The 72,089-nt window shown below is 41.5% G+C and overlaps 1 protein-coding gene across 1 annotated transcript; it reads right to left on the bottom strand.

The window, feature by feature from the left end:
* Nucleotides 1–6,661: 6,661 nt before the first annotated feature.
* On the bottom strand, nt 6,662–56,961 carry Rsh (Rap GTPase activating protein radish). The gene is made up of 22 exons (XM_078182759.1): nt 56,927–56,961; nt 53,121–53,257; nt 52,006–52,434; nt 51,010–51,250; nt 50,058–50,496; nt 49,501–49,639; nt 49,136–49,283; nt 48,258–48,278; nt 47,030–47,231; nt 46,078–46,189; nt 27,291–27,393; nt 23,809–23,981; nt 18,148–18,625; nt 17,387–17,783; nt 16,561–16,795; nt 15,778–15,949; nt 14,919–15,158; nt 14,267–14,422; nt 9,480–9,637; nt 8,255–8,364; nt 7,572–8,093; nt 6,662–7,061 (listed from the first exon to the last, which is right to left on the bottom strand). The coding sequence occupies exons 1-22, from the start codon at nt 56,959–56,961 to the stop codon at nt 6,909–6,911; spliced, it is 4,800 nt and encodes a 1,599-aa protein (XP_078038885.1). The 3' UTR covers nt 6,662–6,908.
* Nucleotides 56,962–72,089: the final 15,128 nt, after the last annotated feature.

Here is a 72,089-nt window from a genome sequence, read left to right on the forward strand (position 1 = left end):
ACTATGAAAAATGGCTGGATATACTCATGTAACGAAAGCAAGTATTCGAATAAAGAATGAAACCCGAAACGAGCGTTGCTTTTGTCATTTGTCTGTTTGTTTCTGGTTTTCTCCGTGATTGCGGTAGAACCTCCATTACGCAAATGGCGACCGAAACACGGTCCCCGATGTATGATGGCTTCACGGGTCTCGGAGAACTCGTGTTTTTTTTTTTTTTAATTCCCGACGAACCGGAACGGCGTATTCGTACTAGGCTGATGAGAGGCGTTTAATTAATTAGAGCGTCAGCGTCGTTCGAAGTCGTACACACTTGTGTTCTTTATCTGCGAGATAAATGTTTGATCAATCAGGTTGTTATTGGCTCGCGTCGATCTAATACCTATTCGAAGAAATTTAAATCAGTTTTGCTTAAGACCGTTCTCAAGAATCGATGAAAGTTGAATATCGAATCGACAAGCATTGCTTCGAAAATTATTATTGAATAAAATTCTGTGAAATTTTGGCGATCTATTCCACATTATCAAGATCCTAAGTAACCCTTTAATCTGTTTCATAGACACGAATTTCTTTCGTTCATTTTGTTGATTTAGTGTCAATACAGAAAGGGTTACTTCGGAGAAGGAAGTTCTACCACAATTGATTATATTAAACACTTAAGTATAGTTGTCCTTAATTTCCGTACAAAATATACAGTAGAATATTCCACAACGTATGGTCAACATACCTCGAAGTAACGCGATAGAAAACATCAATTTCGTAACTAACATTAACCTAAGATTACCATCTATTCAAGAAAGAAAATCGTTCCTCTCTGGGATTATATCTATATTCTTAGTCGCGCATTATCAATATAGGATATATCCAGAAATCGATTTTCCGAACATATTTCGTAAACATTTGAGCATTCGATCGATGCGGCACGAACAAAGAAAAGTATCCCGCTCGACATTCGTCAAATAAAAATAAATCTCTTATCATAAAGCAACAAACATTTTTTTCGATGAAACAAGCAATACGAATGATTTCATCCATTTGGTTATTCTCACTCGTCGTTTATTAACCGAATAGTATACTCTTCGTGTCTTTAATATTTAAAAAAAAAAAACTCGCTTTCTTAAAGATACAATTCGAGATCCAAAATGGAGGATGACGGGTCCGCGATGTGAGACCGAATGTATCGCGAAAATGGCGGTCGACGAAAGGAAAGCTTAAGGGCAAAGAACACTTCGCGAGGTCCTTCGTAAACATTCGATCTCACATTGTTACTAAACAGCGAGTTTAAATGCAAATTTACGAACAATATAAATACAATTTCGACAACAAAAATTTCGCAGAAGATACTATTCTTCAACAAATATTCTCCACATGTAAAATAAAATAAAACCGTTCAACTTCTTCGATTTGTTAACGTTTAGTTATCAACAGTGACTAATCAATTATTATAACATAATTATAGAATTAGCGGGTAAGTAAGGGAACAACCAATCGTCCCGAAAAGTCCACGAACGCATAAACGTCCGCAGCATGATCATTAAAAACGCAGAACATCGTCGACGCGCGCCCAAGAACGAATTCCATCGATCGATCGATCGCGATCCAGGCTCGCCGTAGTCCGCCCACGTGGTCACATAGGTATCCGTTATAATAATCGTCTTCTTGTGTATCGTTTCTCTTGCATTAATTGTGCATGTATTCACTTCTCTCTCGCTTCTTTTAGTTCTCTATCGCACTCTTTTTTTTCTTTCTCTCTCGCTCTTTTTCTTCACGTCTATGTGTTACGTGTGCGCGCGTGTGTACAACATACACATACGTACATGTATAATATGTTCATTCTCGCATCCGTTTGTCTATAATCTAGCTCTCTGTTTATATCTCTGTACGAGTACATCTACACTTGAACAGTAGTCGGCAATGGCTGGACAGAATCGCGTTCGATGAAAATTCTCTTCACGTACCCTCTTCCCCTCCGCCGTCGATTCAAGGTACTGCGAGGTATGGCTGTGACTTCATTGTCTTTTCATCGACCTTCCCATAGGAATTTTTTCCGAACCTCTGTTCCCTCTGTATTCCAAGATTTTCGCGTTTCGTGGCTCCAGCTACTCGTTGCCCCAAAAAAAAACTGATCTCCGCATTTTATCGACGACTTCGCACTTTACGGGGCCATCCTCGAAAACGCGAAAACCGTATAAAGATTTTACGGTCTCGAGTATGGGGCTGTCTTTTATCTCTAAATTATGTCTCTGTTGGAAACGTCGCGATACGCTAGACCTTATGATTTTCTGTATCCAGACTGTAAATTAACTGTCAGTTGTCTAAAAAAGGATATATCTATATTTTCCATTTTATATTGAAAGAAAATTCACAGGAAATAGCCAAGGACCAGGGAGAGTATCGATGGCATAAGAGGTATAAATTAAACATTATTGTAACTAGCACACTGTTAATTTTAATCTGGTCAGACTGCGGATTTTACGCATTTACGGTAAAAATGAGTAGTTGAAATATCAAATTCTAAAAACATACGATAAAGTTAATAATACTGTTACATTATCTTTCATTTATTAAAATTAATTCAGAAATAACTTAGTTTTATTTCATTTCTGTTTCTTACGATCGTCTTGCAAAATTTTTACTTTGCGTAATGGTCTACAGTCCAGTTATAAAAATTGTGAAATTTAACACAAAACTTGACGAACAAATTTTAAGAATACGAATTAATTTCTCAATGAAAACTTCTCGTTGAGGTCGCGTGATTTACAAACGATCCCATACTCGATTAGTCAGCGACCGGCCCCCGGCTATATCTCCATGACCCCGCTCCCTCCTAAATCGATACAGTGATCCATCGTGTACACTTCGATCACGCACTAAAACATCTACGCTTACACACCGAGCTAGTAGAGTTTCAAGCAACACGCAGTCCGCCTTGACTAAATATTTTTCTGCCCTCGACGCTATTTTTGATTCGATCCACCACGACGAGGACCGCTAAAGTACTTTCGAGTTCTCCGCCAACGTGGACGATGCGTGTCGCGGAAAATCTACCGTTTGTTCGCGCTTACGAAGATGAACGACAACGCGAGAGCATAGCGAGGGGAAGTTCGGTTGTTGAACGCTTCACTTACGATCGCCGAGCTGCCGATCGTTGACGCGCTATCCGCAAGATCGAACGATCTCACGCGATCACGTAGCACTGCGGTATCGTAAAAATAGAAACATCGTGTGAATCATTGGGCAACGTTACATCTTTTACGAAATTAGTTTTCGCAACTAAGAGAATTCAATATTTCAACCTACGCTCCAACGAAACTGCATATCGTTGTTCGACGATGAAAATATTTGACAACGAAATTATTATTCTGGATGAAATGTTACGCTAAATTCGACGTGCATGTTATTTTCGCAAACTTCAAGAACCTCTGTTATCATTAACATTGAACTTGCGAATCACGCAACAGTTCCTTTTTCATCGACCAGCGATTATAAATTGCTAGTAACTAGTATAATTTTTATCGTCCAGCGATGAGAATGCTACGTTTTTGTCGATAATCGTTCGCGATGCAGCGATTTCCCCGTGGATTACAGTTATATTACAAATTTATCCACTTAACAACAGCATGTGTTCGTCGCACGAGTAATCAAGCAGCGCTACGTTATCGCAGATCGACGCTAACTCACGTGTCGACAAACACAGTTGACCGATAATAACGATTTCTATAATCGGACTACTCTCGTATCCAATTCATCGATAATGCTGTTCTCGAATTCGAAATCTATTCCACGATTACTTCGTAAAACGATTCCCTGTTAGAACGATAATAACCAGGCAGCTAAAATTTCAAATACAGTAGCTACGTAGTCATCTATTTCTTTCGCGCATAATCACAGAGAACAGAAAATATTGCGACAGCATTGTCGATATCCTTGAACATTTTTACCGGTTTTGTGTTTAAAGTTCGCGGTCCAATTACCGACGTTGCCGACAGAGGTCTACATTTCGCGGGAGAGCGCGCGAACCGTAGATCCGTGGTCCAGAAATTCACTGGCAGGATCGAGATCGACGAGCAGCTCGCGATCGTTCGCGGCCCGGCGGAAAAAGGATCGAACGCGCCGCGGCCGATCATCGCACATCGAATTCGACACTTCGTTTTTACAAACGTTCACGTTTACAACGACACGTTTTATTTATTTACTTTTTTGGTTGGTTTTTACAGCTACACATGCGGTTTGCATATTAATTTACCTATTTAGTTCGGTAGCGCCGCCGGCGACCTTGCGAACCGCGCGCGAGCACGCGGCGTCGCGTTCGATCCGATCGCGACCGCGATCACGGATTTCGATTTGAACGCGACGCGCGCACCCGCGCGGGGATGAAAGGATCGCGCCGAGGCATCGATTACAAGCGATAGTTTCTCTCCCGTTATCTCAGTACTTTCTCCGCGAGGAAAAAGGAAACAAAGATCTACTTTCGTCCAGCCGCTTGCCTGAACAATAAGACACTTAACAGTTGGACGATCCCCCGGCACGGGGAATCGATGAATGATTATTTTTTTTCCTCTCTTTTCTCCGTTACCATCCCTCCGTTCTACCAACAATGTTCTCTTCCACGGACTGACCGCGTTCGCTTCCGCTTCGTTGGACGCGTGCACGCGCGGGCAAACGCAATGTACGACTTATCACGGGGACCAGAAAACGCATCGTGCTCGGATGATCGTGTAAAAAATATCTCTCTGTGTGTGTGTGTGTGTGTGTGTGTTTGTCCGTCTCCGTTCCTGTCGCGGAGGAATTCTCGTCGGCGAGGGGAGCGTGTAAATAGCGGAATAGCGGAGAGACGAATGCCAGACTCTTCGGTGTGCACCGAGTGTCGAGAGTAAACGTAGTCATGTCAATGAGAAGTTCGTAAGAATCGGCCGCAATATTTTTAACACTTTACCGATCGATAGCCTATAAATCGTCTTTTTTCTGGTTATCTGTGAATCGGTTGTCATGGCAACCAATAATTTGTTATCTATATTGAGGTAAAACTGTTAGATTGTACTACTGTAAGTTTTAATATTATTCCATATTTTTATTAAAATAAGTAAAATGTAATAAATAAAGTAGATGAACTATACATTGTCTAATGCTGATGTTATGAAAATAGAATCATTTTAATAGATTTAATGACCGATCGGTAAAGCATTAACGAGTTAAATCAGGACTTTGATAGATTCTATGTATTATTGTTTTTCCCGGGTCACTGATCTCAGTGATCCTATAGTAAACAAGGTCAATGACCTAGCAAGTCAATTCATAACGCAGGTACTGCATTATTTTTTAACATAACTCAATAACGACCGCTACATTCTCGACACTTTGTGACACAGAACGTCTCTCCTGTCTTTTTGGTTTCTGATGCGGTGAAGGTAGCCAGATCAGTCTGACATTGAATTATCTATCGGACACGATCGTCCGGAATGACGCTGATCCCGCGGATCCTTCAGAAGCAGGCTATCCTCTAAACGAACGACGTCCTCGTGCCGCGTCTGCCGAATAGAAAAGCCGTCTCGAGCAGAATCATTGCGAACGAAAACACTGTTGTTACTCTTCCCGTCGATCCCGGGTGATCGTTAAAAGGGAGCCCTCTTCCTCGTCCCTTTGCTCCTCCCTTTTCTTTGATACATACATATATATTTATATATATATTTCTTTCCATCCTGTTCACGTGAATTTTAGAATTTCTGCCTTAGAGTATTGAAGATACAAAAACTACGATAGAAAACAGAACAGACTTCGAATACTTATTTCTTCTTCTTCTTCATCATCATCATCGTGCATCGTCACCTCACGCATTTTGCTTGATCGCGTTCCATTTTTTTTTTGTTCTTAAAATTCCACATTCAACATCAACGTCGTTTATTACTATATCATTTAACCTTATCGCTTATCGTTTGTTAGTTTTTATTGTTATTATTATTAGCGTCGCTCTTACACGTGTATATGTATGTATATATGTATATGCGTGTACGATAAATTCATTCAAGCTTACCAGGTGGTCACCGCTTACGCGCGTACCGTCGTTAACAGTAGCGTCCTCCGGTGCACACGTGTTTTCTCTTATCTTTTTCCCTCCGGCTTTTGTCCTTAAATCTCTTGTTGTTTATGATACAGATTGTCATGTTCGGCGCCTCGTCGCCGGTGAAACTGCTAACGTCTCCGTCTCGACGTGTCGTCGCACTCCGGACGAAGGACGTTCGTCCTTATTCGCTGGCGTTCCACGGCTTGGCACGACCGCGGCCGCGTGGCCATGAACGACTAGACTACTTTCAGCGATTCGAACGACCGCTCAGCCATTCGCTAATTATCCGCTTCGTCTAATCGATACTAATGCCCAAAGCCTCGCTCTTCGCTCGATTAGTTCACCGTTATTCTCTAGAACGATATGAAATTTGTGCATCTCCTTCTCCCGAGCGTCGGAGATCGACGGAACTTCCGGAACGATCGAAGCTCGCCGATCTCCGCCGTTATTACTCCGCGAGGAAAGACCACTTCTCGAGCGTTCCCGCGGCAGGTCAGTTCGAGGGAGACCGGGAACGATTTCTATTACGAGCTAGACATTTTCTACGCCGCACGGTAGACGTGAAAGCTGATCACAATAATGCTCGAGAAGCTTTTTGTCAGGCATCGTTGACTCTGTCCTCCGATGAACAGCCGCCGAGGACTACGTTCGCTTCGAACACGGGACTGCCGATCGGCGTAATCGCTCGCTCCACGGTGTCCTACGTTGATCGAAGAGCTGGGACCGATGGGCGATCGACAAAATATCCTCTAACTCCTTTTGGAACACGAGTTGTCCTCTTCTAGGCGAACTTTCGGCTAGAATCTACTTCTCAGGTACTTATTGGTTCATCTCCCATACGCCAAGTCGTTTAGATCCCGCAGTCGAAGCTCTCCTGATTCTGCACGTTCTTCTCGTACGTTTTTAAATAGGTGTCCACGTTCTTGTATATACCGGTGTTCGCCTGGTACATCAGCGTCTCCAGGATTCTCTCGTTCTTGATCGCGTGCGACGGCAGGACGATCTGGAAAGTATTTCAAATGTCAGTACTGTTTCTAGAAATAAAAGTGTTAATTCGCAATTACAAATTCCGAGCAAAACTTGTAAATGGAAACAGTTCGTGGGAATGTCTTAAATAATTATAACAAGAATGTCGATAGGAGTATGATAGTACAGCAAGTAGTGCGAGATCTTTTTATATATAGTTAGAAATAATGCTAATCGTCGAAGCTTTCTTAATTTCTTAAATTTCGTTAATATTTTGAAGACTTCTCTTTCTTTTAGAAAGTTACATTTATTATTTTCTAACATGTCTTTTCATATTCGACAGAGTAATAATATTCAAAGAATTTGGTAAAATAGTTATTTAATCGAATAATTAAAGAAGGAAAAAAATGCGTATACAAAAATCTAAAGTTTAATAACGAATAATAATCGATGGTCTACCGTACTCTTCACCCTTCTAATAATCGCGTTACCGGATTCGGTTTCCTGCAACGTACGAACTGTTTCGCCAAGATTCGCGAATCCTCACCCTAATCAGCTCCTGCGGCGATATCCTGTAGAGCTTGAGATCCTTGCTGAGCCTCTCCATAATGCACTTGAACTCCATCTTCTCGTCGACGATCTTCGTCTTGGTTTTGATCCTGTTGTTCGCCCAGTTGAGCATTGCCTCGAACTTGACGATCTCTTCGACGTCGAGGTCCCTGCTCATGATCATCTGCACCATCGCCTCGCTCAGCGTGAGGAACCCGTCGTTCTTGAACAGCTGTGAGGATCTGGTCTCGATGAACGTCAGGATCATGTTGACCAGGTTCATGGCGGACGAGTACCGCCAGCAGTACTTCTCCAGGGTGCAGAGCATCACGCAGACAACGTCGATGCGCAGGAACTGTTTCGCGTGATGGAAACAAGCGTCCTGGAGCTCCGACAGTTCATAGTGCTCCGCGGCGCAGGCCAGGCCGCAGATGTTGCTGCAGGTGAGCGAGCAGGAGCCTGTGTGCAGGTAATCCAGCAGGATCCTGAAAGTTTCTGGATCGAAGTCGTGGATGTCGAACTGAAATGCAAACGCAGCATTTTTTATGTTTTTGACGGTGCAAGGTATTTAGTAATTTGAATCATTCGATTTTCGTTAAAATATTTTATAATATCGATTAACGAGGCTAATTAGGTCGAAGCAAAAATCATTCCAATAAATCTAATTCGTTTAGTTGTTACCTCTGTCTGTGCTAGTTTCGCTCTGTCCACCTTCTCGGCGTCCGCGAACACGCTGAGTCTTGGCACCGCTAGCTGCTGAGCATGTTTCTCCTTTTCTTTCGCTTCCTTGTCTGCATTGAAAGAAGAAAACGATGAAATTGTGCAAACTGTACTGTCGTAGATCAATTACATATTAATTCTGCAGGGTTTACTAGTCATTATTAACACATTCGCTCGAATGAAACTCTGTCACACCTTGTTACAACTTATCATTTTTGGTACCTTTAATGCTAACTAATAACACACAAAATGCACACGCTTCAACATTCTGTATATGTTTTATCGAGCACTTTAGTTTACGAACAGTAACTCTTTAGCGTAGTCGGAATAGTAATGGATGATCGTTGTATTACTTTACATCTTCGTTTACTCACTCGCAACAGTATTAACGCTAATCATACCAGTGCCAATCTTCTTGATTGCTTTCGCAGTTTTCGTTTAAAAATTCTTGGATTTATAATAGCTCTTTCATGGCAGATGATAGTGAATACATTTTCTACTATATATTATAATAAAAATGATAAAAAGTATAAATTAAGTCTCGTGATTTTGTAGTCGATAGGTTCAATCTTAACACATTCAGCGCCGACAATCAACCACTATAATCGCCACATAGTTCATGCAATTTAAATGATTAAAACGGAACTAGGAAGTTAATATTTATCATAGGGGATGGCATTAGAACTCTTTCGCATCCGAAACATTTTAGTCAAATTCAATTTTATTACAATAAAAATGAATTTTCAAGATCGGACAGAAATTAGTGTTACCCATATTTGGGTGACGCGGCGCTCAACATGTTACTATAGTAAATGATTGTTCCAAAAAAAGAAACTATTAACAAAAATAAAATTGTGGATTTGATGCATTTATGGCAAAATGGAGTGATTAAAATAGAATAATTAAATAGTATAGAAATAGGATAATTGAAACAATTACAGAGGAAAATTATTACCGGAGGAAACAGCTTGCTAAAACATGTTATGAAATAAATAAAGACCGCGATCGAAATAATATTAATAAAAGCGCACTCGTGCCACCCTGATAAAGAGCCAGTGACTATTAAGTGGACCCGTAGAGTCGGCAGGGTTGACACTTAATTCTAGCGGGAACGACGACTTCGTTATTATGTGCGGGTGTCGAACGTCGAGTGTGAAATATCGAACTAATTAGCTGGCGAACGTACTGCTGCAATCCTGGGAGCTGGCCCAGCGTTTCCGATCCTCGCTTTGCAGAGTGTTGCCGCTTCTATGCTTCCGGATGCTTCTTCCCCAGCCGGCGGTGAGCGTTTCCAGCCTCGAGAAATAGCGCTTCACAATCGGCGAGGACGGCACACTTTTAGGTCTAAACAGGTCAGAGCCAGTATCTCACAGAAACCGCAGAGCGGCACCTCAAGGTACGGAGAGGGAGACTTTCAGGAGGTTCTTCGGCCGATTGAGAGGACCATCGAGGGGTAGGTAGTTAACGGAGTGGGTAGTTAATTTCGGAGCGTATCGATCTAGATACGAGAAAATTACGAGACAACGACGAAAGCTCGTTTCCCGCGGAAATATAGATACGTGCTGTAAAAACACGGCGGCTTCGAAATATCCGCGTGCACCGATTTTCCGATTTTCTGCGAGCTGATGTTTGAACCGATATAACTTCGCCGAATCGTACAATGAAACACCCACGCTCATTTTAATGTTCCGAGGCTTTACCTTCATGAATCGTCGATCAGTTTTTCCAATATACAGTGATGGATGTAATTGTAAATTTGAAGTAAGTTTTACATTTTTACCGACATTTTACTGATATTTAAATAGAAACCAAAAAAGAAACTATGTACAAAACTCTATGTACAAAACTCTATTTCTATATAAATGTTTTATTTCATTTAATTTTTATTTAGATATTACTAAAAATGTAAAAGTTGCTTTGAGTCTATAATTATTCGTACCATTATACTTTTACACGATATAGCGAAATTGATCAGAGATGATCAAACTTGAAACGTTTGTAAAACCATTAGAAATTTTTTCTCACAAACGAAACTACAACAGATTTAAAGATTAATGTTTCGTCTTTACAACGATTATTCAAAACTTGGTGTACGATTTTTTTTAGTCGTTTCATGGAAGAGAAACGAGGTACAAATTCTATCGTACGAAGCTCGAGAAAGGTAAATAGTGCATCTCCCATTCAAAGGTCAGTAAAATAAATGAAAAAAATCGTACACTGTACTTTGAGAGATCGTTGCAAAGTGAAAGCTCCAATCTTCAAATCTATTACAGATTCATGCATGAAACAAATTTTCCAGTGCATTTACAGACGTTTCAATCCGTAAGATGTTCAACGGAGAACATTTCCTCAGTTTCCTTGTTACTATACTCTGTAAGAACGTGTCACAAGGAAATGAACGACGTACAAAGAAAGTAGAAACTTCGAGCTTTAAAAGGGAGTCCAGGTTTATCAGTATACGACTCTTTTCTTCGAAGTTATAATAGGTTGAATATCAACAATTTGTCGACAATGGAAAAGTACACGAAGATTTCCTGGAGCCACTGCATATGTACTGGTTCTTTCACCTAAAATCACCAGTCTGATTTTTGTCATTATAATAAGTATTAATTAGTCGTAACGGGGAATATAATAATTTTCGTATGTGCATATCCTGACATTATCAATTTTTGTACGGATATATCAAATATTTATGAAATACAATTTTGATCTTTAAGATGAAATCATATATTTTATAAAATCATACTAAAGTTGTTTAAGAGTAATAGTGATTTCTTAGCAACTAATGACTTTAAACAAATTTATGTTATTGGGAAGATCAAGGTTGATCTTCGCAAACCTTTTACACAATTGAGAAACTAATAACACGATAACTTGTTCTTTCAGAGAACACGTAAATTGCTTTCGAACATTTCTCGTTACGACTAATAATGACGACGATGACAGTCATGGTGGTGATTTTAGGGGAGGCAACCTGTAATATCGAACCGAACCGGAGCCGATGATCGCCGACGGCTCAATTTTCAATGAAATTTTGCGTCGTGTTAGCTGCGCAAGTCGTTGCATGCCGGTTGCTCGGTTTGAGAAGGTAATTCGATGCAACTACAGTACCCTGCCACTTCAGGGACCTTTCCGAGAGAGATAATGCACCATGCGACACCACTCGATCCGTCTCCGTGTACATACGCTCGCGTGCGAAATTAAAGGAGCACTAAACTTCGATCGAAACGTCGTCGATCTTTGAACCACCGCAGCTTCGTTAAAAATAATTCTACGTAAATCTATCTTAGGTCATTTTGATACGCGGAACCTCTACTTTTATACGTTAAAAGTTTGTTTCTTTCGAAGGTCGCGATTTCTTGCGGAACAGTCAACCCTTTATTTTGACAAAACTGACTGGTGATGAAAATTTCGCTATTTTAAATTGTTATAAATTCTTCTGTTCTCTCGTCATCAATATTCAAGCTTCCAAGTAAATAATAAATATAAATCAATAATGTAAATAAATATAAATAACTATAAATAAATCTGAATAAATCTAAATAAATCTGAATAATTGTAAATAAATCTAATAATTCTAAGTAAATCTGAATAAATCAAATTAAACCAAAAATATAAATCTTCTTTTCCTCCGTCGAAATTATTAAGATCGTAAAAGCTCAAGCCATTGTAACTGCAAAGAAAATGCTCTGCTTTGTTTGAGAAAAATTGGTCAAAGATATTTTTTATCCGAAATATTCGAAGAATGCAGGACAGTGCATCCGAGTTAAAGGAATCTCAAATATTACAATAAGAACAGGTCGCTTAAGATATACAAAATTGTGTATCCCGAAGAAAAGAATATTTTACATTATAATATTTTGTAAAGCACAAGAATTATATACGATTCCTAAAAGAAGAAATATAAATATATTGAAATGGAATGACAGCGTACTGTACTCGTGTAACGAGAGAAGCCGTGAAATTTCTGCAATCGATGTGGGAAAAGTGTGCAACGGTTAGTTGTCCCGGTAAAGAATAAATTAATTGTATAAAAGTAACAAGAATATATCTATTTTGTCTACAGTTCCGTATCAAACTGTAGAAGTGAATCAAGCTCTCTCTTATTTATAAATCTCACGGTTAACAATGAGTATAGCAGCAATTTTCCAGTTCTTTTCGCTAGATATATCAATGAAACCGGGCAAAATATTTGCCGAGGACTCGTAACTCGATGTCGACAGTTTTCCCTCAAGCGATCCGGAAACTTCATACTTCTCTTTCCCGTCTGCATTACCTTCTCAAGTTACAGCGACAAGAATAGAGAAGATCCGTGTGATAGAGGCCGTTCGATAGAGCAGTAAGGCACGCGTGAGAGAATAACGACGCCAGCCGCGCGAAAACGAGCCCGTACGGTTTAATTGTAATCCGAAATCGACGTCTCGATCTTGTTCGATGCCTCGTAGTTGATCGTCAACGGCTGGCGGTAATTCTCGGTCTTCGAACGGTGCCCTATGGTTCTCTTTTCGATATCATATTTTACGGTTCGTATAATCGACAAAGAGAGAAATATAAACATGCCACATGACAGTCACAATAACGAATTATAGATATGCCGAATTGCAGACCTCGATCCCATATTGTTGCATCGCATATTGTTGCATCGCGTTGTTGCATCGCATTATTGCATCGCACAGACAAAATTACGATTGGCAGCCGATAGAATTTAGAAGATTTCTCTGATTAGTGTGAAAATAGTTGTCATGCGGTGCTGTGAGGATAGGAGACATGGAAGTGCCGTGAAAAAAAATACACACAATTGCAATTAGATAAATATTCAAATATATATATAATATGTATATATACAATATATATAATAATATGTATATGTAATACAACACGAAAGTACATTCGATTACGACACCGCAGGCATCAAATCCCTCACCGTTCGAGCAAGTTCCAACACTCTTATTTGCTGTTATTCCTGGTTTGAATCCCTTTAACCCATTTTTCGCTCAGCCGAGTAAAGAGACACGGAAACTATATACTCTGTACAGGGTGTCCGATTTTACTCTCCCAAGGCAAAATGTCTCGAACAATACGAACGATGCGAAGAGATCGCGTTTCAAACAGAAATTATATGATGCAGAGGGAGACTGATTGTGCTGTCATTTATTTATGGTAACATCAACTTCGAATCTTTAACTTCAAATTATAATTTTTTGTTACATATCATTGTAGCTGGCATAAACGAACCAGTGAACTAGGAGAATCATAGGATAAAGAAACAGTATAATTGTAATTTTTTGATAAAATCAAGAAAATAACTTTTAGTCCCATAAGAGGAATTTCTGCTCGCATAAGTTCGGACAAATGATACAAATCTGATCTCTGATTGATCGAATAAAAACAGTCAATTTCTAGCCACATTGAATGAAGAAATCTTGATTGAACCAGTAGTCCGAGTTTGCCAATGGGTGGGCAATAGAATAAGTGATCAATCGGTCGGGCAAGTTGCAAGGGACAGCCATTAATCAGGCAAGTGGTACATGTCAGTGTATAATACATGTCCCTGTCTACTTGGACAAGTAGAATAGGACTTCCTCTATCCAGACACATTTAACGGAGGAAACTTTCAAATTTCTTAACCAAGACCAAACTTTCGTTTAACAGTGGTCAGGTTCGTTAATTTAATAATGACACAAGGTTACACAGAAAACTGTTATTAACTAGAATATCAAAGGGATTGTAATTTCTAACTACATCCGATATTAAAATACGTGAAGGATGAAATATAAGTGTGATCCAATAAGGGTTCCGAACATCAAAGTTCGTGGCCAAAAATGGGTTAACTTGTCGTTGCATTTCACGAAACAAATTATCCGTCAAGGATTTCGCTTCGCGCTGAGTTTCCCACGTGACTCGAATCAGAAAAGTTTTCGAATAATAAAACTATTCAATTATTGATATAAAAATAATTGTAGAGACACGTACCTTGGCGTTTCCATGTCGGGAACTTGAAGGAAGTTCGAACTACGCGGTTTCTGCGGGCTGAGCAAGGTGGGCGCTGGTCTGGCCAGCAGTTCAGCGATTGGGACTTGGGGACTGCCGAAACGGGCCCGAGTTCCATACAGCATTTGTTGGAACACTCTGAAAATATCAAAATCCGTCACATCTGCTTGCCCAGTATTACCAAAGTGAGTAAATTTATTTAACAGTGATAATTGGCAGACAGTCTCCGAAATAGAGTAGAATAAGTCGGACAATATAGATAAGAAAGAGTAAAACAATTCGTTTCGTAGCGATAACAAAGTATTTAATGCTAGAATAATATTTTTAAAATTTACTCTGAAAATTAGAAAATCATTCTTTGTTATCTCACGACAAAAAATGACTTTCCAAGCGAACTAACATATAAAGTATCATGCGCTGTTGTCGAAAGGTATTTCTTAACGCGCGAGGGTTATGTGAGATTATTAATTATATTATTAATCCACGGATTAATAATAGTTCCAAGCATTGTTTCGACATTAATGCAAATTGGATATACGTGAATTTTTTCTGTAATAGAATTTTATCGACTAATTAATCACACAGTGTTTAGAGTGTTGAATATTTAATAAGCCATATGAATAGTCTGAATTACCTGCTTCTCACCGCCAAGATGGCTCTGACACCTATGAATCTGACTTTCTGATTCTTCTGAGTAGGCACCAGGAAAGACACATCGAACAGGTTCGCGTTCAACGACACGTTCTCTTGATTGTTTAAGAACACTCGCGTGAAGTCCTTAGCGAGCTGGTCGTAATCCGCGAATTGGTCTCTGACCGAGTCTAAAAGCGGCGAGGACGGTCTCATGTGGCCGATTGGTCTCCACGAACCACGCCTAGGGAAATTTCAAATTAATTTATATTACACAGTGACTCACCCGTTTCTTGACACACTTTCAACCCAACAATTTAACGTAGAAATCGATCATTAGCTTCTCTATATTTTCAAACTATTTTATCCTCTACATCGTAAAATATTTTCGTTCTGTTTTCTATATGCAATTATCGTACTTCTAATTTTCTCCATCATGAAAATTTGCTATATTTACGACTGCGAATCTTTATGCAAAATATAATCACTTTAACTTGATTGCAACGAACAGGAATTAAATAACGATTCGGCTTTATTCTTAATAATTTTAATAAGCTTTGTTCAATTTATCATTTGCATTCAGTGTCTGTATTCCACTTACGTACTTTTGTCATATATTATACTATTTATTTTAAACATAATTCTCCGCGCCTAACTTTTTCGCGCGAAGCTTGGAATTCTGTATGAACAACGACGCGCATAGAAATAATGGCTAGCATTCCGAGGACAAATTTTGCCCGCTGTACGTTCCGGACAAGGTAATTTATTTTCATTTAAAATTGTTGGCAAGTACTGAAAGTCTAATTTAATGATAATGGGTTTCGCGAGTGACTCTTCTCGTTTCTCGTTTCTCGCGTTCTCACCTATACGGCCTCGGAATTTGTCCCGTCTCCACATGGTTAGCCAAATTGGCCACGATGTCCTCCAACATCTGACCTCTCGTCCTTTCCTGCATTCTCGCGAATTTCGGCGCCGAGTAGCTCGCCCTCTCACCGTTCACGATCTTCGTTAGAATCCACTCGCGGAACATTGGTCCTGCGAACCGAGGAATTTCGAGTGAATCTCTGCCCGGGACGTTTGCCAGGACATTAGCTTCGAACTGCATCCCTAATACTATCGACAGAAGCGATTAAGCTGCTCGCGAATACAATTCCTGATCGCATTTATATTTAAGCATTTTCCTGAACCATGAATTACATTTATTAACTCATTTCTTGGTCATGCTCTCGATTAATTCTGCTGACAGAAATATATAGGGTGTGCTAAATGTCTGCTAGACTTTCAGGTAAAAAAATTGAACAATATAATTATTTATAAATAATTTCACTGATATTACTTTTGAAGAGTAACACGACTCTAAAGTATCAAACTCTCGGTAATAAAATCGAGAAATTGTATAAGAAAATTTTCATGTAAAGATTATAACAAAGTTACGCGAAGGGCGTGCGCAATTTTTGCTAGACTTTCAACGACAAATAACGAAGCGTAAAAAATTGCCGAGACTAACAAGTAATAAAAGTTCATTTTGTGGAGAGACGGCCGATTTTAAGAGTGGCATTTAATGCGACCGCGTGAAATAAAAGTGAAGTTGAGAAAACGTAAAAGATAATGGGTCGAGGAATCATCGTAAAAGCTTCGCTTATTACCTTTCTCGAAGACATTCTGTATCCAGAGGTAGGGCTTATAGGCTCCGACCTCGTCCCTCGTCACAACAGACACTTCGTATCTAGTGATTTTCCTTTTTATGCTCGGACTGACTCGCACGAGGATGAACGTGTGCAGGAAATGCGATTTTATGCACGCCGGGCTGAACGCGGTATTGTCAGCCTCTAGGAACACGACGCACACTATGTCGTTGCCAATGTGTCGTTTTCTTTGCAGCTGGCAAACACAAATCATCCAGAGTTAATTAATCTCAATCATTTGAATAACGAAATTATTTCTTAAAGAAGTGTTACAATCAATTGTTTTATGCTTCTTTATTGAAATAACAATAGTGTATTTAATTCCAAGTGAAAAATTTGTTGAATAAATAACTCATGAATATATCTTTACTATCTCAATAATCGTAAATTAAATAATTTATCCTGTAATTAATCTTTCATTTTGTAAATGATGTAAAAAATGACGTCACGATTTTTTTAATTATTTACTCAAGAAAACATTTCAATAATGACTGCGGCTTTGATAATATCGCCAAGAACACGTTTCTGAGCTTTTCTTACAACTGTCTATCTTCATTGTCTATTAAAAAATAATTCAAACCTAATTATAGAGGTTTCAAAATAATTGAAGATGATGATCTTAACAAATCTTTGTTAAATAGAAACCAAAAAGATCAGCAAAAATCGCAAGAAAAATTTGAAAAATATATATATGATCGTCCTCAAACAATCAATTTCTCTTTGGTGTTAGAAATGTTTCTTGAAGCAGGTTCTCCCCGACTTCAAGTTAAAACATCGAAGATTCTACCTTCTGGGCGTCGTTCTTCTCATAAGGCAACAGGGTGGAAACGTGGAACATGATTTCGATGTTCCTCCAATTGGTGTAAACCGAGTACAAGCCGGTCAGGTCGTGTATGGTGTCCAGACCGCCCTTGTACTTGTCGAAGCCCTTCAGACGAACTTTGTCGCCGAGGATTTGCAGGAACTCCTCGAACATCGGCGAGTTCTCGTTGTTGTCGAGGATCTGCTCTTCGGTGTACTGACCCTCCTGGACGTAAATCACGCCGACCTTCAGCTCGGACTTGATGAACACTTGGTCAAGCTTGAGCAGCTCCTCCTGGGTATCCGGCAGCTGGCCCAGAGTCAGAGCTGGCTTCAGGTTCACCTCTTTGCCCAGGCTGCGAACCACCTCCTCTCGATTGTACCTGCAACGGAGACGATCGATTATTCCTCTTATCTCGTCTGTTTATCTACCTTTGCAGCCCCAGTCTTTGATCTTTGGTAGACTGGATCTCTGTGCATTTGTAACTCGTGGAAGAAGCTTTGCATTAGTCAAATAGAAGATGCAATGACACTTCTTTCAATGTAACGATTTGCACAGATTCTTTAGAGAATTATTTAATCATTTGACGTCGTAGCGACTGTAGTCAATTTTTAACTGCAAAAAATTCGAGTCATATTATATCCTTTTATTATCGATAAAAGCCGTGACGTCGTTCTAAGTATTCTAAGTATATTTCACGGTTTGTATCAAGACCCATCTACAAATTAAGGATAAACTGTAAGTACCGATCGGCGAAGACGCTGCTGGCGGGGATCAGGCCGTGAACAGTGTAGCTGATGGCTCTGACGAGGATCCTGAACTGATCCCGGTTGTTCAGCGTCTCCTGTTTAATGCTAAGTATCACCGGGCCCAGGTCTTCGTCGTCGGTGAAGTAATTCCAGTGCTGTTTGTTGTAGAAGTATTTCTCGTAGCTTTCCTGCTCGACCGAGGTTAGCTCGAAGCCCTGGTTCTTCTCCCATTCCTCCTCGATGGCGGTCTTCTTCCGCGGTATGTCGTCCGTCTCTGTCACCTCGGTCTCCGCCACTTCCGGCTCCTCGTAGAAACAATAGCTGTTGTCCTGCCGTCGTAGGTCCTCGTCCGGGTCCAGCTCCCCGCTCTCGCTCCTATCCAGCATCGCATCGGACAGGATCTGTTGCTTCGAGCACTCGATCCAGTAGCCAGGCGTCGGCACCAGGTTGTGAGGGAACTCTTTGCAATTCCCCTCTGCAACGAGAATTAGCCGGAATTAGTCCGCGACACTTCCCGCGGGAACAATCGGAATTTAAGAGGCCGGTGTAACAAGCCGAAGACCAGGCTTTCGGAAGTTTTTCTACGAAATTGTAAGATCTAGTCTTTGGAAACGTTTTTGTTGGATGACCTGTCCGATGAATAAGCACCGGTATCTCTCCATCTTTAAATAACTTTTTTCATTAACCCTTTCCGCGTTAGAATTTATACGGAACACTCGTTCTTAAGCATGCTCCATAATGTCCAAGATAAGTATTGCTACTTGAGATCTATAATTTGTAGGACGCTGTGATCAATTTATTTTATAGGATACTATCTGCTGTTCATTCATGAACAATTTTTCTGCATTCACTGATCGTTTAATACATATTTCTTGAAATCCGATATTACATTGTTCTATTAAGAAATGCTTTGTTGCTTTAAGGAACATTTGCTCAGGGATGTATGAACTAGTAAATTAGTCGAACTAGCTCGACTGCGAGAAGTTTCTCTTAACAAACAATTTAACAGAGAAGTGTTCGTTCACTGAACAGGTCACCCAACTGAAAAGGTTACTAAGAAGAGATTTCCTTCGACAGAGGAATGTATTGCTTAGGGGACAAACGACAATCGTTCGCCACGTTGGTTTGATAGTTTGTTGCATCTGAAACTGAAAATTTAAAATAATTTTTTTCCTAGACAGATTTTGATGAAAACAATGAGAACTAGGTGCGTATTGCAAATCTGGTTGCCAGGTTGGGTTCAAGATTTCAGATTGCTGTAGTCGAAGTCGGAGACACTCGGAGCGTTAACGGGTGTCCCTATTGTGATGAACGTTTTAGCTAAGGACGCCATGCAACGTGATACAAACACGGTAGATATTTAATAGGGACACCCTTTAGCTGGCCGAGTGACTCCGAGCGCCTCCGAGTCTGCCGCACGATTCGAGGCAATGAGGGAGGGGCGCCATTCTACCTCCCTCATTCTACCAATCTGGAATCTCGGATCCAAATCTGGCAACCTAGATTACAAATCATAATTTCGATGGCTCTACGGATTTCCGAAGGAAACTTTTAGCGAATCTAACTGCACGGTAACACGCTATCGAGTAAAAATATTTTTAAGAATGTGTTAAAAAATCTACTAGTAGCTCTAATTTTTTTATCGCATAACTGTAACAGCTTTACGAATTTGCAAAGAAAAATGTTCAGCGAATGTATAGATCAACAGTGGCACTATCAAAATATAGAAATATTCTTTACTCGCTACACGAAGCCTCTTCTTAAAGCTACCCAACAATTTGATAAAGTTACCTGGGAGATGAGACACTGCTTCTTCCAATTAGATTGCGGATTCTTACCTTGTACTCTGAGCTATCTTATACACCTAATCTTACAACTCATATATCATGGAATCCCATAAGCTAAAAGTACCTATTATGAACCGCTTCTCGAGGGGTATAAGATTATCGTGTTATTACTGAAGATTTATACTACTGTTCAATAAATTGACGTTTCTAGACAATGTAATAAACTTTGAAATATTTGTTTAAAATGAATAAAAAATAATAAATATCATTACCGAATATAAATATAAATAATACAACATTTTTGTTAGATTATGTTTCATATTACGTTATTTTCCCATAATATGGAACCATCCGTATTCGTATAAATATCTTTTACAACTAATTGTTACATAATAATATCTGGCGAGCGAATTTATGAACAACAATGTTCGGAAATCTGTGTAGAAGGTTTTACGATCCAGTTCCCCGTGAGCTATCGATTTTTCCCTGTACTATATTTCAAGAAGGGGTCACAATTGAGCGGTGTTTCATAATAGGTACTTTCACCTAATTCGCCGCGTCGATTATCGGCTAGTTCTCCCGCGGCGAGAGCAGTACAAACAATCGGAAAGTCTTCGGGCAGCTCCTCGCCGCGAGGGAAGCCAAACAAAGCGGTGCTCGGCCGGCTCCACGTGGAAGAAATCACTAACGTCGCCTGCTCGGTTTGAAATCATTAACGGAGGAATTCGATCCCCGTGGAGGGGTCGCACGGTACACGCATCCGTCACGGAAATAAGAGGAGGAAAGAGGACGAGGGTGAGGTCGGACCGCGCGCGTCTCGCAGACATTTTTCTCCCCGATCACTTAGGCACGTATCGCCGATAATGCGTCGCTCCCTCGATCCACCCTTCCCCGAAGGTCGTTTCTCTTCGTCCTTCGGCTTCGCCGTATACGCGTCCTGTGTCCTCCGGCGGCGGATTCACGTCGACTCGTCCGGAACGCGTTCCCCTTCTTCCGTATCCGTCTCCTCTGGCTTTCGATTCGCGCGTGGACAGTACACGGTCGATTCACTGTAAGGTGGAACACCAAGCTGTTTACAGACAGGCTTGGTATTCGAGCTTATAGTGAACTGGCCGGGGTGCATTCATCCTGGCCGCCCCAAAGTCGTCCTTCCGCCACTCTAATCTCGGCCACCTCGCGCTGGAACTAATGGCCTATAGTGCTCCGTAAATTCGATCGTCGATACGCCGGCTGCTGCTGCTGCTGCTGCTGCTCCCTGTTCCCTTTGCTCCCCATCCTGGACCCCCTGCTGCCGTGGGGAGAGGATCACGGGACACCCTACGATGAAATAACACGGAGATCGTGTCGACGATAGGGTCGTCCTCCTGCGTAGTTCGTGAGCGGAAGCAACGAGATCCTCTGCTGTCCCTTTTTCGGTCTTGCTTCTCTACCGGGGCCAGTCTTCGGGACTTCTTGCAGGATGACAGAGTCAACCACATGCGTACATTAGACACATTATTTTATAATTGAATAATATCATCGGTTCGTATATCATCCTGCAAGAAGGTCCTCGATTGTCATTTACACGCTAAGTCACAAATGTATTACAATCTCTGCAGCTCTTCAGAGAGCTTGAATTTGTAACGAAACAATTTCACACGGCCCTTCCAAATGAATAGACGCTGCTCAGTCGTTCAAGGAGCCACGTGGCAGTAATGTGTCTCAATTCGAAGCGAGAGGAACTGTTTGGAGGCGAAGAATCCGGAAACGTTCGATTAAGCCGCGTAACGAAGCTTGAAACGGAACAGCATCCGCGACGAAAGCCGGCATGTTAACGATTTAATGCACAGGAGGATTATTTAAATAAGGTTTCCGTGTCGGTGTCGTATCCGGGAAGCCCCCCGGCAAACTTCCAGGATACTATAATTTCCGCGGATTAGCGGAACGACGATTTCTGGCCGAGCAAACAGAGAGAGAGAGAGAGAGCCGCCTGTTGGAACAACAAGTGACTCGAGAATGCAAAACATGTTTATTTGCTTTACGTGCACCCGGTCGTTTCGAGTGCCGCGTTATAATTGCGGCCGGCGGCAAATGTATTAGCAGCAGTAAACACGCGTGAAATGAAATTCTCCACATTTTTATTATCCGGCTTGATTAAAAGTCCTCCCGAGGGGCGGCCGGTGCCGCGTCGAACTTTTCCATTCGCGTCTCTCGCGAAAATGTTCGCACACCTCGCTTGGTAAATGCCCTCTATACACTGTTATAGCTCAAAGTTGGACGATCCGCGATTCGTTTTACAACAAATTAATTATGGAGCGCTTCGGTATATACCGCTGTAAACCGATCCGGAGCGTGGCGTGCCGATGTTTCAAACTTCATTTTTTTTTTCGCAACTTCTTTCTAAAAATAATCCTGCTCACTGATCGATCGGCTAGCTCCATCATCGTTTTAAAGTTAGATCATCGTCTAGAACAGTTTCGCGAAAAATCTTACGTCGGTCACACGTAGCCGCGGAGAATTGTTATTTTAAGGCCGGGACAGAGATCAACAGTCCCGGTCGATCGACGAATCGACGTACATCGGGAACAGACGCGTAATCGCGTTTCCGTTCAGCTGGACGTTGTCGATTTCGTTTCGGAATTACACGCGTGTAGGACGGCGGATAGTGACGTGATAATCGAACGATGACGTAAGGCGAATGCGATTAAACTGCATTTAAATTTAATTACAACAATATAACCAGCTCGACGGTGACACACGCAACGACGAGTGACGATAAACGTCAGCTTCTGTACGATTAACGAGGTCTGTTCTCAGCACTACACGCCATTTTCCTTCTGCGAGCGCGCTCGCATCATGTGCACGCTCCAATTCCGCATCTTTCGCTGTCCCGTACATTTTGTAATCGTAGCCGCCCGAAATACGCCGTGACATTCTACGAATTTCTCGAGACGCGACGCGTGTTTAAATATATTCCGACAATTAACGTTCGTTCGAAATGGCCAATCGCTGTAAATAAATAGACGTCAAATATTGCACTGCGGTGAAACTATCAATGATCCGAATTAGCGGATCTTAATACCAACCTCCGCTTTAAAATATTATTTTCCAAACGCAGTCATTAAATTTTTCTATAAATTTTTAAATAATGTATACGCTGCCAATTTGATGCATCTACGTGTTTCAAGATTAGTGCAATTTTTGGTACAATCCATGCGATTCGTATTAACAGATTATAAATTCCACGTATTTATAAAAACATGAACACAAGAAATAGAGAATATGTAGGAAATATATAGAATATATAAAAATATATAAATTATACAAAACTACATAAAATATATATATATAAGAATGTATAAAAACGTGGAACATATAGATAAATAGAAAAAATACATAAAGACATAGAAAATCTATGAATATATAGAAAATGTATGAAAAGATAAAAGAATTTCGAAACTGTCGCGCAACACCTGCACCTCCGAATTACCTCAGAAACATCCAGTTTTGCATACCTTAGTCTAACCGCCGACAAAGGTACAAAAACACGCGACAAAGTACACGAATTTTCCAGTCGGCAGCGCGTAATCGCCGGAAACGGTCGCAGCTCGGCCGAAACACGTGGCCGCAGAGACATTCAGAAATCCGATTCACGCAGGGATCATTCTATCCAGCCGAGGTGGGCATTCACGGTTCTATCGTACGGAACACACACGGAGAACCGCGCGACGGCGGCAAGAGGCTGGGTAGGAACCACCTGTAGCTTCGGGGTCCATGCATATGCGCGACTGTAAAAAGTTTTCCGCGGCTTTTCCTTTTCCGGCCTGCTCGGGTGACGGTCTCGTGCGGGAATGGGAGAATTGATCTAATATAGATCGCACGGTGATCCTACCTATACACCCTTGCGGCGGCAACGGGAAGATCAGCGTGTTCGATGATTTTCTTCTCGCAACTGCGCAGCCTAAACTTTGTGGTTTGAAGCTGCGCAACTGCTGCATGAAGTCCGAGCACTCCATCAGCGTCACGTCAGCGAAGTGTAGATCACAAAGTATTTGGTTCTTGAACCTGCGAACCGATTGTCATCAGTGATTTTTACGATCGGTTGTTCTTGCCTTCTTTCCCTTTCATTCGTCTCTACGACAATTTTGTCGTTCTATTAAAAATCCTCGGCGTGAAAGTTATGTCTCTGTTACGAAATACTGTAGAATCTTTGATCTACTCCTTTACAGTGGGGCATTGTAAGTGGACTGCGAAGCGTTATGCTCTTCTGGTATATATAAATACGAAGAGTCTAAAAATTAGATTAAAAAGAATATAAATAAGAATTTAATAATTAGATTGAAAAGAGTAGAGATAACAGTCTAAGAATTAGATTGGAGAAGATGTAAATAGCAATGGAAGAATTAGTCTTGAAAGGATATAAATAAAACGATAAATAGGGAATACAGCAAATTTTTTTCTTAAATCAGATTTTAAAAAGACGTTTACTTTTCTTTTGCTGAATTTTATAAAATATTTAGAATGTGAATTCGACATTGTCCACGACAGGAGAATTAAACAGTTTAATGAAACTTTGGTAAAAAGCTTTAATTTGTATAAAGATTCGCAGTCTATGAATGGAACATTGTTCGCTGATTTAAACTGCAAAGTAGCCAGACGGTCTTTATGAATCGTGAACGTTGTGCGGGAAGAATACCAATTTAGAATTTACTTATAAACTTGAACGCGAAGTTATCGAGCCGCGAGACAAAGGAGAGTAAGAATAATTCACAGAAACATCGAGAGACAAAGTAGACGAATGGAAACGTAAGAAAATTAAAGGTGTCCCTAAAGTTCTAAAGATGCGAATCCTCGAACCGTGAAAGCTCGGAGGTCCGCAAACGAAGTTTCACAGGCGAAACCAACGGGTGCCGCCCGCCCGGAAATATTTCAAGAAAGCGATTGAATTCTTAAAGACGGTACCAGTGTAGAGATAATAGTTTTCGACATCGCGAAAGCATTATCGTGGCGCGAAAACAATCGTCCGCGAAGTTTCATGAAACTCGGATCCGGTCGATAAAAATTGAATCCGTGGCGTCCCGACGACGGTCGTTATTGGATCACGCCGACCCTCTTATCTCGTCTATCATCCTTTATTATCCCGGATTCACGCAATACCAATTAAAATCAGTACGATGGGAAAAGGAGTGCTTTGAATCACGAGTCGAATAAAATTGTTTTCCAGGCAATCGAGCCCGGCTAATGCGTTTACTATCTCCGCTCTTCTTCGAATCATTAATCAATTAGGCGATCTTTCGAAAAATTGCTGGAACTGTAATCCTCGCGCGTCTATTCGACGATTCGAATAATTGAAGCGATCCAGCGGTAGAGGAATTTTAAGAAATAAATTCGGAAGATTAGTGAAATTGGTGTGCTATTTTATAAAATATCTTGAGCAATGAAATCGGTATAAAAATATTATTTCTTTATATATAACTGCGTATAACTTAAAATTTGTTATATTTATTCAATAAGTGCTACGAGAAATCTTTCAAATTTGTGACCGAAAGCCAATTAAAACGAAAAACATTTGGCAGTGACTCGAACGTCCAAGAAAAAACGCTCGTCGGTTCCATTTCGTGCAGATTTGTCGTTCTTTCGAAAACAAACATGGCAACACGCTGAAAAAATACAGTAGATTTGCCGCGACTGCGAAACGGTGGAAAGCTGTTTCGAACGCGGAACCAAATCGAGTTACACTCGATCGCACTCGAGTCGCGCATAAATTTCTGGTCTTCCGCGCCATAGCCACCCGGAATCAGCCATTTTACCGCGGTCTTATATGTACGCCGGAACAATAACAACAACAACCGCGCCGGACGGAGGGGGTGAAAAAAAAGAGAGAGAGAAGAATAAAACGAACGCGGAACAAGTTTAATCGCACTGATGGAAATTACTGCAGCCAGCCAACAGCCGTGATGCGCGCTCCAAACTTTACGACTGGGAATGTTTTAACTGATTGAATCGCGGTTGGCAGTGTTCCGTGACGATTCTCCCGGAAAAGAGCATATTACACTCGGAAATCCACTGGTGAAAATGTCGCACGAGTCATTAAAAATTAACACAAGAAACACATAAAGCCACGGTTTGTTGAGTCTCTCTCTCTCTCTCTCTTTCTCTCTTAGTTCGTCGATCTTTACAATTCTCCGAGGGCTTTTCCGACGACGTCTGAAATTCTGTGGAATAAACACAAGAGAGTTTCACCGTTTCTTTTACTTTTTGGTTACGGACACTCTTATCTTCCGCGTTTTTCCTAAAACGTTAATCCTTTTTATTCGTCGATTTGAAAAGATTTTGAAAAGACTTCGCTCGAAGAAGATTATACGAATGGGTTTTCCTTCATAGAAACGATCGCGAACCACGCCATTTAACCTGTCGATTCTTTGAAATTACGCGAATCTTCTTGAAATGGATTTCACAAACTCGATTTTGCGAAGTAGATTTCATAAACTCGATTTTGCGAACTCGATTTCACAAACCTGATTTCGCGAACTCGATGTTACAAATTCGATTCTAAAGAAGATATTCAGACCATTAAGATTTTATAAAAATAGCATTCCATGTGATAAAACAGAGAAAAACAATTATCTATGCGACACGAAATAGAACATACTTGATTACAGAGTTGGGCAAAATTTTATTCGAATGATAGATGAATGAAAAACTATCCAATACAATTTTTTTTATATACAATTGCTATTCGAATAAGATATATTTCCAAAAAGGATTCATTCGTATAATTATTTACACCAAATATTTATTCGAAATAATTCGAACAGTGCCAAATTCTGTTCCATTTATACCAGAGTGGAAAAAAAGAAAAATTAATGGACCCTGACCTCACATTTCGAGGAGAATCATCGAACTACCACGCGCGTACAGTAAACTCAAGAATTTTACAGTATCTAGTACGGAGCAACGTGTAAATTTTCATCGGAGGGTTAAAAATCCTGCGGAAGAGTAAAAGTTCGAAGGAAATAAAAGGCGATAACAATGAACCTTTACGATGAGCCTTACCCGCGAGTAACAGGGTAACGATGGATCGTTACCTCGAGCCTAAAAGGGTTAAAATCACTTTGCGCGTATAATCGGGAATTCGGTTTCGGTTCCGAGGCAACGGGGGCGCAATACAAATGATCCCCATTTTCTCGGGACCGTTCCCGCGGTACCGGGGATATATATTTATCCGCGTAACCGTACGCGTGGCCGTTTCCTCAATAAATAGGAAATTAAAGCAGCTGCCGGTCGAAATTATGGGGTGGCCATGAACGTACCGATGAGATCGAGGACCCGCGTTTATTCAACAGACACCGTTTTTTTTATTCTCTTACTCACCGTCTAGCCTGTTTCTGTTTCGGTCCCGTGAGTTTCAGTCCGCAGACGTTACATTTTAGGCATTCCTCATGGTAGTGATTGTTGTCGTACAACGACGACCGATCTTGAAACAGTAAATTGTAGGGAATATACAGTGGTAAATATAATTCTTTGGGATCGCCTCGACTGGATCGAAAGATATCATATCCGTCTTTTATTCTCTCTCTTGGGAGAAATACGATTTTCTTTTTACATCATCTTGGTATTCTTGAACTGCGGATCTTAATCGTATTTATAGTTTGTATGAAACGATAAAGAAAATCTGCAAATGACTTTTTATTCTGCGAAGTATCGTATTAAATCAAATGTTTTAATGGACACTCCTGTTAAAGCATGGTATAAATACTGAAAATCTGCAGTTCTGTCGTCGTAACTAATTAAGGGAGAGATATTTTTGTGCAAGTTTAATGGCGACTTTCGAAGACGTTTTGAGCTATTTTTCTAAAATATAGATTACTTTAATTGACTGTAATGACGAATCTGTTTATTCGAATAAAAGTTTCGTATCATTTTGATGATACCTTCTTAGAAAGTATAAAAAACTATTACATTTTTACTGTAATCATTTTTTCACCAGTTTCAAAAATATATAAATAAATATAGAACACCTTTATTATATACAAGAGGTATTTTTACCCTAAAATAAAGATAGCTCAATATTTCTTTCAAGCTTAAGCTCGAAATTTTCGGCTTATCGAATTTCCCTTATACAATCGAACGATAACTCATTTGCAACATTGTTTATAATACACACATGTGAAAAGGAATCATATTTTGTTTCATCACAACGCGAACAATTATATTTCTAATATTATTAAATTATTAGATGTATATTATTATATGAAAACTCTAAACTCAAAAAGAATTGAGCAGTTTCAAACAATGGTAATACGAAGCATTAGTGATTAGAACCTAAAACGACGATATCACGGAAATGAATAGATGTAACATACGCCGCTTTTCCTTGGAGCCGTAGAATTAAGGAGCTCGATTTATATCTGCAGTTGCAACGGAACAACGCGAGGCATCTTCCACCCCTTGACGCAAACCAAACGGTCGAATAAACGGGTGAAGTGGTTCGAACGAACCGGAACACGAAACAGGCTTCTCTCAGGTCCGATTTTCTCCCGACAGTTATCCCATCGATCAATTCCGCGGCGTCGGCGAGCCATCCCCCTCGACTTCGATCGGCGTTTCCTTCGCGGGCGTCGATCGGCCGTTTTCCACCCCCGTTTTCCCCGTGTTTTATACTTAACGACCCCTCGTGTCTTCGAGGGGTGTGGTCCCTGCTACCTCTCTCTTTCTCTCTATCTCTCTCTCTCGCTCTCTTTCTCTCTCGCTCTCTATCTCTATCTCTCTCGCTCTCTATCTCTCTCTATCCCTCTCTCGCTCTCTTTCTCTCTCTATCTCTCTCTCACTCTCTTTCTCTCTATCTCTCTCTCGCTCTCTTTCTCTCTCGCTCGCTATCTCTATCTCTCATTGCTCTCTTTCTCGTGACGCCGTAGCCACCATAAAGAATTCCAGCGCGTGCCAGCCACGGAATTTTGATGTCGCGGTCTCTCGTGACCGCTCTCCGGAGCCGTCTAATTGCAAGAACGCACGCACCCACGCACGTGCCCCGCACCATGCTAGCGCCGCTATCAGATACGTCGCCGCCCTCGACATGAATTATCGGTCTCATAGCCTGTCCACTTACTGCGGCCTGATAGTTCGCCGCTCGTAAGGCGGAACGACGGCGGCGTAAAGCCTCGTTCACATTAGTCAAGTTGTTTGACTTCGTGCCTCTCTCGAGACCAGGCTTCGGCGTTCGTCAAATAAATTATTTGAAAAATAATATGTTGTCTTAGCGGGTCGCGTGTTACTCGCTGGACAACAATAATCATTTGAACGGATTAGTAATCCTTCATTATTTTGGAATAATTGTACGGGTCGCTTTTCATTCGATTGAACACGTGGACGAGGAAAATATATTGTATTAAATCCGGAGTTTATTCGGAGTAATTATTGAGTAATTTTTCATTCGATCGAATACATTGATAAATAGATCGCGGATTTTTGTATCTGCATCAGTTGAAAGAAATAGAAGCTATTTAAATAGCAAGTGTATTCGTTCTTTAATCATTTTAGTAGAATAAAAAAAAAAGAATAATATATTCTGTTTAAATATTCTGACGATAGTTCAACTAAAATATAGATTAATTTAATTATTAAATTATTGTACATCTTTATACGATTAATGTATTAAAAATATGTGACTACTTCTAACTTCTTTCCACCTCTTCAAGAAATATAAAATCTTTCGCCACTCATAAAAAGAAAACAAAAAATTCATAACATTTTCAATGACTGAACACAAGTAAGGCATGAATGAGAACGTGCATCGAGGGTCAAAGGTGCAATTAACGCATCGAATGCAAGGTCTTCGCGCGGAATAACATCGGAATAAATTTTCGTTCCAGCAGGCAACACGTGACAGCTGGAATGAATATGTTATTCCTCATTGAATTACGGGATGTTTAATGTACCGAGCAAGAAATAATTGCTCGGAGACGAGAGAAATGTATATCCCGAGAATTCGACCGGCACGGCCGCGATCATTCCCGGAGTTATAAGTTCCGAACACGGAAAGAAAGTTCCATCGTCCTCGACCTCGCCCGAGACTTTCCATCGCGCATTGTTCAACGGAGCGCGGGCGCCGGCACAAAAAGCCGGGGAATAATCGTAATTTCCCTTGACGACGTGTTTATTGCGTCGCGGACTCTTTGCGGGAAATAAATAAGAAAAGTTGTCTTGTTGGAGCTGTCGAAAACCGGCGGCCGTTGGAGCGCCATTTTAATGAACGAAAATGAGATAGGGAACGGAGAATGAAGATTTCTATGAAACAAGACCCGGCGCCGCGTTATTAAAACGAAATCAATTACGTCGCGTCTCTATATGGAAGAGAACGCCGAATAGATAGGAAGACGCTAGGATTTTATCTATACTCTGTCTGTGTTTGAAAGGCCAAAGGCGACAATATGTGGGAGATCGGCTGCCATTAGTATCTGGGAAATGAGTTTCTCTCTAGAGATCGTTGATTTAGTTAAAAAATCCAATATCCACTGGCTTAATAATGACAGAAGTATGTTATTAATCGTCTTCGTCGCAGAAATGGTATTAACATCTTTAATATTCTTAAATAATCGTCGACATGGAATTAAAAAGACATAACATTGACAGATTTTAGAAATTAATTTTAAGAATATAACTCAACCCGTAAAATTGATTAATAAAGTATTAAATCATGCTAACTCGTCAATATTAAGCTACAGATGCATAGTATGTCCATTAATTCATCAATGGATATTTATATGGTTTAAAAGCTATTTGAATAGCTCGTAAATTTGGTTCAAAATAATATCAATTGTATTAAGAATATTTTCTTTAATATCAAAATATTTTTGTCAATTTTCATTTAACATCAACGCTGCTCTACACAAATATATTCGATAAAAACAGAAATAATTTAGCTTTAACTTCCGACAACTCTTCCACGTTCCTTTGTACATAAATTGTAAGACAATGGATTACACGTGCCAGCAACAGAAATGCTCTGTCACTCCTGTCCGTATTCTCCGTAAACGCACAAAAAAAAATCGCAGGTTTGTTAAAGCTAGCAATAAGTTGGAATACTCGTGCACCTTTTAAAAATGCACTCCCCATTGCTAGACCTCGAAAACTCGTTCTCGATTATCGCCCCGCGTACCATCGCGTTAACCCGCTCGCGCGAGCGTTAACCCTTCGCGCTCGAGCGTGCGCTCGCACGCGGACGAGGGTGAGAAAAAAGAGTGGCACAGGATACCTGGGTTTGTTCTAATGCCCGTATCGATTGAAGTCCGCCTAACCCACTGGGGCTTTGCATTAACAATTTCCTGTTACGCGTGGCCGCCGCGTTCTTCTTCGGTTCCAGTCCGGAGCGGAGCGTTCCCGGCGTTCGAGGCGTTCGCGATCTGCGTAATGTAATTGGAACCGGTCGCCGTGAAAAAATTTGTTGCTCCGTTTAATGGGTTCTCGTTATTCGAAGTCGAAGTTCCGCGCCGCTGTTTAATGGACTACGTTCCGCGCGATCTATTTATCGGCAAGGAACGACGAATGGCAAGATCCTCGTTGAGCCTCGGTGCAATTAGGTTTGTTTTATTGTTATCTTGCTTTGTATCTGGTTCTGGAAATTTGATCGCAGTTTAGAAGTTAGAGTTTACTGAAAATTCGTTCAGCAATATTAGCGCGATGGAAATTGATTCAACATCTTGAAATTTTCAGAACTTCGTCGTGATCTAACGCTTGATTAATAATAGTATTAATAATAGTTATTCTTTTAACAGGATAAAGCCTGTGTTATACGATATAAAATTCAGCTAACAAAAAATTAAAAAAGAACATGAAGAATAAGTATAAAATTAAAAAATATAATTAAAAAAGTATATGAAGAATAATGAATTTTGTGAAGAATAAGAATTGCCAGCATTTGTTGCAAACTCCATACGCGTTTCTTTCCTTTCTCAGTCATTTCAACAAGCTAAAATCAACAGAACAGCATTCTCAAATTCCGCGAACGTACTTAATATTTCGCACTTGGTCCACTCGCTATCGCTAGAAACGCGTAAACTCGACTACGTCGTTATACACCGTAAAGTAAAAATCCGCGCAACAATAAACCGGGAGGACTCATTTCGGAGCCCGGGGCACCGCAATCCGTCGCTGATTTTCTCGCAGTCACTTTTCCACGATGAACATACCGTGTAGGAAATTGAAAGCCCCGCTTTTCCCGTGGAACTGCCACAAATTGAAACGCCGCCGAAGACGTCGATAAAATTGTTTCCATCGCAACAAGGAAAAGGGTACGTTCGAAGAAAATCGAAGCGAAAACCGTTTAATCGGAACGACAGATATCAGTAGCCGGCATCGGGGAAGAGCAGTTTTACGTTTGGAATAGAAGAAAAAAAAAATAGATAGAGGAAGAGCCTGCTACCTCGACGTAACAAATGGATCGTCCGGTTTCTCCTCTCCGCCCCCATGACAAAATAAAATCGCATCATGGGTTCGACGTCGATGGAAAATCCGAAGAAAAATCGAGGGAAGCGTCGCGTGCGCGCGAGACAGTCATGAATTCGGGTTTAATTGCGTTTCACACGATGAACACGGTTTTAATTGCATCCGCTGGTTCAATTTTAGAGGGCCGTCGTCCTGCGCGGGAGTCCGACGTGTTTCCATTTTCACGCTGCTCGATTCTCGGCCTCCCGGCTCCGGGCTAAAACTTCTCTCTCTCTCCCCCTCTCTCTCTGTCACTCTTTCTCTCTCTTTCTTTCTTTCTCGCTTTTTCTCTCTGATTTCTTTCTCTTTCCCTCTCTTTCTTTCTTCTACGAGCCGTGACAGATCTCGCTTTCAGACGCCGGAAACCCGAACGCAGATAAGCCAGGCGGTTGTTGCCGCACGCGGATAGAACCCGGCGAGGTTAAAGCACCGATAAACCGGGCTTACGATCGTGACGCGCGTGCTCCCGCCTCATAACTTCGTTTTTCTTCTTGCTCTTTTCCACGCCGAGAAGTCGGAATCGGCTGACGCCCACCCAAGACTTACCAGAAATTATTAAAAGAAGCCGCCCTTGCGACGAGCCACCGAAAGCTTGTTTCGCTGCAGCAGGGAACCCTCTGTTCGATCGTCACGTACGAAATCGCCGAAATTTTTAACCACTAAATAACCGGGAAGATATTTATAATTTGCCTTTAATTAACTACGCACACGCGGGGAACGTACTAAGATCATTTACTACGTTCTAAGATCATTTACAATCGAACGGTTTTATTCGAAGCGAAGGAAATATCTGGATTAATTGCTGTACTGAAATCAAATTTGTTATGATACATTTATTAATCAAAGGAGCATAATTATTGACGGTGTTGTTATTTTCCCTGAGAGGTTCGAGAGCAAAGATCTTTATTGGCGAAATTACTGTAGATTTCTACAAGCAATTGCTCGGAAACGATAAGACGGTGATCGAATTTATGTTTGCGAAAGGGTAATGTTTTTTTAGAAACAAAAACTGTATCACAATTCAATGCAATCTCTCGTTCTGCATAACAAGTCCACAATGATAAAAATCACCTATAACGCGGTGTTGCGTTCTGGCTTGTAAATGTCAGATTTACATGTCATTACGTGTGTCTAATAATATTCATAAGATCAGGATAAAGATCGCATGACTTAAGGTCGAAGTTTTCGAAATTTTAAGGTCACTGAATATATTTTAGAGGGAATTTTTATATTATTCCGACGCCGGCTTTAAAAGCGAGATAAGACCGGCTGACCGAATTATTATAAATCATACGGATTCTATCTTGAATATTTCAATGAGCTGAATCGTGGTTTACAATAAAGTCTGGATATCTGAAAAAAAAATCCAAAATCGTTCACTTACGAATTTACTTAATAATAAAACAATAATTTCTGTCTCAAAAGATGAGTCAAAAAGTTAATATCAGATTAAGAAGCTTCATATATGAAATATCTGGAATGTGAATATTATTTTGATATTTGAAATGAAATTTCATAGAATATTGTAAAAACTTCTTTAGAAATAATAATTCTTGTACAGACCGACAAGCTAAAGTTTTTTAATTCCATGGAAAACGAGTTTCGAAACGAATACTGCGACGATTCAATAAGAACGGAAAAATCATGTTCCACGGAATTTTATATTGTCCAAGAGTGTCAGTGGAAAACCATTTGATAACCATTCCCGTAAAATTTTTAGATTTTCTAGACAATTCCAGGAGCTAGCAATTCACAGATCGACGCATCGGGCCAATTGCGGGACCGCCGAGCCAATTGTTCCGGATCGGCTTGGCCAACTTTCGAGTTTCAATTTTATTTGATCGGTTCGGGGCGGAATCACGGTCCGGGTGCGGGTGGTTCGCCATTACCGTTCCCGAGTTAATTAACAACGTTCGTCGAGCGGTATCGGTCGTTTGACGATGCCCAGCTCCGAAGAAAATCGCGATAGCGAAGATCGAAATTCCGACCGGGTCGGCGACCTCGAACATTCCATAAAGTCGGACTGCTCTGTTAACATTAAACCAGTTGCACATTTTTCTTTTAAAATCATTGAAATTATAAAGAGTCTTCGGTAGAAAATGATTGAATTTTCTTAATTCAAGTACGCGATGCATGGAACTGTTCGAAAAGTAATTTCGTTCTTTCGACGATATTTCAATGCTTAAAATAAATATTATTCACCGATACATTGTTCTATAACTTTTCAATATTTTTCAATCAAGTACATTTTGACAGCTCTTATAAAATTATTCTCTGAACAAATCAATTAATTAACACGTTCTCGAACAACCTTAGTACACTCTTCTCACGTTCTTCGGTCCAGCGAGTCCAAGAATAATGTTTAAAAATTAACACAAAAACCACGCCACGTCGCACGGCTTTCGTTTTAGTTAAAACGATTGCGGTGTCCGGATTTTCATCTGGGTAACGGGTTCGGCGAGCCGATGGACACGCGATTCGGTGGCAATCGGACACGGGACGGGTACGTCGAAGGCGTCGCATAAAAACCAGGCAATTAGGACGTTTCTAACTATAATGGGACGGCCCCGATCGGATCGATCCGCGCGGCCGGATCGGGTTGGCGTGTTAGATAGGAATTAGTAATGAATGCGACCGCGTTGTCTGGAATTAATGACGGAAGACGGTCGTGGGTGCCCGGACGGGCGGCTGAATTTATCGAAACTAATGAAATTCCTGGAATTGCGGGACGCTCGCCGATTACGGCCCGCTCCCGTGAAAATGATAATTACTCTTCGGCCAGTTATTGCGGCCGGGATTCCGCGTCGAAGTTCCGCCCGGCGATAGTTCCGCGCGTGCGACGGAGACGGCGCGAAAGAAAATTGAAACCGATGAAGTCAATTACCACGGATTCCGCGGCACGTCGAAATCGAAGGTAATGACATTAACCGGTTCGCTCGGATTTAACTTTGACCCGGCGACTCATTATTTCCGCGGCGCGTGCGACCCTTAACGAAGCTTCGTTATCTTCAGGAATTTTCGTTCGGGATCGGGGACAAGTGAGTTCTCTGTACAACGACTCCGGTTTACGTCTCTTGTGCTTGCGGCTCGCAAAGATAACGAGCATTTCTCCGTACCGTGAATGCAAATATCCAAAGATAATTGCGATGTTGGAAATACGGAAACGCTCCGCCCGCTTCCCTTTATGCCGGCTTTGTAAATGGAATTTCTGCTTTCCCGGCAGAGACCATTCTTGATCTTCGGATCCGGCGACGGGAGTTTGCCGTATTCCGTTCGACGTACTTTGTCTTCGCCGTGCTTCGCGTCGCAGTATTCGATTTTCAGTTAATAAATTACGAGAGAATGTGGAAACGACGGTCTCGGCGACTGCCGGCTGTAGCATAAATCGTGGTCGATACGTACGTACGTGGACGCCGTTGTTCGTACACAGAGGGCGAAATGAGTTTCGACAAATTCATTCGAACGGCGCACGGATTAAATGACACGTTTCACCGCCTTGATTTTAACCTTTTTGGATTGCGTCGACGTGTCAAACTCGTGGCGAAGATTTTATATATGATCTACTAAATGTATGGGTCAGTACTTATTTATTAATAATTATTTTATATATGAATCGGAATTAATCATTTTTCCAATAACATCGCAGAAACACTATTCTATTGAAGCACTTATATATTTAAGAATAAATTTCGCAAAATATCTTATTTGTATATTTCAGTATTTCTATTTTCAATATTTATCTATATCCAATATTCTAATTTCAATAAATTGATATAACCAAAAATGTAAACGTTATTTTGAGCCTGGAATTTTACGAGTGACGAAGTCTAAGCCGCCCCAATACTACTTTCCGCCCGAGATTCGAATTAAATCCGCGCGCGATACATTAGCAAAACGAGTAGTACAACTCCATGCAAGCTCGGCCCCGAAATTTATAGCCGTCTCGCGCGAGAAGAATGATCCGCCGCGTTTTTCTCGCGGCGAGACGGCTATAAATCAACTTCACGGAAGAAATATTCACGACGAGAGCCATGAATAATCTGAGTTGACGGTGACGAGCGAATCCGACAAAAGTCTCTCTGGCGCGACGATCGCAGAGACGTGAACGCACATGGGAGCACGAGATTCGAAAAGGGGAGGTGTGTAGCCGGTCGCGGCCGTTCTCCTTCGGTCGATTAACATTTTTCGATTAAAAGCCCATTAGGTCGGCGTCACGCGGCTTGGCCCCGGGAGGAAGAGGTTAGATTAGGGAATAATACGATCAGGCCGTTCGATTGAATTTCCATTCAGAGCGCACGGTAATTCCTCTTCCTCCGTCTTCGTCCGCGCGCGCCCGCATTGTACGCCTGTTCCCGGAGTCCACAAGTGGTTGAAGGAAACGAACCGAGCGATCGACCGATCCCCGTTCCGCCGTTCTTTTTCTTCCCGTCTTCCTTCCCCCAATTTTTTTGCTCGCTGTTTCGTTTTGTCAGCGAGTGAACAATCCTTCGCGGGCATTGCGATAGCTAACAATTTTTTAAACCGAAGACTCCTCGCGGAGGACACTGGAAATGTCCAGAGTTCGACATTTCGGTTTGTTTCGAATACATATTACTATGAATTCGACATATATTATACAATTGAATGGTTGACTCGATTAATTCATTATAAACTATTCTATTTATTTATTCGTATAACTCGAATAAGAAAAGTACTTTACATTCATTTTTACTCAAATAATTTATTTTCCGTATGAATTCCTGTAAGATCAAATCCTATTCAAATGATTTCAAGTACGAATAAAATTTTATTCGGATCAATTTTGATGTAGATACATTTTTATTCGATTAAATATTGATTCTATAGTGTCGAATAAAATTTTGTCTATTAGTCTTTATTTTTTATCTTTTATACGAATAAAACTTCGTCCAATTCTATAAATATCAACAGAGTTGTATTCACTTTAAGGATTTACGTGATTCTGAACGCAAATGATTTTTGTATCACATATGAAGTGTGCAAGTTTTAATGAATTATTTAATACCTGAAGAATTATTATATAATCACGTATTACACGTATATGTATAATCATTTGTACATCAGTTCTGGTTATTTTAAAAGCAAAAGAATCACTATTATGTTAACGAATTATGAATTACATTACACATTTTCTGTTAAAAAGCACTGTCATACTGGTGCAGCTATTATTTTGCCTTCGTCAATTACTCTTTGTCGATATTTCTGTGCCAACATTTCTTTGATCGGCTTTATTCTCTTTGTTTCAGGGGAGCTACGTTTCGTTGCCGGATATAATTATATCCTTGTAATATAAACATCGCGCAAATCCCACAAAGTTAAACAACGAAATGAAATGCAGATTTTATGAAGCCCGATCGCGATATCCAGGTTACGTTTAGGGGAGTCTCGCATCGATACGCGATCGAGTGATTTTGATTTCGAGCACGTAAAATATTCCCTCTGTTATTTCCAACGGGCGATACCTTTAAAACCATCGAAAATATTCCTCGCGTATTTTTTTCTTTTTAGTATTATCCTTGTTCGAGGGACGAGAGTAGCCCCCGAAAATTTAGGGTAAGAAACCATGTCGGGATCGCCTATCTCGAAAACCATTAATTTCCGTGAGGAACCTCAGATATACGATTCCCGGGTTTCTTGATACCGAATTCCTTTATGCGATCGGCAATACCAAGTTAATCTTGTTTGATTTATAGCAAAGTAAAAAGTGGTGGTACCGAGGTAACGGTAAGTATTATTGCCCATCTATATTGAGACAAAGGTTGGGGCGTGTCTGTTCGTGACCTGTTAATACCACTTTTTGTAAATGCTGTTCCCTGCGAACCTCGACTCTATTTATTCTAAAACTGTACAAGATATGCCAGCATTTACACTTTTTAAATAAAATCTAATAATTTCTGCAGCGCAAAAACATTATTTTAGAAGTCTGAAAGCTAACTATTTAAAATGATGACCATTTTCGTAAATTCAATCATATCAGCACACAACCAGTGCATTATAATAATTTTTTCAGAACTTCTAGTAAACTAACAAAGAACTTAAATATGTCTATCCTCTGAGTAAAAAATGTATAAAAATGTTGTCGTCTATAATTCATTGATTCTCGTTGCGATAAATGAAAGTGACTGTATTCCGGACAATCTCGGTAATTGGAACCCTTAACCCAGCAATCGAACGGAATAAATAAAAAGGTTTGAAAATTGACACCAAATAATTGCAATTAAGACAAATGAACATATCCGAGCATTTCGCGTTCCACTGATCGCTAAAAACTCGAACAATAAACGTCTCGAGCTGAGACAAACTCGTGTCAGACATTTTTTCCTCCCCGTGGTTCATAATTGGAGGTCGCTTCAGCGACTGGCCTTGTTAGTATGGCACAATAACATGTCACAGATTGTCCAGCGATATCGATTCATCAATTCCCGGTGATTCCCGTGTCAGTTCTCACCCCACGGACGAAGGGGTCGAAGAAAATCCTTGGAGAGAGGACGGTCCGCCGAGGAAAGAAGCCGAGAGCGATCGAGATTGAGGGATCGGCTGCGAACAGCGAGGGCTGCGCAGGATATACCAGTATGTTTTACCTTATTATTCCGTGCCCCGATGAGAGAGACAGAGGGATAGTGAGCGAGCGAGAGAGAGAGAGAGAGGGAGGGAGGGAGAGAGAATGCGGAAGCAGAGCCTGACGCAATTTTCGAAATGGAGTCGCGAACACCCAGGCCGCTCCGGAGGATTGCATTAGTCTGTGGCTCGCGAATTAAGGGCAATTTCATTTTTCCTTCTTTTTTCCTTCCCTCCTTCAGTCCCGCTGAGTGCATGCTATTGGACGAATGATAGTCCTCGCGGGAGGGATGCGGCTTTGATAATAGAAACTGCTTGGCCGGTGTCTTACGATGAAAGGAAAGGAATTAAGAATGATCTGCGAATTTCTCTCCGACGTCCCGGGGAAATTTTTCTTTGAAAGCATCCTCCTCGAACTTCGCACTTCTTGATTGTACTTTATTCCTTCTGTGGGCTGTTTAGAACGGCGAGATATATGAACGTGAATTTCTCTGTAGGCAATGGTTTACTGTTCTTGGAACTCGTTTCTTACGTGGTTGATCGGATATAGAAATGATTCGAAACACTTCGTGCAAAAATTGGTGCTTGCTATATTCGTTTATACTGTTCTGTGTGCATTAGCTTATTAATATATATTATATTATATATGATTATATATATTATATATTATACATTTATATCTTATACCGTTTGATAGCTGAGCAAGACAAAATCTTATTTATTATTATATAATACTATATACGTATATTATATAATAAATAAATATCTTAACAGACAAGAACAATATTCAATATATTTTTGTATCAGTCCACACCCCTTTGTATCGGTTCCTTTCAGTTTTGTGTTAGCCCCACCCCATTGTATTGGCCCTTCCCATTTCTATATTAGCCCCACCCCATTTTGCATTATACAAAATTTATTTGTAATAATATCCCCTCTTCTGGTTGTCCTTTCCCCTTTGAGATTGTACCTTCTTATTTTAAGTTATTCCAGCCCTCTATGAGATTGGGGCTCCGCCTTTTGCGTTAGCCCCGCCCCTTTGGTATTGTATCCTTTCCCTTTTACGTTACAAGAGTTATTAAAAATACTTCTAAGGGCAGTTTTGGTGCATCAAACTTAAAATTCGGAAATATTGTCTCAATGCAAAGGTTAAAAACTTCAATTTAAAAAAAGTCACCATCTCACAATGATTTTCGTCAGTGAAATCAAAGCTGGTAAATTTTTATCTAAAATTATTCTATAACTTCTGCAAATGTCCGACTATTTTTTGGGCACTAGCGTGTATCTAACGGAGCGACCTTCCATAAATTTTCGCGCGCGTTCCTATTTCATTACGCCGCGCGTCGCAAAGCGTTCCCGGGATTGTCTGGCTTGGTTCTTTGTGCAGCGATAAGAAGGGAAGTTCTGGTCGGCCCCGTAAACAGGACGATATATTTCTCGCGAGATTTTACTCGGCGACGTAAGTTCCCGCACAATTCGCGCGCGCTTCCCCTCCGGCGGGAGACGCTCGTTACGCAAAAAGAAAAAGTTCAAATAACTCCGGACACCGGAAGTCATTACAACGTTTCTTCAGCCGGCGGTTCCGCCCGGTTCACCGTAACCAACTTTTAATTTTATTCGGGTATATCTGCCCCCGTTGATTATCCCCGGCGAGAATTCTTTCTCCGCGTCGGCGGCATCCCGTGAACTGCGAAAAGTCATTTCCATTTCGTTCCCACGGTTTCTTTTTTTTTCCGGCGACGAGGCTCCTCGAAACTTTTGGATCGTTCGCGACCAGACCCGTGAATAAACCGTGCGAAAATTCGAACGACGCGATCACTCGATCGTCGTATTCCCCGATGGAGTATTCTTCGCAATTACGAGATAATTCTTTCCGTTTCAAGGGACCATTTCGAAATCAGTTTTACTCTTTGATCCTTTTAATCGATGAAGCAGAGATTTGATTGGCACCATTTTTTTTTTCACTGCGTAAAGCGTCCTTATAGAAAATTGTAAGTTCTACTACAAATGATTAAGAAGAGAAAACTGTGTAGACAAATGCATTAAGAGGAACACAGAAATTTTTTTTTGCTCATTAACACTAATCGTCACATCACTCGTAAATAATTGACGGAATTATCTGCTCACATTTCAAACTGAATTGTTACACGCTAATCTATTACGTCTTCCTTAATATATTAGAACAGTAATTCATACAATACGGCTCAACTTTTCAGTTTTAAACTGAATTTAACTAAAATAATATAATAGCGTTAAGAAGAATGCGCACTTTAATCCTATTTCGAGAAGAACATCGAAGAAAAGATTGTTAATTCGAACGGCCTTGATTCGAGTCATCTTTCCGCTCCATTTTCTCCTATAAATGTCGCGACTTTCATCGTAATACTTTTTTCTAGCCTAGCCATAAAGAACTAGCCGGGTCGTTGTTTATTAACCTTGATATTATAATAGTTCATTTGCCCATCGCGCGGGTTTCCCGTGAAATAAATAGACTCGTCTCCCGTTGAACAAAGGTGATGTAATTTTTAATTTTGAACGACATTGTAGACGCGCACGACAATAGACGGCGGACGCGCTCGCGTTAAATACGGGACGCAATTACGGGTGTGGGACACATAAAAATCACGAAACGAACGGAGTTTCTCGCAGTTACGGCGCACGGCCCACGGTGAATTTCAAACGCGAAGGTAAAATGCACAATAAAAGCCGTCGAACGAGAACGCGTTTCCGCGGGGCCCGATAATCGCGACGCGTCCGTAAAACGCGCGACGAACGCTCCAACGATCCTTCAAATATGATAGCCGCTGTATATCGGAAATATTAACGCCGCTGCATTATAAGGGAAAGCAGAACGTAGTTTCTTAAAGTTCGAACTTCCGCTATAATCGTATTTTAACCCCTCCCGCGTAACTCGGGCTCGGGAATATTCGCGTTATTACCCGGGAGGAGTTCCGAAACCCCTCGCTTTCAGAATTCTTAACATTTCCATGGGATGTTCGCGGTTTATGGCTGTCGTTTACGGAAGATTAAATTTCATCGAGTTTTAATCAATAAATTTGAATAAATTTACGTGTATCAAGGCTGACAGCGTGTACTACGGCGCATCCTTGCGAGCATTACCGTGGATAAATATCACCGAGAGTCGCACGTGGCGTTGAATCATCAATTTAACGTAACTACCTACGCCGGATCATCGTGCAAAGTGTTTATTAAAGCGCGTGCTTCGCGCTCGACGTACGCGTACGATAAATTAAGTAAATACTTTATTCGAAACATTAAATTAGTGATTGTACAAGCTGATGCCCGATTCTCCTTAAATAACAGGAATACAGATTTATTTCGCTCATCCAGTATTTTGAATATGAAAACTTCTTCGAAGGTGGTAGTATCAGTGTGAACAATAAATTGCCCATTACTTGTATGGTATTTTTTGAAGAACAGTAAATATTTTGAACTTTTTCCCTATCCCGATATACCTACAGAAATAATCGATTTTTTAATGTGTTCCTTAACTAGTCAACCACTCAACTACCTCCGTTATCTCTTGAACTATTCAAAGAGCGACGAACATGATTTTTCAAACCGAATATTCCTCATATTTGCAATTTAGAATATATCAAAATATTTTTTGACATTCTTATCGCAATTTGTGCTCGATTCAAAATTATATCGAAATAATATATTAAACTGTGGGAATACTTTCTCGTGAAAGTATATCATTGTAATTGCACGGATAATATTCATATGAAATTAAAATGGTACAAAGTTTTTGTTAAACGCGACCTTCCATGCTACTAATTTAAAGGACACGACGATTGGAGTCTTGCTATTAATAAACCGATTAGTTTGATGAGAAGGCAGTCAAAAGTTGTTTCACTTAATCAATTATATAATGTCACTTATTTCGTGTGACTTATTCCGTCGTTCAACAAACTCTTTGATAAATGATAGTTAAAAATAGTTTTACGTGGCTACTGTTAAATGTTAATGTTACCTTCCCCATATACAATTTTCGTAGCATTCTAATTAAATTGGTCGCAAAGTCTTGTCGCTTTCTCTGCGCAGTACAATGACGATTAGACTGCGAATTTGATGTATTTTTGACGAAAACGATTAGATACAATTTAAACACCAGCGATATTAAATGAATTTAAATAGCATGAATGCAATGTATTCATTTGAAAATTGTAGAATTCTAAAGAAATTTAAATTTTCTATTTCTTATAAAGATCTATGGTGATATTATTATGTATGGAAGTATAAATTAAGAAATACAGCATTATTAACAAGTAATCCGCGCGTCAGCTGTTTCATAAAAATTAAAACGAGCTACAGTGACACGTACCACGCATATTGCCGAAGCAGCGAATTTCTTTCAGCAAAAATATAGCAAAATTATTGTCAGATATTTTTGATAAACACAGTTACCCGTGTGTTCAAATTTACCGAGTACCATAAACGTATAAATATCCGCGGTTAATAGAAAAATTGCAACAGACTGAACAATCGCGACAAGACTTCCCGAGCACCCCCCCGAAATCACGAGATACCAAAATACCGGCGAAACGGCGAACGATATCCCCGCGAATCCCGACGAAGACCCCTCATACCTGTGACACCGCGGCTCGGCGTGGTGCAACCTCATCCCGTCGCAGTGGACATTACGGAATCCCCCATCGGCGGAACGAGTCCTTTTTCTCATCACTCGTGGCACCTCGTGTTATCACATGTCACAGGTGATCATCACCGTGTACGCGTCGAGCACAAGTGTCACACGCGCACCAACGATCCGCGGGCGCGAGGATCGCATCGAAGATCCTTCCCGGTCACGAGGACACCGCACGAGAAACGCCACGGTTCACCACCGCACGGGGCCTTGGCCGGCTTCCAAGTGCTGGCCGACTGCTGTCGCGTAGTATTGTTTCGCACACGGTCACCGCCACAAGTGGTTGCGTCCTGTCAGCGCTGACAGCGATGCGTTGGCTCGCGAAGGACACGCGACCGCCAGGTAAACATGCCCGTCTTACGAAAATCCCCGAGGTGACCGTGATCGCGGCATGCTCTGGATCGCGGCTCGCAGGACACCACCCATCGTGTTGGACGGGAAATCGAAGCTGGCCAGTCCGACGTCTAGGCCAGCTGGCTATCGCTGTTGCCAGAGAGCTGGGTCCTGGCGGCGGTGTCCTGCCGCGGGATCGATCTCACGTAGGTAAACAGACCGTCGTTCCGAAACAGGTGATCCTCCGTTGGACTGTCAACACGCGACCACCTCGCGAATCGCCACTGTTCCCGATCCTGAGACCGTCGCGAGCCTCCGGCCCCCCTCGGAACGATTTATTTCCACGATGCACAGGACTCTCGAAGCACACTGGTTCGATCTCGATCAGGACACCGCGATGATCCTGGATCGCTGATTCCTGTCTGATCCTGCGGACACCGTCCGGTGTCCGTGAACTGGACAGAGTTGTCGTCGCAGGGCCGCTAGTCCTGACGGCTGGACGATCCCGATGACGACGGTGTGTGACACGAGAAGGACACGCTCGCCTGTCAGCTACTCGGGCTGGCTCTCTATTTGGTAGGCTATTGACTGTCATGCACCCAGCGTCGCTCCGACGGAACTACAACCACTGGCACCACGCCTGCGTCTGAGGAGACGCTGAATGGTGTCGGGACGCCGGCTGACCACGGGGTCGCAACGGCGCAGGTCGCCACGATCCCTTTCAAAACCGACCACGAGCGGTGGCAGCGCGACTTTTGACTTGGTTCCCGTGCCCATCTTTAGGGTTTCTTAGCGATAGACTGGCGAGGACAAAGGTAGTTTCGGTACCGGCTGATTTCGATTGCTATGTAGGTGATAGGAAGGGGTGGTTCGTCGCAGGGAACGGTTCTTTGGATTTTCAAAGCCGTGAATGAAGGGTCCTTGCGTTCTGATTGCTGTTAAGGAAGGATCCTGTAAGGTTTCGGATGTCAAAAGCGGCTGGAAGTGTACTTGTGCTTTGAACGTTGGGAAGGATTGTCGAGTTCCGAGTGCTGTTGAGGAAGGAGTCCTTTCTATGTATCACTTTTCAGGGTCAAGACAGCGCGAATGCTTCTGGAAGGTGATTTTCTGGAATGTTGGGTATCTTGTTGAGATTCTCGTGTTTTGAGATTCGTTGAGGAATCGAATCGTCGTGGTCTTCGATTTTGTACTTGTCAGAAAGTTTGTAGATTGGGGTAGATATCTGTGTCGTGTTAATAAGGTAAGATTATTTTAGATTGTTACGATGTTGCTTTTTTGTTGTGTAGAAGCAACCTATTTCGCGGGGGTGATCCCGCAGCGATTTTCCCGACGAAGAAAATCCTTCGAGCACAGTTCCTGACGAAGAAGGTAAGCTTCGGATAATTACTTCCAGGCTGCACGAGAAACTTTAAACGAACTTTCACGTTTTCGTGAGGGCGGTTTCTTGAGAACTTTCAGTGTTTACTTTGATTCCGTATATCTGATATTGTAATTGGTAACTTCCTCCCAGACTCCGAAGTGGACTGGGAATGTTTCATCGATGTTTTCCATTAATAAAAATAAATTGCGTTCGGATATCTACTTGTTGAATCCATAAAGAAGTAAGACAGTGGGTAGATTATGATTAAATTACCACAATCAATCTTGGGAATATTTATTCCAAAACTAAAACAAATTGAGAATTTGTTTAAAATTTATTCGACGAAACTTGAAACATTGATGCGACAACATCCCCCTGCATAAATATCTTGCGCCTCGTTCTAATAATAAAAACTCACGAACCTCAATTATTTCTATTCCAAAAGAACAGTACTATTAAAAAGGCACTGAAATAATCCAGCAATCTCTTAACAAGATATGCAGATAAATATCATAGGATACGATTACCATCCCACTCAAATCCGCAAAGTTCAATACCGCCTACGACAACTGTGTCGACCGTCGGTAAATTACGAACACGTGCCACGCGATATTCAAAGTGTTCATCGAACGCTCTCGCGTCGGCGCGAGATTTGAATTCTGCTCGAAGATACTTCAAATGATTCCTTTTCACATTTCAGACTTTCTCTGTACGGGTATATACGTGCACGGCACGTCACTCACCAGTTTGCGTACTACTGTCGAAAACGGTGCTCGAGTTCTCGAATGTCATCGATTCGAACGTGCCATCAGTGATTTGTACCGAACTGTCCCTTCGCCCTCGCAATCGTTGAACCTGATCAGAAAAATGTCAGCGTTTTATTAATTTCGTCATCAAGTCGTTGATATTTCATTCACAATTTTATACGGGAGCGACGGAAGCTTGACCATTCGGGTTTCAGATCAATATCCTGCGAATTTAATATTATTTAATAGTACTTAAAATTTTGCCGACGAAGCGACTAAGTAAATATGTCTTCACATCCATGCTTCCATTTCAGATATGCATTATTTCAGCTGATTTTCATATTTAATTATACTTATTTTTCAGGTTATTTTCTCTCATAAATACGCAACAGTTAAGCATAATGTGGACAGATGAAATATTTCAAGTAATTATTTACAGGGCATGTTATGAAAATAATAATTAATAATTCTCTTTACGATTACAGGAGTAGCTCAGTATGTTCAACACGTATACTAATCTGTATGACATCGAACGAGTCTTGAACTATTATTTTATACAAACAAAAGTTATTAGCTATTTCCAATTATTTTTTAAATATTTTCACTCAGGTCTGGATATACCAAATTAACTATATATTAATTTCCAAGTCTAAGCAAATAATTCCGCTACAATAAAAATGTTAAATGGATCATTGATGCACTGGAGCATGTATCAATAAAACACGAATCAAAAAGAGACAGAAAGGCTGAGAGAACTTAAGAAAAGGTTAAACTCGGCTTATTATAAAATTGAAGCATCTCTTATAGGAAATTATCATTTTCCATGGGGGTCTAAAAATGTCTCCGAGTCATGGTCGGAAACCCGATCCAACGTCGAGGTGAATCCTCGCAGACCTCCAATCGCTTTCGATCTAGTTACAGATCTATCGTTAATCGTCGAAAGCCTCACCGCCTCGTCGCTCTGCGAGCTCTGTTTCCGGAAGTTCCGGCACCGAATCATCTCCTCCGTGGTGCTCTGCCGCCGGAAGCCCCGAGCTATCATAATCTCGTTCGTCACCAATTGTCTTCTGACGATCGGCGCCTGCTGGATGCTCGATTGCCGAGCGCACGGGCTCGGCTCTCTCGAGGAGCATGACGACGCGTCCGGCGATCTAAGACCGAAAAGTCGATGATCAGTCGCGTGCAATGACGACGCCGGAAGACACCGAGACAAACCTCGAAACACTTAGAACACATAGCGCGACGACACTTAGAAGCTAATCGGTAATTACTTCTCTCCCAAATCGACTCTAATCAATGAATGTCGTAATTAATGGATGCTTGGTAAAGTTAGAAGGCTAAAGTTCTTAAGGATCAATGGAAAATTAAAATACTAGACCGACAAAATATTCTCTCAAAGTTACAGGAGATACTAATTGCAAAGAAGATTTTTAAAATGATGCTGGTTAGGAACAGAGTTGGGCATTGTTTAGGTTCATTTAAATGATTCTTTAAATAAAATATTATCTGTAGTTTGGGAGTTTAAATAGAATACTGGAATAATTACTTATCATTTATATAGATCTAAATAAATTATGTTATTATTTATTCGATACAACGCATCGACCACATGTTTTAGTTAGCTAATAATGATCATTGAGTTCAAGAAAAATAATAAATGAAAATTAGTATTTATTACACGATCAACGATTTATATATTCTTCGTTTTCGCCTAAATTCGAAGAGATCATAACATTTTGTTTTCAAATAAGAGATAGCAAATATATTATTTATGGAATTATTTAAATGATTTTCTAATTAAATAAAAAATTTAGTTATCATTCGTAATTCGTTATCGATTGTTTAAAATTAAGTTTGCCCACCTCTGAACGATTCTATTAGGAATGTGCAATTCTATCTTCCTCTTAGAATTTCGATCTCTGTTGGTCCAGGAGGAAGAAGAAATCTGTCTACTGACTGGGGTGTCATAACATTCGTTTACTGGTATTATTTATTTAAGACAATGAACGAGGATTATAGAGAAAACATCTAGCTATCGAGATGAGTCGAAGATTGTGGTGTAAATCGGAAAAAACTCGTGCGACTGAGATCAAGTGTTCGCGAAATGGAACTCGTGCATTATTGCTTGTGAACGACAACCGAACGAGTCGAACTGTTAACTTTTAAGTGGGCCTTACCGGCGTGTCCTACTAGCAGACCTGGGACGAAACACATTAGTTTCATACCGTGAAACATTTTGTTCGTCTCTTAAAAAGACAACTCGAAGAGAAATAGTTGGATTCTAATCATCTAGTGGCGTTCTATTGCGAACACAAAATCACAGGTAATCGTGTTAATTTAACTATACAAATCTTTTCGAGTCACCCAACATGAATGTACACAACCGTCCATAAGTACGCTAATTTAGACACCTCTGCATTTACCTCATGCTCTACTACGATAATGATTAGCCTGCGGTAATTATTACGTAGCCGAATAATTATCGTTACATTAATATAAATATGTTATATTTTTATATTTGAACAAAAGTCGACAACCTACTAATTTATATTTATACTAGGATATAAGCTCAACACAGAATCTATTGTAATGTTTCGCACGCCCTCGAATTCGATTGTAATTATTTTTTTGTAAAAAAGAGCATATTTATATTATTTTTGTATGTATATTTGCTTGACTACTTTAATATTGACGACAAAGGAATTTTTATTATTCGGAGTAATATACATACTTAATCTTCATCACGAGTCAGATTTGTTAAAGTATAGCAAAGGCTAAAACTCATTAGTTTAACAACATAAATTCTACAAATAAAAAAGTAAAGAAATTATGGGAAATAAAATTTCTCATTTACGAAAAAAGATGTAGCTCTCGGTTCGCCAGTGTTTTGTTAAAAAAAAGCGTACTTTATGGACAGTATAAGTTTCCCGATCGAACATTTTCTTTTTCCAGCGACAATACTATATTTGGTCCCGTAGTTGGACTTAGCGAGATTTTTATCAGCGGAGCAACGTTATCTGTTGCCGCGGTAGAAAAATCGATAGGAAACAGGTACCTTGGTGGCCGGCTGGCCAGGGACGCCGACTGCCTCCTGAGATCCCTTTTATCGACGCTCCTGTCTGGGCTCAGATGGCTCTTGGAGTCGCGCCGCCTCGGATAAGAGGCGGAATCTGGGCTCAGCGAGTCCCTTCGAGCCCTTCGTCCTTCAAGGAACAATAGAAACCATCTAAATACGAGGTGGGATCATCTCGTGAACAACCGCGGCGAAAGAATCTTGGCATGCAGAAATCGGGAAGAAAGTGGAGACAGATTTAGTAGGGAGAAGAATGTTAATGTTCATAGACAGTCTGAGCAGTTTTATTTATTTTACGTTTTTTGCATCCGATGGTTATAATGTGCAATTGGAATGCATAGGTGTACCTCCTTCGTCGGGATCCGGCGATAACGTCGGCTGACTCCCGCGCCGTACTGCAGGTGGCATCGACTCGTCTATCGCGGCCGCCTGGCGTATTAATCGCGACGATTTGCTCTGGTAACCCTCCTTCGCTTTGTAATAACACTGCAACAGAGGCAATAGACTGTAACTGGATTTGCCTCGCTACGATCACGCTGTTCCCAGCCATGTGTCAACGTTGGTCTCGAATTTTAATTTTTGAAATGCATTCTTCGTATTAAATACGAAATTAAGCACCTGATATGTAATAATAAGCACCTACTTATATATTTCTCTTTAATCTTTCAAGTATATCCAAGCATATAATATACAATAATAGACACATGAACTATATATTATGTACTCTTATCTTGCACTGTTACTAAAGAATCAACGTGTAAAATTAAAAAGAACGTCAGCAGAAAATAAACACTTTATTTTCGCCTCTTTACTTCTCTAAATATGAAATAATATTTTATATGTAAATAATTTATAAAATAAAGTATAGAAAGAACTAAAGTCTAGAAAATCTTCGATACCGTACCTGAGTGGCCGAGTCTCTTCTCGTGCCGAGCAGAGGATGCGTGGGCGTGTTGACGCTCGGCGAACCGACGGGGCTGGAGCCACCGGAAGTCGAGGCCCCCGGAAGCGGAAGGCTTCTGCCAACTGTCGTCGGCGAGATCGACGGCGGCGTCACCGAGGACATCACGATCGCCGGCGGTGTGATCGACGCGTCCAAGTTTAGGTGGGTCAACGTGGTCAACGTGGTCGACGTGGCCGTCGTGACCATCATTGTTCCCGTCGTCTTCGATTCGACGGCCGTCGTCACCGCTGTCTTGCCCTCGATCGTCGACGTCGAGGTGGTCGTGGTCGTGGTCGTCGGTGTGACCGTTTTGCCCTCGATCATCAGGCTGGGATGCGGCTTTTCGGTGCTGCTCGACCGGTCGCCTTTATCTATCGAGCTCCGGTGCTCCATGTGTTCCCTATCGAAAACAATTCGAGTAATCAGCATCGGTAGATCCTCGACTTATCTTTAACCTGACTTGGGAAAAATAATTTAGAATTCTTCCTAATTGTAATAAAAATTGGTAGGTTCCACAATCTTCATGGAAAATGAAAGGCAAGTTCGTGTAATAAATTATTCAAGCTACGAAGCGAGACATCATTCATATAATAAACAATTATTTAGTTGCAACGCCAAATTTGATCTCCGTTAATTTATTTAGTAAATCATTTTGTATATGAGTCATCATGGATCGAGTTAACTATATGACAACTGGATTTGGATAATGGAGAATTCTGACACGGATTCGAGTATAGTTGCGAGTTCAATGTCGCCCGTTAGATTGTTCTTAGGCGGAGCGTAGAAGATTCTTATCGGGAACAATTGGGTTAATATGTTCTGCAGGAACGAGTCTGAGTCGATGACAGGTTATTATGCAAACTACACTCGAAATTACAGGCGCGCGGCGAATTGTTAGTCAATCATTACGTACCTAATAGCGTTGCTGCCGGTGCTATCGGTGCTGGAGGCGCTTGGTCTTTGATCGAGTCTGTCATACTTCGATGGCGTGACGACAGTGCCGTCCATGGACTGCTGCGACTGTCTGCGCCTGTGGTGTCTGCAGTTGTGTTTCCGTTCACCCGGGCTGGGCGTTTGCCCGGTGACGACGGAGTCCCTCCTGGATCTTGAGCTCTCCCAGGAACTTTGCCGCGAAGACTTCCATTCCATAGAATCTACGGTAAATTCGGAATTGTTATACATCTCCCCACTTCTTCATTTTTTACATCTGTTCATCGCTGTCTTTTTTATTCCCATGCTGTATAATTTTAATTTCTCTACTTGGTTGAGTACTTATTGTACTGATACTAATCATTTTATTCTCACTATTTTCTTATTGTATATTTTATTGTTACATATCGACCTTTCAATAAATATAGTATAAATTAAATTATGAGAAATAGGAGGGAGGGATTCTTTAGGTCATTTGAAGCAAGCTTTTCCTTAGCGACAATGCTAATCCGCGGCTTCGTTTACGAGTTATTAACAGAAAACAGTGACCAATAAGAGGCGAGCTCGATTGGTGCAACGCCCCTCATTGGTCACTATTTTTCGTCAATTACTCGTTAATGGCGCCTGGGAGAAAATTTTTGTAAAGGAAAAAGTTGCTTCGAATGATCTCAGGAATCTCTTATTTCCTGATCGCGACTTTTGGACACCCTGTGCAATGACCATAGAGACGAGAAAGTTCGACTAGTAAGGTTCGACAGAGCCATACTCTCTAATTTTCCTAATTAACACATTGAAGACACTGTCGTATTATTATTCTAATATTGTAACAAGAATATCATACATATCAATATTAATTATAAGCCATACTATTAACAAAGTTCCATTTAACAACTATTTCTTCCAGTTAAAGCAGCAATTGTCGCTTAAAAATTCGTCGCCCGATCTCGATAATTTTCGATAACATTCGTCTCGAACTTACCGCGTCGAGGGGTGGGTGAAATGACTTTCGGAAAGGGTTGCACCTGCGGCGTCGAGCCTCGCTTCATCCACAACCTGGCGATGTCGTTCTTCAAATCGCTGATCGTCGACTCTCTCCTCGATTTCGTGGACGGCTGGCTCCTGATCCCGCTGTCCACGGAGCTCTCCCTCCGTTTCCGTAGCCTCTCCAAGTGGCTCGCGTCCATCGTCTGCCTGGACCACGGCAGCGATTTCGTGATGTCCGCGAGCGTCTCGCGACGGCATAGCTGTTTCCCGCGACTGCTTTTACCGGAACTGCCGCCGCCGCTCCATTCCCTCAAAATGTCCGTCAGCTGGGCCAGGCTCGACCGTCGGCGACGCTGCGTCGTCGGCGTCTCGTTCCTCTCGTTCGGCGGCGAGATTTGCGTGCCCGAGTCGCGTCTTCCGGTTCCTGATCCGATAACCAAGAAATTAGTTTACACTCCTTTCTGAATTTTCTTTTTTAATAAATATACATTTATCTGCACGCCTTTATTTGCGACTATCGATATTCACAGGTTAATGAATATTGAATTTCGCTGCATGAATTTATTAGTGATTATTAAATCAATGCGTTCGCTGTACGCTTTAGTTGAGAATATTGAATTGATACATTTACTGCGTCAACTTAGTTGTCAATATTAAATTAATGCGTTTAATGTACGCGTTTATGTTGCGCGCGGCACGCGTGTCTTTGTTTGCGAACATTAAATCGTTACATTTACTACATGAACCCATCAGCGAACGTTGAATGGATGCGTTTGTTTCGTACGCTTTATTTAGATCTTTATTTTGTGAAAATTAATCTAATGGATTTGCTGCATGAATTTATTTGCGAATATTAAGTGAATGCATTTACTGGCTGTATTTCCTGTGCGCCTTTATTTGCTAACATTTATTTAATATATTAACTTCATAGTTTCGTTAGTATTAGATTCAATTCGTTTCGCTGTGTAATTTATGGTTTCTTAATATTGAACAACTTATTATTAAATATATTCTTGAATATATTAATATATTCTTATTATTAAATATATTAATATATTCTTATTATTGAATATATTCCTACATGTACGCAGTCACTTATGGAACACTTACCAAGTCGTTGCTTCAGAGTGGTCTCCTCCACCTGTTCCCTCACGAAGTCGTCCCAGCCGTTTTTTCCCTGCCATTCGAGCCCCACCTGTGGCTTGACGATCGGCAGGTTGCACACGAAGCAGATGGTGGACATGGTCCTGAAAACGAAAACGTTCGTTCTTGGTACCATCGATTACAACGAACGGTTCAACCGCTACCCAAGATCGACGCGCTCGACAATGCTATAAAGACCTCAGGACATAGTTGGTGCATTTGTTCTAACAATATCGTTAACGGTGAATGAAACCAGGCCATGCCAACGCTAGTGAAATCTAACATCATTCATCGAGGTCGCTAGTTTCTTCGCTAGATCGTTCTATTGTTATAAAAATAGTTTCAGCTACGGTACGTTCGCATGCTCGCCGTGATGCAAATCGTGGGGCGTCGTTCGTCGACGGACGCTCGCTCGTCGGGAAAATTAATGACGGAGGATGAGGCAAGGCTCGTTGAAACTGATCCTGTCCGTTCTTTTTCGCTTCGTTCGTTCTTCGAATCCCGTGTCGCAGAGCTTCGAACCGGTCATTAATTTCTGGTCACGATCCGCGGATCGCCGAATAACGGATCATTAATCGCTCTGTGAAATTTCTTCGGTCTGTCCTCGGGGACCGTCGAAATTTTATCATCTACTCGCGCGTGACAAATTGGAGAATTAGACAAACGCGTGAATTCAGCTTTCGCGTACGAATCTTCTTTCGTAGAAGCTTTTTCAAATTTAAGCGCGTTTATGGAGTTGCAATGCATCAGTGCCCTTTGAAAGTCTTATATCACATTTTCTGATAAACATGGAGAAAGCTTTTTGGCATAAAGAAACGATATAAATTAATATTACACAGTGGATCGTTAAAATCTGCCAACTAAATTACTCGAAAACAATTTCTACCATAGGCAAATATTTCAAACAAAAGTTACAGCTTATACTCATAGTATATAAATTTTAATTCTATAAAGGAACAACATAAAAAAAAGTTCCTTGTATCAGCGTATGCTGCATTCAATACTCTACAACTTTTGTTCGAAGCATTTTTCTATAGAAGAAACGGTTTACGAGTAATAACGGCGGATCTTAGTAAACCGTCCTGTATACCGTTTCGCGAACACCTTGCGTTCGACAAATTTTCAATTTCGAAACGACTGTCGCGAAGCTCTTGTGTAGTCGAAAGTTCGAAGGTAAGTCGGAGAATAATAAAGAGACGAATAGTTACCAAACTACGTTTAATGATTCTACTTGAAAATATCAGGATTACAGAGCAACGAAGTGTTAAAATTTGCCAGCCGGTTCGCGAGTTCCCCGAACGAGGCGCGGTATATATTATCCTTATGTACAGGGTGTTGATGCTGATCAGAGTCATGTGGGAATCGAGTTCGCGCGGGAAGTTAACGAGAAAACTTCGCGTAATATACTCTTCGCGAGTGCTCACCTTTTCCGAGACCCCTCGAGCACCTACGAAGTTGGAATATTGAGTTCTGTCCTTCGCGCACGCATGATACAATTCCCATTGTGGGATTTAGTTTTTCAAAATTGCGGGCCACCGCGATGTTCCACGCGGTGGACATTAGCGAGTTACCGAGCTAACAAGGCAGCAAACCGTAATTCTATGCGCTGCACGGAGGTCCAACCGAAAATATACTCGGAACGGCTTCGCTGGGAAAGGTAAAAATGTCGGCACACTCTACGCTAATTAGAACTATCATTTCTTTTCTACAGCCATTCATAGCGTCATTGAACGTACACCCGCGGACAAAACTTGTGCAGCGCCTCGCGAAGCGCAGTAACTTTTCCTAAACTAAACTAAACTAAACTAAACGAATTTCTTTAAATGTTAGAAGGATTGCAGTACAATGACTGAAATAGTTTCTAATTTTATTGTTAATTGGAACGATAATAAATATAAAACTCTTGTTTTATAACTTTTGTATTAGCAGTATTATAATAAATATATATAACATATATAACTTCGTCGAAGTCCCTCTAACATTTATAAAAAGTCATTGCGGTTCAATAAGGCGATTTTTTAACTTTTGTCCGTAAGTGTATTGCAAGCAATAGCTAGTGATCCGAACTTCATTTATAACATCGCAAACTCGCTTTATATTCCAACTTAATTTTTATTGGATCAATAACTTCAAAGCAAAATCGTTGAGAATTCAATGTTTATTCACTCGTTTAAATTTATTTGCTAACGTATGGATAATTGCCAATATGGATAATAATGCAGAGGGCAATTAATTCTCAAAATTTCGAGAATAAAAATGAAGTTCGACACCGATCAAGCTTAAAAAGCCCTTTCAACCTAGAATCAAGCAAGAAAATCATTCTCGAGTCATCTAGACAGGGGGGTGCAACTTCCATGCACGTTTCTATCGTGGGTCCGATTTTTTCGTCGCGAGAAAAAAAAGAAACGATCGAATCGTCATCAGCTCCCTGTACGTCGATAGCCAGCTAAACTTGCAGTCTACGGTTCGCGGTATAAATCATGGAGAACCAACGGGACCACGTTTCGCAGCTGGCGGCGCGTGGGCGCGCGTCGAAACGACGTACACACGATGGCACAAACGATCGCTAAACGGAGGCACTAACACACACTCTTGGACAAGGTTTATACGCTAAGGACACAGGCGACGCGCGGGTGCGTGGTTGCAGAGCTGCCGAAATACGTGTTCCGAGCGAGCGCCGATCAGCCTCATTCCCAAAAGCAAGTGGATGCAAGTGAAACAACTCCGTGATGGATCGTACACGCGTGTACTCGTGTAACTGCGGACGGAATGCGGATCTTGAGTGTACGAGTCTGGATCACGTGACCCGCAAAAAGTCGAACACGAATCGCGGACAAATCGTCTTTCGACGACGCTTGGCGTAATAAAGAATTTATAAAACACGCGGCACTAGAAAATGAACTATTTTACATTCTTCAACGTGCAAATGCTAATTAATTTTGTAGATTTCAATTTAATTTTTTGGTAAATTCTGGTTATTTTTCTAGTTAAAAACTCTTCGAAATTGTTTGCCAAAAGTGTGCCAAATATTGAGCCACGACTTGAAAAACATATTTGAAAACATTTCAACGCTGCTGTTATTGAGTTACGTTTAATTAGTTTTATAATAAAGCACCGTGTACACAGGAAGCTCGCAGTTAAATCAAGTTTTATTACGATATCGATTTAATAGAGATCTATGTTGCCGCGTGTCCCGCAGCGGCCGCAATTTTCATAGAATGATTCGCGACGGTATTCGTGCACAGTTTGTCCAATTTTGATTCGATCGGCCACCATTCCATGAAATTTCAATATAAAACACCGGGTCGACTAATAAATAACTTCCTCCGCAACAGTCATTGACAAATCATCGAATGAATATGGGGGGTGGGCGTGCAATAATACCGGGAACGGTCGAATCGAATGAAAATGTTTAAATTCCGTGATAAATGGGAACGCGAATTCAACGAACGTCGACCGTTGAATATTTTTCAGCGACACGTTCAGCTTGCGTACATAAAACAACAGTGAAGTTTCACCGACGAGACTGCGCGCAACGCGCGAACAACCATGCCGGTAAATTCAAAAATTGCGAGATAAAGGAATGTTTCGCTTTGAGAAAATTGACTTCGTTTGTTCGCGAATTTTGCGAGTCGAGTCGCAGGCCGTACGCAGTCATTCGAGGAGCAAGGAACAAAACAGGAAAGATAGAGATAGAGCCGCATGTCTGTCCTCGTAATTCAGCGTATAAGAAAGAGGTTCTCTTTGCAATATTGAATTTAGCGTTATTCGACCTGAAATGTCGAAGTCTGGGTCTCTGCAACGACATCGCATGGCAGGGACTCGGCCGACCTGCAAAAGATACATACACACAAAAACGTTTTCGCCGGGCCGGATGCGTCGAGCCGAGATGGAAATGTGGTGATAGTTGTTGGAAGGGGGGGGTCCTGGAAATTGCGCCCCGATCGGTCCCACAAGCCGACGCGCGACGATTCCTCGATTACTTTCTCGGCCACTGTTTTTAGCCCAGCCTCGAATCGCTCTGCCGCGAATTCCCAATTTTTCTCGCGGACTAGCGGAGCTCGACATTTTTCGCGACGCGCTCTCAATTTCTCCGCACCGGGATATCTGAATTCAGCACTCGCGCGAAGTTCCAACGCGAAAACGGGAAAACAAATTCGAAATACTCGCGCGCGGGCGTCTCGATTTTCCCGTTGCTACGTTTCGGTTTTCGTGCCAAGAGCGTTCAACGTTTCTCCCAACAAATTCCCGGGCGTTCCCGCCGAAAATCGCCGAAGCTTCTACGAAACCGTACTAAATTCTTACTAAGTTCTTCGTGAATTTCAATTTTCCGGACGGAAAATTTCTCGGTTTCCGCGCGGCGGGTTCTTTAAACGTTTCCGCCGTGTAATTTTTTCCGTCGTAGTTCGCCCCAGCTTGCCAGACTAGCGGCGACGATTCGAGAAACTTAACGCGAAGACGAGTCCCCATTTTTCAGTCGAACAATATCAATTTTCCGCGGAGCGTTCGCGAGAGAACACGGCGTTCGAAAGTTTCGCAGCTCGCAAATGGCGATCATAGTGCCCGCGAGTTTACGAGCATCGGCGATCATTTTCCCCGGCCACCTTTTTTCCCATTTTACCGCTCAACTTCTTGCTTACAACATAGTAATTAGTTGGCGGAGCCTGACCGATAAACTTCTCGTTTAATGAAGTTCATCGCTCCACGGTTACTTTAATCCGCAACTTTGCAGCGCTCGGCGGGCGGAACACGATACCGCCGGGTATCGCGGAATGTGGTCTTGGTAAATATTTGTGGAATTAAACACGGCGAACGTTTAACCTCGGGGATCATTTTTCTAATTCTGATGGAACGATTCCGTGCTGACGGATGTGCCCCCGGTTAAAACGCGGGGATCCAATTTCCATACGCCATTTACAATTTTGATCGCCGTGTGATTTTCTACGCGGATTTTCCGATCATTCGCCGATTGCTATTCGATTGCGTTCAACGACGCGATTTAAAAGTTTAATTCGCAAAATTCTGACAATTACAAGACGGAGATATGTATTTAAATAAACCACATTTCAGTGGATATTTATTCGTATATATACGGTATTATTTATATGAAATTTGGAATTATAAGAAATTACCCGAAGAAATCTAAATATCTAAAAGGGAAAGATAAAACGAGAAAGGTTTTTGCGATTACAAAACGATATTAATATAGAATAACGTGACCAAAATCGCAAAGTGAAATTAGAGCCAAATTCGCCTGTTCGACACACGAATCGTGGTCATTCTTCCGATTTTGTCCTACATCCGTCCGGCCCCAAAAAACTCATCGTCTCCGGCACAAGTAGAAAGCGCTGAAATTTCACCGGCGGAATCCAATATCGCCGGGACGAGAGTAATACTTTTCAGCGAAATACAATATTTCATCTCGCGGCGAGGCGGTTCGAGCATGAAACCGTAATAAGGACGGTGAAAGGACCAGTTAACGCTATTGTCTAACGAAATCCGAATTTATTAGAAGCGTGTACAGTAAAACGCGCCGTACGTCCCCGTCTAATGAGCACGTGGACAGTGGCTTAATGCAAATAATTATCTAAACAAAGTTTTGAAATCATTAATGTATATTATTACGATTCTTGTATCTATTATTATATTTGTATATAACATATTCACTATTTCGCTAAAAAGTGCAATCCAATTTTCTGTTGATGCCTCGTAAAACTTCCTTTACTAATTTCGCCGTTTTAGCAAAAATAGCGCAAACAGCCATTTTATTAATTGTTTAATTATAGTAATATTCATGGCAACGCGTGCTAGGTACCTCGCGAACCGACCACACGCAACGCAACGAAATGCAATCTGAATCTGTCGTTTAGACTTTCAACTGCTCGGACAAATAAATCGCTCGATTTGACGCTATTAAATGTTACCGAACACGTATATCCGAAATGACATTTACACGGGAACACGATTGTGTATCGTCGTCGTTCCCGAGTGCCGCGCGATCGCGGGAATATTCATATCATTAACCGTCGCCGTGAAACATTGACTATGCAAACGGTGACGAGTGTTAAACGGTCGCGTTCCCCCGCGCGCGCGAAGCCCGTCGACCGGCTATAATCTTGGCGAAATTAATTTAATGCGGTCCGTACCGTGACGTTAATCGCGCGCGCGCCACGTCGCTTGACGCATCGCGGAATACGAAATTATTCGGGACGAAGTCGTCTGACCGTCGGCTGACCGAGTAAACCGTTCCGAGGGGAAATCGTCGGCCGCGCGGGTCGCTTTTAAATCCATTCGCATGCTAATTCGACCAGCCATCGACGGTCCCGGTAACAGGCAGTCAGCTGATAAAGCAGCCAGATTCGGCTAATTTGATAATTGATCTCGCGGAACGGGGCGAATCTGCTTATGGCAGTCGACGGATGCTGCGTCCGCTAAAACCCACCCCAGCGGTTTACGAGACCGGTGAGAAGTTTGCGTTTGAAAACTGTTATTAATGCGATGCCCCCCGGTCTTTGCCGTGGATAGATATGGGCGACCGTGAACAGGGATAACGAAACCTTTTCACACCCTCCGAGGGCCCGTAGGTCTGATAAAGGCTTCGGGGCTTTGGGCTTTTATTCGTGGAACGGAAACTTGGGATATATATTCGTTAAAGACTGATAACTGTTAAGTAGAGGTGGGATTTTCTAATTATATGCCTAGTGTTAATATGTCTTAATTTTCTGCTAAAAAAGATTTCTGACGAAATATAGTTCATGTTATTTGATGGTTCGGTGGCAGCTTAATCAACTTGTACGTATGTAATTGGGCAATTCTAGTTGGATAGAAATAGTTGTCATATTCTACTTATTTGCATATGATCATCCCAGTTGTTTTCACGTGACTATTATATATGTATTTCTTTGTATAATATTGTCCTATTCTACTTGTCTGTACAAGTCCATCCTCTTCTACTTATTTTAACACGAATACTCCATTACACTTGTTCGAATAAAACTATGACATTCTACTTATTGAACTATGACTATTCCATTCGACTTCTGAATCATGTCTATCCATTTCTACTGACCTAATTGCGTACTCCACATTCTACTTGCGAAACAACTGCACTAAAAAATTGATGACAATAGAACAGAATTTTATTTTACCTCGTGAAAAACGAAATAATATTTATATTTAATATGTTATTACTAGAAATCGCGACCACGAGTCAGAGTCGTCAAAGTACGTTAAGGGGTTAAAATTGATCCCACTAACCACTCCACAGTCGCAATACACCCTGCAGGTACTTTTAATAAACCCGACGTTCCCTGAAACTCTACTTACTCATCGTTCCGGTGTAAAAGGCCATCTTTTGTCTTGTCTCACGAGCTATTTTTATCCGCAACTCGAGAGCCCGTGATATATGGCCGGTATAACGGGGCACACCTTGTCTAGAAGTTATTTTATTCTTGCCCCGGGAAACTTTCTTCAGACATATTCGACCAGTGTCGCAGCCGGCCGCGCTCGACAATTTTTATTACGACAACCGACTTCCGTGTCCGGACACAATGGAACAGTAATAGACTCGGTATAATTAGAATGATTAATTTCGTTTTACGTTGAAGATAACACCTGAAACTCGACGCGACGACTGCGGATAATCTTTTCATGAAACAAGTTAACATTTGTCCGTCAAATTCATGTGAGCGCCGTTTACAGACTTATTAAGTAGACGTTGTTCGAGTGATCTGAAATATTATTATTAGAATAACGCTGTCACTTGCAAAAATAATCGATAAGAATTAATACGACATCACGCGAAACGACTGTTCTTATAATTAAACGGAAACTGAACGAAAAATATTATTAACTTGAACTAGTGAAATATTATTCCAGCGGGAACATTTTCACATTCTGTACCGCACAAAGCAAAAATTGTTTGCGTATGAAAAACGAGCAACGCTTCGTGTGATTGAATACTTTCCCTTGAAAATAGTACAAGCCGCGATTGTGAAAAGGAATTCGAATCTCGTGCAATATAATCTCATTATGTGGAAAAGTTTGTTGGCTGGCAGCTGGGCCACTAGATTCCGTATTCATCCCGTGGCTTGAGAAACCGCGAGAAAAGTTCGCGCCGGTTAAACTAACTGAATCACCGCGGCTCGCGATTCTCGCCGGTAATGCCCATCGAACGGCCGACATCTCGAATAAATAATAAGTACGGAAGACTGACGCGGGGATCGCCATAGAATACGAGCGAGATGATTTATACACCGCGGAGAAGTTTTATTCCAGTTTAAGCAAACTCGAAACATCTGTTCAAACATCTGTGTAATCCGTTCTGCTCGCGCGGCGACGTCGCCACGCATTGAATTCCAGTTTTCATTGTCCGCCGGTAAATTGGAGCATCGGATATCGCGCGAAACGAGCGAGATCTATCGCCGCCGCTTAAACAGTATGACCGATACAACCGGGGCGGGCCGGGAACGGCAACGATAACGATTTGATGAACATCGGGGCTCTTCTTCGCGAAGACAAGACCGATTGTCTCGCGGACAAAAGAGCCTCGCATAATCGCGGGATTCGCGAGTAGGGCGATCGGTGCGCGAGCATTGTTCGACAGCCGCGTGAAACGTTGGGAAATGTTAAACGGTTTCTGGGCAGGGCGGAGGTGCTATCCGGCGTGACGACGCAGCAGAAAACCAGACGGTCGCGTTGCTGCTTCGCGCGCGGCTCGTATTATCGGTCAGTGAAACGTCCCCGCGTGTCATCGACGAGATATATTCGTCGGTTCGTGGCGCGACATTCATTTTCTCGCGAGGCTGACGTGACCAGGACACTGTATAAACGCTTTCGCCGCAACACGCTGCGCCGACGCCGGTCCGATGTTAATGCGTGCACACAAACTGTACAACTACAAAGATCTGTTGGCTTCCTCGCATCAAAGCTCGCGGTCGTTTCTTCCGGGCACTGATAAACCAACATCAAACACACGTTTGAGACCCGAAACTAATTCTGTCCTTCGTGGATAAATCGTTTACTAAATGGAAACTCTACTTTAACGCATCCTTTTGTTGCATAGGTTCCAATATGTAAATAACAAAGACGCGACATAGATTTACTATTACGAAATAATAAATATATTTCCGATTTGTTGCACGCAGATATAATATACCACCAGTGTGAAATTATTTGTCCCTTGATGTTATGAGATTATATTACAGCTCGCATTTATTCATTCGGTAAAAAGTAGTATAAGTTGGACTTTCTGTGAAGACATATTGTATAAAACATCTGTCAAGATCACATGATTTCGAAGGCAATCATCAGACAAGTAGAAAAGGATTCTCACTAGTTAGATATTTAACAGAATTGTTCTAAGAAAACAATAGAATAAGCTGACCTCTTATTAAACACTTAGAAACAGTTTTGCTCTAGTAAGATAAGTAGAATAAACCTACCATCAATCAGACACGTATAACAAGCTTGTTTAATAAATAGAGATGCAGTACGAATATGTCTTTATTATGTCGGATACATTGAACGAGTTTAGCCCTGATAGAAGACTATATATGATCAGACACGTAGTAGAAGACTATATATGATCAGACACGTAGTAGAAGACTATATATGATCAGACACGTAGTAGAAGACTATATGTGATCAGACACATAGTATAAGGATGTCTTCCATCAGACACGTAGTACAAGACTATATATGATCAAACACGTAGTATAAGGATGTCTCTCATCAGACGAGTAGAACAAGAATGTCCCTCATCAGACAGGTAGTAGAAGACTGTATAGGATCAGACACGTTGTATGAATATATCCCTAACCAGATACGTAGGACAAGAACATCCCTGATCAAACACGTAGTATAAGTACGCATCTGATCCGACACAATAATCTGACAATGAGTGTCAGTATCTCCTCAGACAAGTAAACAAGCATCTAAAACAAATCTTCGTGCAAAGTTCGGAATTGGTCACGGTCTTATCAGTACTCCAATTCCCTCTTGCAGTTTTGTTGATCTTTGAGGACCGGTCGTTACAGCACCGAGGATAAACGACGCTCCTCGGCAGAAGTTCGAGAACTATTTACCAAGATAGCGGCACTTCCACCGCGATTATTTCCTGCAATCAAAGTTCGCCCGAATCTCGAATTTACAAGCACGCACAGGCGTCGCGGGATTATTCGCGCCCGAAGTTCGGAGATCCGACGACCAAATATATTGTCGCGCACGCAGCGGTTGATTAGCGAGAACTGCCTTACACGGGGACTCGCGATTCGCCGTTGAACGCGCTCGCGTGTCACGTGTACGGAGTTTTCACTAAATTATGATCTCCCGCCGCGGCAGTTTGCATAATTGAAATCATTGTTCGAGCGCGGAGCGACGACGGATCACGGTCTCACTTAACGAACCGTCGCCCATTTAATTATGCGATAAATTTGCCACGTCAAATCAATGACCCTTTCGCCGTGACGCTCGCGTCGTTGCGCTATTTTCGAGGAGGAGCTCCGAATAAATTGCCGAGCCCCCAGCGTTTCGCCATGCAAACAAATCGGAAATTTTAACAACTGGAATCCCGGGCGATGCGGTTTAATTGCAGACACTGAAAAACGAGGTCGTCTTGTATTCGAGCGGCGCACTTTTTCTCTCGCTGTAAAGAGCTCTCGCATTGTCGGAAATGTAACCACGCGATATCTCAATTAATAATAAAAGCTAATGCGTTAATGCACTTGCCACTGATATCTCCGATGTTGGCAACTGCAATGTATTTCAACGTATATGGAACGGTACCTAGTTTTCTGCAAGTTCTACATTTTAATGTTTCGCGGTTCTTGTTACGCGTGCACGAAAATCCGGCGTTCAATGAGAATTAAGTAGACCGCGTGCAGTGTTAATTGAATGCGTGCGTCGGAACCGTTCCGAATTAGTACAAAAGACCTGACCCACTTTCCGCGCGCGTCACCGCAAAATTTTTGCAGGTGTTCAACCGACGACGTTCCGGAGATCACGATTCACAAGGTAAATAACATCTACGCGCCGAATGTTGCGCGACTTATCGCGCTTCCCGGCGCCGGATATTTTCTCTCGCAAATTATTGAACCGACCCGCGGCCCGACGCCTTAATCAAATTCGAGCGCGAAAGTAATCTGGACAAACTCGTTCGGCGTCGTTTGAAAAACTCATCTGCAGCCGGCAGAAACTGCGGGACGACGGTGAACCAGTTCCCGTCGTTTTTCGAAGAAACCCCGTGGCTTGATGATCGAACGAATGAAATTATGTTTCCCTTCGTCCGGAGGAAGGTCACGATCGTAACGAGAAAAAAACGAAACCTCCGCGTTCCGAGAGACGGAATTACTTCTTAAGTGAGCATCAGTGAATTAATTAAGTGATAATTCTATCGGAATTATGGCGACAATTATACCCGTTGTGGCCGGCATTATGGTCTCGACTGACCTACGTCGTCAGAATTTGTTTTCCTAGATTAAAACGTTGTTTGGTTATATTCGATGAAGGAAATTTTATAAAGCGTTGTAAAAGGTGTATTTATAAGTTCGTATGTCTAAAAGAAGAGTTAGCTTACTTGTCTGTTTAAATAATTACGTATTTTACTTGTCTGATCAATAGCAGATTTGTCTGGTTAATAACAGTCACGTACTACTGATTTAATAAGGGAAACATTGTCTACTGTTCGTCTACATAGCGACAGACCTGCATAACATTATGTTTATAATTGTCTAACAATTTTCAACATTTAACAAAATTTGCTGCCATAGCTAATGCAATTTCCTCCGGCCCAACGAGTTTCTTTATAAAATCAGAACCTCGCACGGCTGATTATGGGTATACTATTCCACTGGTTTGGCTAATGCGTTCCCCACTCCACAGGTTCTCCCCTACAGTAATCGATCTTGCTTGTCTGGCCATAAACATCACATTCTACTTCTGCCGCTGCAATCAACGGTATTCATCTCTGCCGGCTATAAACGTCCCATTCCACTTAGCTTAAACGCTAAAGACGTCGCGGAACGTCGAACGTAGAATTCCCATCAATTTGCATCGTTTTTTTTTTTTACAAAAATGTCAACGACGAAAGGTCTGATTCAGCGACCGGTTCCAGGTATCGTCGACGGAATCATACTTGGTATAATAAACGTCGTTTTCCAGCCATTGTACGGCCGATAACTTGCAAACATTTGCCAAGGTTTTTCACCCACGTAGGCACCATTTCCACGTGGAAACGGTCCGCAATAAAACAGGAAATACTCCGCGCGGCAACACGCATACGTCAGAACCAAAGCCATAGTTTGCAGAGCAAACTAACTGGCGCACAGTTCCAGCGAAATAGAAACACGCTCGCCGGCAACATTGCGACGTACCCAGTCGTCTATTATCGAACACACGATTCCCTCGTACACGCTCAATATTACTCGACTGAAAATAATGCCTTTGCTCAGACCAAGCCTCGCAGCCTCGTCTTTTCCAAGCCTGGAACGAAGCCTCGTTCGCGTTTTCCTGAGAGGTGCTCGTCGCCGGAGATGCTCCGGATTATTTTGCAATTCGTTGGTTTTTAGAACGGGAGAATCATGCTCGGCGACAGAAGGAGGATCTTGCGGCAACGGAACGCTGTTTACCGAGCCATTGATCCACAGGTGGCTCCTAAATGCAAAGAACGAGCCGAGCAAATCGGTCTAGAGGTCGTAAAATTCTATGTCTGATTTATGATCAACTGGCCGGGCTCGCGCTGTTATGGTCGCCGTCGGAACGGTTATTCAGAAATTTTTCATTACCTCGCCGAGATTTCGCGTCAACGAAATTCTCATTTCCAAATCCAGAATTCCTTTAGACCCGTGAATCCCGGGGGGTCTGAACGACCGCGAAGCTTACAGCTGAACGGCGTTTGGCGCGTCTGCTGCGAACGCGTAATCGAACGAAATTATGTAGATTGTTACCGGAACGATTGTTCCGTGGATTGTTGGCAGCGCGAGTAAATTGTCGAACAAAGCGAAACAGAATTTGTCGTATTGTTCGGCGTGAATTAATTTTCCCTGGCAATTTTTCGTCACGTTGTTTGTTCTTCTTAACACAGTTTCGCTGACATTTGTCGAAACTTTCGAACGTGAAACTCATTTAATCCGGTGGACTGCGTACGTTATGACGTCAATTGACATGCGCCGGATTAACCAATCGCCCAACAAGCCCACGCTTTTGGCATAGTCAATAAATTTCCAGTTTTTATTTGCGTCTACCCGGCGCCGGACAAAATCGCCGAAAATCCCCGGATTTTTTTCTGTGCGAGAACATCGCCCGATTCGAAACAAACGTGGCTTCATAGGTCGGTTCAAACATTATTGCGGAGACCGTTTTTAATATTAAAACTGAAGGAAAAAATGTTCGCGTTTCGGTGACCGGTGAAAACGTTTGCGCAATGCTTAATTAGCCGGGCAATTTTAAAATATGGCAACAGAGTAATGAAGACACGAACCACAGAAAAATATAGATATATAGAATAAATATAAAAGCGTAGAACAATTAAAGTTCACAAAACATAGTAGAATTTTAATTGTCTGTCAGATATTGACGTATTCTACTGATTGCTCGTTACTACGCTCGAATAATTAAAATCAGTGTCCCGTTAAATAATTTAGTTTTTTTAAAAATGTTGTCAGAGTAAGTTAGTGCTGATCTATTAGCCTAAAAAGATACTAACTTTCAAATTACTTCCTTTTCGTTCCTAAAATAAGATATATCAGCATAATATATAAATATTATTAATAACTACGTATATTAGTATAATATAATAGTATATAATAACCGTCGCAACAATTCTGCTCGCAAAACGCATTGGTCAATGAAAAAGCAGCAACAAAGACTCGTATGTCGATGGAGATATGTTGTCAAAGACAACGACGACTAATTGAACAACTGATACTACAGAAGAGCTGTCAGATAGTGCGATAGAAATAATGAAAGTAAGTGTTTTCGTTCTTCCAGTCGATCCACCAGCCTCGACACACAATCTGAGACCATAACGGCCTAACAAAATAGACCGGTGTTATTCTTATCTTTCAGACCGCGATGATCCTTGACAGTCGCCCCAGGACGTCGACCCTCGTCCAAAACGATGGAACCATTCCGAAGTATCCTCGAAAAACAGGCAAACGAAACTCGGGCGAGCCCACCTAATTCTATTTCCTAGCAAAGCCGACTTTCTTCCGCGTCATCAATTTATCCGGCAAGGTCGTAATAAGCGCTCAGAAAGTGAGAGAGAGAAAGAAAGAGAGAGAGAGGGGGGGGGTGAGAGAGATTGCCCCGTCGTAAGAACGAAGGACATTCCCGACCAGAGGAAAGCCAGATACATCGGGGAAATTTAGATTTACAGCTGGGTTGCGTAAAGGCATCGTGAATGAGGCTCAGGAGGACACCATTTTCCGCGTTGTTAACCCTTTGTGGGCCATAATGCCGAGGAATATGTTTTTCGCAAAAGGAAACTTTTCTTGTTTTCGTTCGTCTTTAATGTTTTCAGCGTTTTCACGCTACGCGCAGCTCCGCGTAATCCGGCTTCCGTGAATCGCTTTGCGAAAAAACTTTGGAACGAAGTGTCTTGTCTGACCACAGACGGATACGTTCTACTGGTGAATAGCTGACATAGAAAATTGTAAAGACATAAGACCGATATAATAGTATTTTTAAATACAGGTATAAATATAATATTGTAACGCTACTTTCAATTTATCAAATACAATAGCACGAAGAATTTATTCTCATTGTTGCTTTCCACAAGGGCTCGCTGTTTAATAATAATATAAATATTAAGATTATTATAATTGTACTAATATAATATTATAATATAATTATAAATTTTAATAATAAAGATACTGTTAAATCTACTTTGTTTTGAAATAATTTATGAAATTATTCGGAAAGCACGTTTCACATTTCAAAGTTTTATATCAAAGTTTTGAAACGAATTTTTCGTACAACCTATTATTATAATTACACTGGTACTAATACAAATATTATTATAATTATAATAACATTAATATAAAAGACATCATAATATTCTCATTATATTAACATACTTTACATCATATTAAATATAATTATATATTAACATTATATAATATATCGTATTTAATACAATACATTTACAATAATATATACATTAATATTATCAAAATTGCTTTCTATCCAAGCACAACACGATTCATTCTCATCGGTGCGATAAACACCGCTATCCTTGTCTGATAAAGACATTACCCAGCTTCCTCGTCCGATCAAAGCGCTACCTGTTCCACTTGCCCGATCAATCGCAGTATAAACCGGTGTATTTTCATTGCTCGCGCAATGAAAAATATTACTCGATAAAAAGTAAAATACAACTAAAACTTTATAAAGCCGAGACATCGAGAGGCACCTGAACGAAGAACCCAAGCCCCTGGAAAGCAATTTGATCCCGAAACCGAAGGGAGCGGGTAGAGTAATGACTGTCGAGGAAGTTGCCCGGCCGCAACGGGTTAAATGACGCACGACCTGGTCGCGAAGAATGAACAGCTCAGCGCGGAAGCTTGCGACAGTCGAGCGTGAAGCGGCGAGGACCGAGAAGATGAAGAATGCCGCTCGCCACGCTCGAGGAATACGCGGCGAGGAGGAAATCACACGCGCTGTTGCTCCGTTGGCGAGCCCGGAGGGTATCCCCATAGCAACCGGCGCGGGGACAACGTCGCTCGTGCGAGCCGAGGGGAACGCCGTTCAGGCCAGAAATAAAGGGACCGGCGAAAACAACGCCGTAGAAAGCGAAAGGGATCTTCGGGGCGCGATCCCCGGGGAACGAGCGCGAGCGGAACGCGTGTCTGCGCGATCTTCGCCGCTGCGGACCGGTTTATGGCCGCGGATGAGTGAGAAAGAGAGAGGAATTGGAGACTGCGATCTCGCATGTTGGACGAACGCTCGCGGAATACGATCCGCGAATTATTTATCTCGGCCGCGAGGCTCGAGTAAATTGAAAAATTACCGCGACCGTCGTACGGCGGGGCGCAGTGACAAAGTTTATGTCAAACGAACGCGACGAATTTTTAATAGAAACGAGGTAAAGCGATGACTTTTTCACGGTGAAGCTGAAATGTTGCAGATAATGGGAACAGTACGTAGTATGCGTATTTTTTAACCTTTGGAATTTATGTTGAACTTCAAATATCTCAACAAGAAAAAACTTTAATTATATTCAATTAAACTTTAATTATAATGTATTCTCATCGGCAATTAGTTAAATTAAGAAAACCACAGCATTGTAAATAACAGTTATATATTTCAGTCATTTCTGAGGTGATCTTCCTTAAAGTCGTGTTGATAATTAATAAAACTCAAAAGACGTTATAAAACTATGGTCAAATTGTGATCGAAGTGTTCAACAAATTATCTGCGTAGTTTATTTTTATCATCGCACTTACGAATCGAGACTTTTTATCGCTCTTAGGCGTGTCTTGGTTCGCAGCAACGGAACTAGTTTTATTATTGGCTCGGCAGCCGTAGCTGCTCCGCCGCAATGCATCTTCGTTTGATCTTGGCCTACGTATTTTCCTTTCGCATACCTCCGGAGTGCATACAGTCTCTTTGATAAGCTCGAGGAAATTGAGACTGAACGAAGTATCTCTCCATAACCCCTATATAGTCAGTATTTTCTTTTGGATCGAGTAATTAGTTGCAAACGCTATTAGTTATTTCATTTTCATCAAGAAAAATTCATAAAGTTAATTATTTATCTTGCCATCGTCTCGATGTAACCATCGCGAAAGTTGGTCCATCGAGACGAACGTTTACTGCGACATATTTATCGATCATCAAACTAAATCGTCCGACCACAAACGCCCTACTCCGCTTGCCATATAAAACTGCGCGAACCGTACTCGTGTAACAGCGGACGTCCAGCGCTGCTAATCCGCTTATCAAACTTTTGCTCCACCCGAATCTTCCGCAGTTTCATTTTTCATATTTAATGTCTGGCCGGTGGCGGTTTGCTCCACTTACAAGCTTACGCGAATCCTATAGCAAATTACGTCCTTTTAGTGGAGCGGACCGCCGCTAAACGGTCGCAGTATTTCCACGAATAAAGTTCCCACGGAACAACCGACGAAATTGCTTCGCGGTACGCGGATCCTTCCGCTGTCTTCGCTCTGTCGCCAGCGAGCGGTTGATTACGAACATTAATCGGGGCGAACAATGGAAATTTTATGTCTCGCGGCCTAATCCGTTCGTAAAAGTCGATTCGCGCAATCACTCCGGCGGACATGTAGCGGCTCGATCTGCTAGACTGGATCCGAACGGGCCGGCTGCCTTTTCATCGACAAATTGTACGCCGTAACGACGTGATAAACCGGGGAGTACAGTTTAATAGTCGCCTAAGCTCTCACGATCCTCGTCCGATGACTCCTTTCCGCCGTCTCGCTCGCTCTTTATGATCGCTTCCTGAGACTATCTCGTCCTCGCGAGCGCCCGGCAGCTGCCCGGGAAAAGAGGGTGTGCGGTAATGGAAACTTTCCACGGGATACCGTGAACACGTAGTAACCCTTGAACGTTCGATAGCCTGACTATTCGATACACTCCGTTTGAGAGTCAGCGTTTATGGAGCAACTGCTTTACAGTCTTTCGTTCTCTCCTCTGCTGCGATCGTTGCTGTTTCAGCATGTACATTTGTCTTTTGCGGAGTGCTTTGATAGTTTAATCAAATTTTAAAGGGCTCAATGCAAAGGGCTGTGGTCGATTAAATATTTAATTAGCTGAAAGGTGTATAAAGGATAGGTGTATAAAGATGTATAAAGTAGGATAGGAACGTAGTGAACAGACACGTGAAAGAATTAAACGAGACTAATAAATAAAATGATATGGCAGGGCAAAGAATATAAAATAGTTTCAGACTAGATTAATAGAGTAGAACTGTATTGATAAGACATGTTAGATTGGACAGTCATGATTACCTAGATAAAATAAACGTATCGTCATTAAACAAGCAGAAATGGAAAATCAGATAAGTTGAATAAGACACTCGTAGTTAAACAAGATATGATGGTCATAATTATATTGGCACAATAGTCTTTTAATTTAAAGATATAAACAATACTACAGTATTGCTGAACTTGTAAAATAAAAATTACGAATGTAGAACAAGTGACGTAAAGGTGACAAAAACCAGACAAGTAGAATAGTAATGCCTATTATCAGAAAAGTAATATAAAAGTGAAAATTGTCAGGCAAATAAAATATTGCAGCATTGGTCAGACAAGTAGAACAAAATCGTCGATAGTCAGACAAGTAGAACAGAATCGCCAATAATCAGACAACCAGAACAGAATCGCCGATAGTCAGACAAGTAGAGTAGAATTGTTGGTTGTCAGACAAGTAAAACAGAATCGTTGACTGTCAGACAAGTAGAACAAAATCTTCAATTGTCAGACAATTAGAATAGAATCGTTGATTGTCAGACAAGTAGAACAAAATTGTCGATTGTCAGGCAAGTAGAATAGAACTACATATTATCAGACAAAACAGAATATTATATCTAGCAATTAAAAGACAACGATAAAATTAATGTGATTTCAGCGATAAGAACGACAAACCCATGAAATACGGGCATACACTACATTAATTTGCTGGAATAACAGATTCTCGTTCGGCGAGCACTTCGCCGATTCCAATCCCCCACGAATTCTTGAAGCGGAAGTTCACTCCTCCATTCTTCCCTCGCAGTTTCTCCCCGAGAACCGAATTTTTGAAAGACCACGGGGAGAAAAAGTTCGCTTCCCGTTCAGTGGACCAGTCTTTTCGAGCTTTCCGTTATCGCTCGCGAAGGGATGCGCTTTCAAAAAGTTCCCGAGTGGTTCGCCGTGCACGCGAAGCTTCCAATATGGGCGGCCCGCTTTGTTGTGCTTTTTGGTTCGAGCCCCTCCG

This window comes from Augochlora pura, chromosome 6 (assembly GCF_028453695.1).
Source record: "Augochlora pura isolate Apur16 chromosome 6, APUR_v2.2.1, whole genome shotgun sequence".
In the NCBI taxonomy this organism is placed as follows: Eukaryota; Metazoa; Arthropoda; class Insecta; order Hymenoptera; family Halictidae; genus Augochlora; species Augochlora pura.

Bases quoted from the DNA above. Each gene is read 5' to 3' on its own strand.
- Rsh (XM_078182759.1), bottom strand. From the start codon at position 56,961: ATGTCGTTGCAGAGACCCAGACTTCGACATTTCAG. The intron at 52,435-53,120 runs GTAAGTGTTCCA...TTATCGGATCAG, and splicing joins CACTCTGAAGCAACGACTTG to GAACCGGAAGACGCGACTCG. The intron at 16,796-17,386 runs GTAGAATCTTCG...TGTGTTTGCCAG, and splicing joins AGAAGAACGACGCCCAGAAG to CTGCAAAGAAAACGACACAT.